This window comes from Crocuta crocuta, unplaced genomic scaffold (genome assembly GCF_008692635.1).
Source record: "Crocuta crocuta isolate KB4526 unplaced genomic scaffold, BGI_CrCroc_1.0 scaffold207, whole genome shotgun sequence".
NCBI lineage: Eukaryota > Metazoa > Chordata > Mammalia > Carnivora > Hyaenidae > Crocuta > Crocuta crocuta.
The window spans coordinates 3,015,099-3,087,187 of NW_027531996.1; the positions used below are offsets into that span (position 1 = coordinate 3,015,099).

Consider the following 72,089-nt stretch of genomic DNA (forward strand, 5'->3'; position numbering starts at 1 on the left):
CAAAAACAAAACATTTACAATGTTTCTGAAGTTCGTAGGATTCAAAAGCGGTCCTGGAGTTACATAAACTGACTCTGGAGATTGAAAAACTGGAGCAACAGAAAGACAAGGAGAAAATCATTTAAATTCACTACACCTTCTTTCCCTGAGAAGATGGAGAAAAGAATTGCTTTGGTCTGCAGCTCTAGAAAGAAAACCTTAGTTTATCAGCTCCACTTAAACATCATCATTTATTTCAATATAGAACTTTCATAAAACTTGCTAATACACAGGAACCCTGGAATGTGAAACTATTGATGGCTTATATCACTTAGCTTAGATTTTTACTTTACTGCTCTGGCAGGCTATAGTGTTAAAATAAATAATTACCTATTAAAAATCAGTTTGTCCTGATTTTTTTTTCTGTCCTAATTTTCATTTGGATATCTATGTCATATGATATGTGTGCCTTGCACAGGTCTACTTCCTAAAGTGAGTTATTGTTGGTTTTTTTTTTTCCCCATTATATCTAGGTGGTTGTGAAAGGCAGTGAGTTTACACAGCAGTGTTCATGCGATTATTTTTCTCTCTTTCTGGACACCAGAAACATACCCTTAGTTCACAAGAGACTGTTATCTTTGGTTATTGTAAACATCCCTCTCCCTTTTCTTATCTCTTGATTGCCACTCCTCATTACCCTGTCTCCACATTCTAGGAACCCACTTTAATTCAAGATAGATGCCCTTAAATATGCATGCAGGTTTGGGATGTGAATATGTTCATCACATTCTTTGCTCCTAAGTGCTGCATAATATTCCATAACATGTATCCCCTACATTTTTTCGTTCATTTCCTTTGTGGTGAATACTTAGGTGCCTCCAACCCTCTTTTACCCCCTATGACTCTGTGATGAATATCTTTGTACATTTCTCTTTACAATACTACTTGAAGCTTTCTCTTGGATATGGGCTCAGGAAAGGGGTTGCAGAATCAGTTTACTTCACTGTGCAGCAGAGTTCTGTACTGTCCACACTCACACAAAACTCACACAAAATACACTATCATTTATCTTACTAATTTTCATAATGGCGGTTTTCTTATTATCCTTTTGATAGATGTGGAATCTGCACTGATGCTCATTCCTGATGTTGAATAATTGGTATATTCTTTTTTCTTTCTGACCATCCTGGCTACAGGTACATCAATTTTCTTGATCTTCTCAAAGAACCAGCTTTTGGTTTCATAGATTTGTTGTTCTTTTCTCTTTGCCATTTCATTGATTTCTGCTTTGATCTTTATTTCTTTTACTTACTTTGGGTTTAATTGGGTCTTTTTTTAAAAAAAAAGATTTTATCTGTAAGCAATCTCTTCATCCATAATGGGGCTCAAACTCACAAACCCAAGATTAAGATCTGCATTCTCTACTGACTGAGCCAGCCAGGAACCCCTTAACTGGTTCTTCTGATTCTAGTTTCTTAAGGTATAAACTGAAATCATTGACATAGATCTTTTTTCTTTTCTAAAATAAGCAGTTAGTACTATAAAATTCTCTCTGAGAACTCCAATACTGTTATTCCATAAATTTCAGTATAAAGTGTTACAATTTCATTCAGTACAAAATACTTTCCAATTTCCTTTTCAACATCTTTGGCCCATGGGTTATTTAGACATGTGTTATTTAATTTCCAAATATTTGAAGGATTTTCCAAGTATACTTTTGTTATAGATATCTAACTTAATTCCAGTGTGAGCAGACAACATGTGATTTGAATCCTTTCAAAATTTATAGATATATGTTTTATAGCTCAGGATGTGGTTTCTTGCTAAATGTTCCATGTGCACTTGAAAAATATTTACGTATCTTGCTGTGATCAAGTGGTGTTTCCTATAAATGTCAGTTAGGTCAAGTTGGTTGCTAGCATTGTTCCAGTCTATCATCCCTGCTGATTTTCTGTCTACTTGTTCTATTAGTTGTTGAGAGAGGGGTATCAAAATTCCCAATTCTAATTGTGGATTTGTCAGCTTTTCCTTTATGTATTCTAAGGTTCTATTACTAGGGTCATCAATGTTTAGAATTTGTATGTTTTCTTGATGAATTGACTCCATCATTATGTAATAATTGGTTTTATCTTTGATAATGTTGTGTTCTCAAATATGATTTTTAAAAATCTTATTTTTAAAAATCTTATTTTTAAAAATGTTTATTTGTTTTTGAAAGAGAGAGAGAACACAAGCAGAGAGAGGCAGAGAGAAAGGAGGACAGAGGACCTGCAGCAGGCTCTGCACTGACAGGAGAGATCTTGATCCAGGGCTTGAACTCATGAAGTATGAGATTGTGACTTGAGCTGAAATAGGACACTCAGCCAACTGAGCCACCCAGGCACCCCTGATATTAATATAATCACTTTACCTTTATTTTTCCTAAAATAAATTCTAAAATAAATTCTGAGAACCAAAATGAGGCACTTTGTGTACTTTTTTAGTAATTACATTAAGAAAAATAAAAATAAATAAGTGAAATTAATTTTAATAATGTGTTTTCTTTAACTCCAAATTTGAAAAATATTCTCATTTTAACATGTAATCAATATAAAAGTTATTAATGTGATATTTGACATCCTTTTCTTCATATCTTCATAATTCAGTATACATATTTTTATTTACAGGACATCTAAATATTAACAAATATTAAAATAAAATGCATGTTTATGTTTTCACATTTCTAGGGGGTACTCTTGACCTTTTAAAGTATACCTTGGAATCTGGAAGCCCTAAAGGAGAAATGTGCAGTGAATGCAATGTCAAGTACAGGAGAGGAGGATAATTACCTACAAGTAGGATATAAAATATTACAAGAAAAAAAAAAATAAAATATTACAAGAATGCTAGTACTGTAAGTGAAGACGTAATAGAAATTAAAATTACTCACTGCTCTAATTCCTCCAGTTCTTGAAAATGCACAGAGTAATGGTGAGTTACCAAAACTTTAAATACTGAGTTCCTGATTCAGAATCAATTTTGATCATTGTGAGTGACAGACTTTTATCCCAAGTCCTACAGAACAGCCGTGTAGTGCTATTAACACCACTGCAGATTTGTGGGACTAGAGATGAAGCAGGGGTGGCTTAGGTCTCTGCAGGGTCCTGGTGGGAGCGGAATGAGTGTATTGAGTGGATCCACCACCTCTGAGCAAGAGGCTTTTCAGAGGAAGCCAGAGGTCTGGGATGGAGGCCACCCTCTTATGGCAGATGGCAAAAAAAAATGGCCATAGGTATTTTCTGTCCCTGTATTCACATCCTTAACAATCCCTCCAATGAGAGGGAGAGTTTTTCTTCATCCCTTGAGGATTTGGACTGCCTTGTGATTCACTTTGGCCAATGGGACAAAAATAGCAAATATGATGCAAGCAGAGCCTTGCAAATCCCTATCCATTAGGACTTGGCCTGTTGCTGCTCTTGGAACTCCATGGTCACCACCATGTGAATAAGCTCAAGCTAACCTGCAGGGTGAGGAAAGATGGGTGTGCCTTCTTTGCTCAGCTGACAGCCAGCCAATTGCCAGACACATGCGTGAAGCCACTGGGACTAACCGGTCCTCAATACCTCACCAAGTGGCCACAGACACATGAGCTAGTCTAACCAAGACCAGTAGAGTCTGGGCTACACCAGAAAGACTACCCAGAAGAATCCTTGTTTATAAATTTAGGTAACTAAAGTTTAGGATTGTTTTGCAGCAAAGGCCAGTCAAGATTCCCTTGTAATTTGCTAACTGTTTGTTAAGCAAAGAGCACAGAAAGGACTGCAGTTACCCACTTGACAGTTGTCAAGTATCCACCCCAGGTATCTCGCAGGGCTCATTACATATGGGACACACTCAGTTTACAATGAACTTATCTAGGGTTTGATACATGAAGTCATTCACTTTTTGCTGTTTTGTTGAGGTGGTGGCTGGTGTGGTCTTTGTGGTAACTACTCAAGCAAAACTGACCGATACTGAGGAGGGACTCACCCAACGCATTCTCTCTAGTCATGTGGAGGTAAACCTGGACTCTGGACTTGAGTGCAGATGGAAAGGACCTGTGACAGAAGGCTTATTCTCCTATTGCCGCCGCAGGCCCTCTGATACCAAGGAGCTTCTCTCTGTACTGGCTATGACAGGAATGTCCCAAGGTCCCAAGTGGATCTCCCCATTGTTCTGACAAAGCCGGCCAAGCGAGGGAGTAGGAAACAAGAGGGGTTTCAGAGATATTACACACAGAGCCTTGGGAGAACTGTTCTTTGGGGTGAGGATGATGGGAGAGGTAAGAATATGCCTTAAGATAATTATTCTAGGGGCGCCTGGGTGGCTTAGTCGGTTAAGCGTCCGACTTTCACTTAGGTCATGATCTCGCGGTTTGCGGGTTCGAGCCCCGCGTCGGGCTCTGTGCTGACTGCCAGCTCAGAGCCTGGAGCCTGTTTCAGAGTCTGTCACTCCCTCTCTCTCTGACTCTCCCTTGCTCACGCTGTCTCTCCCTCTCTCTCCTAGAAATAAATAAAACATTAAAAAAAATTTAAGAAAAAGATAACTATTCTATCCTGTCTTTTTTTTCAAATTTTCAGAGAAAGAATTGTGTAATAGACTTGTTGAGGTAACAATTTTTTGAAAGGAAACAGCAATGGCTAGAGAAAATTTTTATCAGAAAAAGTCAGAGGGCATAGATGGACCACACTTACAAGAGTCACATACATGATACATGGGCCTCCAGAAGGGGCCTGGAGTGCCCAGCCCAGCCCTGGGGAAGGATACGAAGCAAGAGGCCCACAGGATGCTTTCAGAAGCTCCCAGCACTCACTGCACTCCTTTCCCAAGTGGATTAGCTGGGAGGAGCTGAGGTTTGCTCCCATAGCAAACAATCCCCAAATCTCAGGGGCTTTACAACCGAGGTTTATTTCTTTGCTAACACTACATGCCCATCTAGGGTTGGCAGGGATTGTGGGGGTAGGGTGGGATCTGCACTGGGACCCACGGAAAAGGAGCCTCTACTGCAGGGGACAGGAATATGACATGGCTGCACTTACAAGAGTCACGTATCTGGAACATGGGCCTCTCTTTAAAAGGCTCTTTAAGAAGATTGTACATCTTACTGGAAGAAGCAAGTGACTTTAAAGGGAACAGGAAAGAGCAATCCTACTATGTGCCTGGAAGGAGAGGAATCAGAATCACTGATGAACCACACTAATGAGTACCACACTTGCGACTGCAGAAATTTCCCGCAAAACCTATACCATGTTCACTGCTTTTGGGTTTCTTGTAAATGCCAATTAAGGGCAATTACTCAGCTAATCACAGAGGAAGCAGAACCTATTTTAATAAGCATGGACATAGGAGTCTAGCCAGGGAAAGTCAGGAGAGTTAAGGACCAGAGGCTTCAACAGAGAAGGAATGGTCTTGCCTGGAACAAGTCTAAGTTTACCTGTAATAGTAATAAAAATAATTGATGACAACCCAAGTATTTATCAATAGAGGATTGGTTTCAAATATGATGTGCTTATATATAGTGGAATTTATTTTATTTTNTACTTCTCCGTCATCTTGCCCCCTCCCCAGACAGTGGAATTTATTAATACACTCATTTACCAATATTCATAGAGCACCTACTATGTACTGGGCACCATTCTAGGCACTGACGGTAGAGTCATAAATATTTAAGAAACATTAAAATTTAATGCAGATATTAACAAGAATGGGACATTTATATGTATTGATGTGGAAAGATGTCCAAAATATATAAAATGAAAACAGCCTGTTGCAATACAGCATGTATCATAGGATTCCATTTGTTTAAGAAATTCTTATGCATCTCTATATATTACATACATGTATACACGATTTCATAGTGATTATCTCTGGGATACGTATTTGGGAGATGTGTAGGAAGAGAAAATATTTATTTGACATTTGATACTCCTATAAGGTGAGTGTGTTTTTATATATAATAACCATAACTTTATGTATATATAATAGAAAACACTAGTATAATTTCAAAGACTCACAAAAATTGTATTTGGCCGGGAAAGAAAGTAAAGACAGAAGGCAGTAGCTGGAGTGGCACGTTGGGTTGAGGAGAAGATGGGCTGCAGCAGACGGGGTGGCACAGAGGAGATTGGTTGGGAGAATAACATGGGTTTCCTCATAAAGCCACAGTGGGTAAAATTTAGAATTAGGCTGTGAAAAATGACCTCAGACAGGAGGCTGGGCATCTCCACTTTAGAGGGGGACATGGGAAAGAATAGGTGTGGATGCTGTTTGTTTTTATATGAGGTATATATTACAGCTTCTGTTTTCCCACTTATACAGGAGGTAAAGACACTTCCTCAAAGATAGGGAAGAAGTAGGGAAGTCTGCATTTTAAGAAAGGAAGAGAAGGGTTGCAAATATGATAAAGAGTGTTAGGAGCAACCTTATTGAAAAGAGAGTTTCAATAATTCCAGAGTCAGAGTTGGAGACCCAGATGAAGTAAGTAGCCATCAATTTATAGTGGTGCCAATCTGCTTAACTTTATGGGCTTTTTTTTTTTTTTAAATCCCAAGAGTTCTGTTGGTTTAAAATGACTGAGTCCTGAGTATTTTAGGTTTAAATTTTGTTAGGAATATGACAAAAAGGCAAAGGGGTAAGGCAGTTTTAAGATATTGATATAAATGATCAAAATGGTGAATTGACTCCCAGCCCAAAGAGGGGACATTAGTAATGATGCTGGGGGGGGTGGGAATGTTCAATGGCAGGAAACTATTAAGAATGAGCACACTGGAAAGGCAAGAGGTTGCAGTCACGGAATGGCCTATCTGAAGTTTTTTATTCTTCAGGCGGAACAGTTCTGGGCCATGACAAAGTCCCAAATAGTCATTAGAAAGGGTGCTGAGTGAGGAGAAGGTCACTGGAGATTTGGAGCTCAAGGAACTGGGAAACCAGGCCCTAGCTGGGGTAATTTCCCAAACTTGTATCTCTCAGTTAGGAAGCCAGGCCAAGGGAGCAGGGGAGGGGATAGAGTGACGACAGAGAAGGTACAATCTAGGTATTCCTGACTTTCTTAGGCACATTGCTATTTATTGCCATCCAAATCCCTGTGCCATATAAAGACATTCCTGGCCCTCTGGAGATCCGGACTCTGACTCAGCTCCTGCCTCCTGGGACCTGAAATTCCATCATTGGTCTGGTTGATGAGTGAGTGCACCAGGTCCTCTGAAAAGGGTGGAAGGGAGTTCAGATATTTTTGCTGTAAATCCATGTTTCCTTTATCATTCCAGTTACTAGGTTTAGTTTGTGGCCACATTCTATTCCCTGCCACCACCCTTCCCAATATGGTCCCAAGGATGGAGGTAGCAACTCTTGAGAGCTAATTAGGCGAGGTTCTGCCAGAGATGTTTTCCCTCTCACAGATCCTCCCTCTACAGCCTCCCAATCCTCCCAGGGCTGTTCTTCTCCCAAACATCCGGATTTGTATAGGAGGGAAACCTAGAGTCATTCTAAAGCTTATTAAGCTTATTATGCAATTTCTATCTTTTATGAGCAATGTGGGTTCTTGGGATGATTGGAAGAGATGGTATTTTTAGAGTCCTGCCTGGTGGGGAAGGTGGAAGAAATTAGTGGTTTTACACATGGAACCTGACACTCTGCTCCCAAAGGTCACCGATGGTTCCCAACACGATTTGGGCACATGTCCAAAAGGGAGTCCTGGTTAATTCTGTTATTTTTTTGTTTCTACAAAAGTAAAAAGGATCATGGTAAACAATATTTGATGACTGTTTACCCAGAGCCTGTCCAGGGATAATCCAAGCAATTAAAGTGCACTTCCAAGATGCTGAGCAAGGCCCAGTGGGTCTCTGGTGATGTGCCCACAGTAACTGAAGAATGATGACATCCTTCAATTCATCACTACTTGTGAAAATGCTCCCAGACCCATAATGCATGCACCTACCCCTGACTCTGTGTCCCAGGAAAATGATCACATTCGATTTCATAATAGAGCAACTCCCCCTGCAGCACCCACAACACCATTTTAGTGGTACAGATAACCAGAGAGGGACCTTGTGGGCCTCAGTACTTGACCACAATTTGCTATTCAGTTTTGTCACATGGAAGATCAAAGAGCTGAATGCCTCTTGCAGGGTAATTTCTGCCATCCCTCAAGGCTGTATCTAATCACATCTAATCAGAATGACAGTGGTAATAATGCATAAAAAGAATATCAATGAAATTTCTAGTCACTACTGAACATTCTCTTTTAAATATGGATAGATATTCTAGATGCAACTCAGATTGATAAGTCATTTTATGTGCTTTGCGTTAAAATTCTATCAGTCAGTTGAAGGATATACACTACACATGCATTACTACAAATATTCCTTATATGGATTGCTGTGATTAATGGCTGTTAAACCTATTGATTGTATGTACAGAAAAAATGTTTAAATATTTACATAAGATGGGAAATAGTTTGATAGTTAATATGAAACATTGGCAGTGCATTATAGAGATAACTTCAGGGAAAACATAACTTTGCCACCAACAAGCATCTAATAAAATTAAATAATTATAGGAAGCAAAACAATAGCTTGCATCAAAGTTATAATTTTTATGTAATTGCTTGACATAGTAGTACTCATCATGTTAAGCAAAATCATCTTTTTTTAATTTTTTAAAAAATTTTTCATGTTTTTATTTATTTCTGAGAGAGAGAGAGACAGCTTGAGCAGGGGAGGGTCAGAGAGAGAGGGACACACAGAATCTGAAGCAGGCTCCAGGCTCTGAGCTGTCAGCACAGAGCCCGACGTGGGGCTCGAACTCATGAACCGTGAGATCATGACCTGAGCCGAAGTTGGATGCTTAACCGACTGAGCCACCCGGCGCCCCCAAAGTCATCTTTTATAGCTGTATTGAGTTATTTTATTTCATTTGGGCCACTATGTTTTTACATAGTCCTATAGGAACTCACCCAAGCAGAATAGAAAGGAGAGATGAATATCAATGCTTCCACTTCAAATTTAACCAAAGAAGAAAAACTTCCGGGGGTGCTCAGGTAGCTCAGTCCATTAAGTATATGACTCTTGGTCTTAGCTCAGGTCTTGATCTTGGGGTCATGAGTTTAAGCCCAATGTCTGGTGCTGGCGCTGGGCATGAAGCCTACTTAAAAAAATAAATGGTAAACTTCCAAATCCTATGTGACATTCATGATAAAGTATTATCAATCATAATATAATACATTATTATAAAACATATAAAGAAAACAAATTGTTAAGAAAAAACCTGGTAGTTTCCAAACCCCTTCCTTTCCTGATTTCAGTTTGAAAATGAAGATCTCTGACATGTCACAAAGAAGCAGTGTAATAACCACAGGAGCAATCCAGCAGCTGGTAGTGCTGATAAATTCTCAACAGATTCTTGTTTGTGCATGAGAATAGCAAATTTTAAACGTTGGACTATTCAGTTTTCATAATACATTTGCAATAATAGTTAAACTCTTCTGGTTTACCCAACATGTTGAATTTTTTTCCCTCCAGCACCCTAGTACATTCAAAGGTACTGGTAATAAGCTTTGGCCTCCACTTTGATCAAATATTATACTCTAATACTTGGCCTTTTGGCACCAGGCCAAAATGTATATTTGAGGCAACCCTGGAGGCACCCTATCCAATGTGGTTCACAGGCTTTAAGGTTTCCCACAGTTCATTCTGCTTCCAGGGACCACCTTATTGCTTGGCTTAGCTTCACCTACCAAGGCTCAAAATGTGCACAAGGATTCCTTTTATTATTTTTAAGTTTTTTAAAAAAGTTTATTTTTGACAGAGATAGAGCTAGCAGCGGAGGGGCAGAGAGAGGTGAAGAGGATCTGAAGTGGGTTCTGTGCTGACAGTAGCAAACCCTATGGAGGGGGGAGGGGCTCGAACTCACGGAACCCGTGAGATCATGACCTGAGCCGAAGTCGGATGCTGAACTGAAAGAGCCACCCGGGTCCCCCTGAAGATCCCTTTCAAAAGCTTTCCTCAGGGCTCTACACATCTGTGTTCACTGAACAGGGTCGGACACAATCCGAACTGGATAGAAGCAAACTGGGTAATTGATTTGCCAGCACAGTGGGGTTTTGTCTACATTATTTTCATCCTCTCACTCAGAACATACCCATTTTATTTTATTTTATTTTATTTTTTTACAAATAGTTTATTGTCAAATTAGTTTCCACATAACACCCAGTGCTCATCCCCACAAGTGTCCTCCTCCATGCCCATCCCCCCTCCCCCCCACATCCATCAGTCCTCAGTTTTTGTCAGCATTCAAGAGTCTCTCATGGTTTGCCTCTCTCCCTTTCCCCCACCATTTCCCCCCTTCTTCTCCCCCTTGTTCCTCCGTCAAGTTCCTCCTAATCCTCCTATAAGTGCAAACATATGATATTTGTCCTTCTCTGCCTGACTTATTTCACTCAGCATAACCCCCTCAAGGTCCATCCATGTTGCTACACATGGCCAGATTTCATTCTTTCTCATTGCCAAGTAGTATTCCATAGACCATACCCATTTTATATAAAGCACTATTTTCATCATTCACACTTCACCAGATCAGTGACCACCACCCAAACCTCAGTTTCCTGTAAATTACTGATAGATCTTTGTGGAAGATCTTCAGAACATTTTTCAAAAAGCAAAGAAAAGTACAAAACATGTTTATTTAGTCACTCAGAACCTGAAGGGGAGAGGCCAAGTCAGTAAACTCTCTTCTTGGCCATATGCAAATGCAACCAAAGTGAGTCCAAAATGGTTGCCACTACTACAAGCTATTCTTGTACCACCCTGAGCCACAGGCTGGGACCAGAGTGACACAAGTGAGGCACTCACCGCGGGCATAAAACATCAGGATGAACAGTTCTGTAGAAAAAATGCAACTTAGTCTCCCTCCTGTTCGAGTATTTGGCTTCACTGTGATATTGTGATTTATCATAAATATGTATTTTGGTCTTTGTCTATATTCCTGGCTCACAGTTCTCCAAACTTTGGAATTGCTTGAGTGATGAAAACAATGGGAGCATCTGGGGTTATAATATTTGCTCTCTTGCCTTGCCCTCAGCTTCTGATCCGGCTTCAGGCCTGTAAGGGTGAAAGGTGCTGTTTTCTTACTCACAGCAAGCTCCTTTCAGTTACAGCTGAGTTTATGTAATTGAAGTGGCTTTTGGAAAGTCCCTAAGGGTAGGGCTGGTTGCCAGGGAAACCAACCCTGTGATTATGGGGTTGGAACTTTCAGCCCCACCACATGACCTCAATGGAGAAGGGAGGAGCTAGGGATTGAGTTCAATCACCAATGGCCAATAATTTCATCAATTGTGCCTATGTAATGAAGCTGCCATAAAAACAAAAACCAAACAAACAAAAACCAAAAGACTGGATTCTGAGAGCATCCAGGTTGGTGAAGATGTGAATATACAGGGTGAGTGGTGTCCAGAGAAGGCATGGAAACTCCATACCCCTTCCTACATGCCATGCCCTATATCTCTCCCATTTGGCTGTTTCTGAATTATATCCTTTTGTAATAAATTGGTCATGTAGTGAGTTAAATGTTTTCCTGAGTTCTACACACTAATCTAGCAAATTAATGGAACCCGAGAAGGGTGTCACAGGAGCCTCCAATTTGTACCAGTTGGTCAGAAGCAGAGGTGACAACCTGGATCTGTGATTGGCATCTAAGTGGGGGTGGGGAGCAGTCTGGTAGGACTGACCCTTAGTGTGGAATCTGATGCTAACACCAGGTAGATAGTGTAAGAACTGAATTGAATTGTAGGATATCCAGGTGGTATCGCAGAACTTCTTGGTGTGTGGAAACCCCACACATCTGGTGTAGATGTGAAGTAGTGTTGTAGTGAAGTATTGAGAATAGAGGAGACACAGGAGGAGTGTGATTTTCTTTAGTAGAAAAAAATGCAAATTAGTCTGATTCCTGTGCATGTCTATGCTGACATTCTTTAGAAAAACTGAACTCACCAGCACTTGTTGGTTGAGTCATGTCTCTGTGGACATTTTTATGAGGTGCAAATGTATGCAGTGAAAATTAGTGACCCCAGCCATCAGAAGGAACCAGGTGGCTGATGAACCCTTGTATTTGACAGTTAGAATTCTGAAACCATAGAAACCATGATGATGTGATGCTTTTGCCTGGAACAGGAAATTTAGTTTTTTATCTAAATTTAAACACCCTAAGTATACTTCCAAAGAAGTTTCCTGGTTTGGAAAGATATCACAACAATAGAAACAAATTAAACCTAAAGAGAGAACATAAGCAATGTTAAAGGAAACACTTTTTGGAACATAAACACCAGACATGAAGTTTCCTAAACAATATTGGATATTTTCATGAGTTTTTAAACAATATTCAATTCCTGTTTCTATAAAAGGGACTGCTAGCCTTTGTGAGCAAGACTGATGGTAATTTTTATTTTCTCTTGCCTCCGTTACATGTGTTGAGTAAGAAGTTGTTGTGGCAGAGGTCACAGGTTTTTGTCTACTTTCTTCTCTAGGATTTTGATGGCTTCCTGTCTTATGTTTAGATCTTTCATCCATTTTGAGCTTATTTTTGTTTATGGTGTAAGAAAGTGGTCCAGGTTCATTTTTCTGTGTGTCACTGTCCAGTTTTCCCAGCACCACTTGCTGAAGAGACTGTCTTTATTCCATTGGATATTCTTTCCTGCTTTGTCAAAGATTAGTTGGCCATACGTTTGTGGATCCATTTCTGGGTTCTCTATTCTGTTCCATTGATCTGAGTGTCTGTTTTTTTTTTGCTGTTACCATACTGTCTTGATGATTAAGCTTTGTAATACAGCTTGAAGTCTGGGATTGTGCTGATTTGGTTTTCTTTTTCAACATTACTTTGGTTATTTGGGGTCTTTTCTGGTTCCATACAAATTTTAGGATTGTTTGTCCTAGCTCTGTGAAGAATGCTCATGCTCTTTTGATAGGGGTTGCACTGAATATGTAGACTACTTTGGATAATGTTGACATTTTAACAATATTTGCTCTTCCAATCCATGAACATGGAATATTTTTCCTTTTTTTGTGTGTCTTCCTCAATTTATTTCATAAGCTCTCTACAGTTTTCATTGTGTAGATTTTTTACCTCTTTGGTTAAGTTTATTTTTAGGTATTTTATGGTTTTTGGTGCAATTGCAATGGCATTGATTCCTTTATTTCTCTTTCTGTTGCTTCATTATTGGTGTATAAAAATGCAACCAATTTCTGTGCATTAATTTTACATCTTGTGACTTTGCTGAATTCATGGATCAGTTCTAGAAGTTTTTTTGGTGGAATCTTTTGGGTTTTCCATCTAGAGTATCATGTTGTCTATGAAGAATGGAAGTTTGACTTCCTCCTTGCTGATTTGGATGCATTTCATTTCTTTCTGTTGTCTGATTGCTGAGGCTAGGACTTCCAATACCATGTTGAATAAGTGGTGAGAGTACATATCCCTGTCGTGTTCCTGACCTTAGAGGCAAAGCTCTCAGTTTTTCCCCATTGAGGAGGATATTAGCAGTGGGGCTTTCATATATGGCTTTTATGATCTTGAGGTATGATCCTTCTATCCCTACTTTCTTGGGAGGTTTTATCAAGAAGGGATGCTGTATTTTGTCAAATGCTTTCTCTGCATCTATTGAGAGGATCATATGGTTCTTGTCCTTTCTTTTATTAATGTGATGTATCACATCTTTTTGTTGAATCTAATGGGGATTCTCTGTGCTTCTTGGATTTTTATGTCTGTGTCTATCTCCAGGTTCAGAAAGTTTTCCACTATGATTTGCTCACATAAATCTTCTACCCTTTTTTTCTGTCTCATTCTTTTTCTGGAACCCCTATGATTTGAATGTTATTCCTTTTTAATGAGACACTGAGTTCTCTAATTCTTATATAGTGCTCTTTGGCCTCAGTTTCCCTCTTTTTTTCTGCTTCATTATTCTCCATAATTTTGTCCTCTATATTGCTGATTCACTGCTCTGCTTCATTCATCCTTGCTGCTGTGTCATCTACTCAAGATTGCATCTCAGTTATAGCATTTTTAATTTTGTCTTGCTAGATTTCACTTCCTTTATCCCTGCAGAAAGGGGTTCTAAGCTTTTTTCAACCCCAGCTATTATTCTTCTTCCCATGATTCTAAAATATGGTTCAGACATCTTGCTTGTATCTGTGTTAAGTTCCTGGCTGTCATTTCCTCCTGTTCTTTCTTTTGGAGTGAATTCTTTCATTTTGTCATTTTGGAAGAAGAAAAATAATTAATATAATAAAAAATTAAAATTAAAAAATTGAAAACAACACACAAAAATCAAATAAAAGATACCAGATTCTAGGTGTGTTTTGATCTGGTTGTTGAAAGAAGCTTGATAGAACAGAGAAAAAAGGGAAAGGAAAGAAAATTTTTAAAAAAGGGGGAAAAGTAGGATAACATTTGAAATTTAAAAATGAATACAATGAAGTAGAATAAAATAAAGTTATCAAAGTAAAATAGAATAAAAAATTTACAAAAAATAAAAAAATATAGTAGAAAAAAATTGAAGAAAAATCTTTTTTATAAAACAGAAAAGAAAAATAAAATATTTTCTTTCTGTATTCAAAAATAAGAAAAAAAAAACTGAATAGATGGACCAGAGAACAGAATGAAATATGATTGAAATTACATGCAGTTTCCCCTAGAAGTCAAACTATGAAGTACTTTATAATGCATAAACTAAGCAGGTGGAGAGACTTGTGGTATTCCGCTGGTTGGTGCAGTTGGACCGGGCTTAGTATAATGGCTCCATTCTTCACTAGATGGCACTGCTTACCTTACTGGGGTGGATCTTCATGGCTCCTGTAGGCGAATCTGCACACGCTTCAGAGAGGGTGAAAAATGATGTCACTCAGCTACCCAGTCTCTAGCATCAGAACTCTGTGTGCTCTCACTAACCAATAATTGAGCACCTCTCCTTTGTCTCTGGCTTCCATCCACACCCCATTTCTATGCTGTCTACAACCATGACAAAGTTGTCAGCCTGCCAGGTGGCATCTCCTTCCTGAATTTTATCTCAGATGGGGCTATGTTTCCAAACCCCTCACTTCTGAGGGCTCTTAGGCTTTGACCCACTCAGACCCTCTGGGAAAGGGTCTCGCTGGGCAAGGGCTGGGTGCTACCCCACCACCAGGAACGTTTGTGTGACTATGCTGCTGCAGATACCTAGAGACTGTGGCCAGGTGCCAGCCTGTCCCAGAAGAAGTTCATGCAATGGTGTAGCAGCAGCGTTTCAGGGATTATGGTAAATCACAACACACATCTGGTGCCAGGCTTCACTGCCCCTTAACATCCTTATTCCAACACAGGCAACATGGCTGTTCTCAGCGTGTTGGGGGGAGGCTGCACAGACTCTACTGAATGTCCTCTCATCAGGGGAACCACCTCATCCTGTGTGGCCCGAGGACCTCTCAGACCTCACTGCTCCTGGGGATTCTTCCTTCCCACCAGAGCTCTGCCAGGTATCAAGCTGCTGTGCAGTTTCAGATTCTGTGCTCCCCTGTTTATAGAGTCCTAATGGTATTTAAATCTTCTTCTTTCTCTTTTCTCCCTTTCTTGTTCCATCTCTTATAGGTGTTTCCACCTTTCCTCGTATTCTCCAGCTGCTTTCAGGGTAGGCACTTTTGCTGTATCCTACTCATTGACTCCATCCTCTCTCAGCAAGCCAAAACAGCTCCCTATCCTCCATGGCTTCTCTCTCCCCCAGTTCACCTCTCTGTGCTGTGTACTTGCTGAGTTTTGTGGCTCAAACTATGCAGATTGTTGTGTTAATCCTCAGATCAATTTTCTAGGTGTGGAAGATGGTTTGGTGTTGATCTAGCTACATTTCAGGTATGAAGGAAGCAGAAAACTTCCATGCTGCTCTGCCATGTTGGCTCCTCTGACTGATGATAATTTTTAAATGAAAGGTAATCCCAGATAAATTGCTACATTTTGTTCCATGTAATGTTAAGAAAGCAGACTCTGGAATCTACTGTCAATTCAAATTCTGAGTCCTCCATCTACCTGCTGTTTGCCCAAACTTCTTTGTGTCTTAACTTCCTTATTCATAAAATGAAGATTTAAAAAATATTTATTTCAGAGTTTTGGCTACTCAAGGAGCACCTGAATGGCTCAAGTTGGTTAAGGGTCCAACTCTTGATTTTGGCTCAGGTCATGATATCAATGTTCATGAGTTCAAGCCCCACATTGAGATTTTCTCTCTCCCTCTCCCTCTGACCTTCCCCTACTCATCATCTCCCTCCCTCCTTCCTTCTCTCTCTGTCAAAAATATAAGTAAATAAAACTTAAAAGTAAAAGAAACAAATATTTATAGAACACCTATCACATGCTTCTATAATGAGCTAGAATTTTTTAAAGGCTGATGCCTTATGGAATTTATATTCCACATGAAAATCAGGAAAGAAGCAGTAGGCAGAAAAGCAGATAAATAGTACATTTGAATGTGAACGTTGCTGTGGGAAAGAAGAGAAAGTATAGCAGGTTGGGGAAATAGCAGAAATAACAAAAATGGGTGGGGGTGTGACCTGAAATAAGATGATAAGACTAGAATTAGTTTGAGGAACAAATGAAATAATGAATATAACATGCTTATCACAGTATGTGATATATTGTAAACAATATTAGCTGTGATGATGAGAGTGCTAATGAAGATATCATGAATCCTGTATTATAAATGTTAACATAATTCAACATCTCATTTTTATTACTAAAGGTCGTCTCTCATTTTACCAAATAAGTATTGAACCACAGTTTAAATAACAGCAAAGTAAGGTGGTGCCAGTTATTAAAGCACCCACATGTCACACTCTGGTCCAGGATGCTCAGAGAACTGGTCAGATAGCATATGGTTGAAGGGGAGTAAACCAGCTGTCTATCCTCAGATGTACTCTATTCTTGCCACAGTTATAGCAGATATTTTTGTGGCAAGACAGACATAGTAGAAAATACTTAATGCCTCTTAAAAAGTGAAAAGCAGGCTCGCCAGATGTGTCTTTGAATATGTAGGGGTTTGTACTTGCCCTGGAAGGTGGTGAGCAGAAGGAGGCACCCCACCACAAGAGGCAACAAGCACAGATGGATAAAGACAAGAAAGGGTGTGTTATGTATATATAGGGCACAGCAGTTTGGCATGGCTGGCATGAGAGATATGACATTTTGGGGGTGGAGCATGTCAGAAAGCAAAATTGGAACGATGCCATAATAAAAGACTTCCAAGTATGTGAGGGGTTTGGAACTTCCCTGATGGGTCACAGAGACTCATGAAACAATTTAAAAGGGAGAAATAATATAATCAGATATGCAATTTAGAAAGACTATTCCAGCTCCTGCTGAGGAGATAAATTCCTTGAGATAAAAAAAAAAAAAAAGGAAGAGCAAATGCCATCATAAAAGCCATGTAGACAGTGAGTTTATGTTCTGAAAGTAATTTAACCAAGGATTGGGAAGACTTTAATAAAAATGAATTGATGGGCTTAAAGGCACAACTGGAGAGAAAGTTCTATCATAAAATAAATAGGAGTAGAAGGCAAGAATTTCACAAAAAAAGGCAACTGGGCATGAGTGCTGTGAAGATAGTTCCGTTTCTGTTAAGGTAAGAGGGCATAAAGGTAAACCTGCCCAACAGGACGGCCTTGGGTGTGGTGTGTGGGCTTAGTAGGAAAGTCTGATGGTGGATGGCAAGGTGGGAGTCACTTGGATTATTTTGAATGGAAAGCAGGGGTGACGGCTTTGACTTGTTTGTTTTCCCTTTCTGTTGTTTAGTTTGTTTTGTTTCAGGCTGTAGGAGTAAATAGCAGTGATAAAGTAAAACTGGAGACTTAAGTAGCAGGCTGGGAACAAAATTTGGCAGTAGGGCCAGGAAGAGCAAGCTAAAGCAAATCCTATTGGTTGAGAGTGTTTGAGGTGGGTGGTGGAAAAGATTCCAAGTTGTTAGATTTATGCATTGTTTATTATGTAGTCCATTTATTCATGGCTGGTTGCAAATAATCACTCCTGAATTTGATTAGATAGTTAAGAGTTGAGCAAGAAATGTTTATTAGAGCTGTTTCCTTCTCCAGTGAGTAGAAACCATTTTCCTTTTGTCTGAATTCATGTTTATGAACTTGGTAAGACTAAAAGGTCAGAAGTCCACATCCTGCTTTTCTCGGGATTCAGAGGCCAGAAATGAAAATGAATCCTTTTTTTTTTTTTTTTTAATTTTCAGCTCATTCATTATTTCAGCTCATTCATTATTCATAAAGAGGAGGAAGTATGGGGTGCTTGGCTGGCTCAATCAGCGGAAAGTGTGATCTTGATCTCAGAGTTGTGAGCTTGAGCCCCACTTTGGGTATAGAGATAACTTAAAAATAAAATCTTGGGTCACCTACGTGGCTCAGTCCGTTGAACGTCTGACTCTTGGTTTCTACTCTGGTTGTGATTTCGCAGTTTGTGAGTTTGCGCCTCACATCACGCTCTGTACTGACAATGCTGAGCCTGCTTGGGATTCTCTCTTTCTCCCTTTCTCTCTGCCCCAACCCTGCTTGTAGTGTCTCTGTCTCTGTCTCAAAATAAATAAACTTTAAAAATAAATAAATATATAAGAAGCTCTTGCCTTAATTCAGCAGGTACCTTTTTCCTACTCATTAGCATTCTGATTTTTGTCATCCAGTTAGAATGGCTAAACTTAAAATAACAAGAACACACTCTTTTTTTTTTTAATAGTTTATTGTCAAATTAGTTTCCACATAACACTCAGTGCTCATCCCCACAAGTGTCCTCCTCCATGCCCATCCCCCCCTCCCCCCACATCCATCAGTCCTCAGTAACAAGAACACACTCTTAGTAACGACCAAATATCCAACGCTGTATTTTCGGAATGTGTGTGTGTTTGTGTGTGTGTGTGTGTGTGTGTGTGCGTGCGCGCGTGCCCGGTGTGTGTGCGTCTGTGTGGTTGGGGGTGGATTCTTCTATTCTTCTATGTTCCTCTGACTGATCTAATAATCAAACTGACATGAGATAGATGTGGAGGTGAGGGAACCCTGATCACAGAGAGAGGAGAGCATGAGAGAGAGATAGAGAAAGGGAGAGAGAGGCAGCACACAGGGGATCACACAAGGAAAACACTTCCCCAAAGCAATTGACTTCAAAAAGGAGAGGGGCTGATTATTGTGAATTTTTACAACCGGCGGAGTTCAAAGACTGGAGTCTTAGAGGTCTGGATGGTATTGAGTCGGGCAGGGGCTGTGGTGTTCCTGTAGAGGAGAGCAGACACCTGGGAGCAGACAGCGTGATCTGAGGATCCCTTAGGACATATTGGGAGAGATGGCTCCCCCTTCTTGGAGCGTTTCTGGGGGAGCTGACATTGCCTGTCAGGGGACAAGAGTCAGTGGGTGCCTTTGCACTGCCCCATTCCTTAGCTTAGTGGCAGAGACACCTGCTGAGGACAGCTAACTTGGATACCGACTTTTTGCTGTGGTTTATTCTAAACCCCAAGCTCCTCTATGTTCATAAGACTACTCTTCTGGGACAAACTGACACCAGCCACAGCATGGTGAGAGTCTCCCCCAGACGATCAGCATGGGTTCTTATCATGTTTGGTTTGGGGTTTTGAAACTCAGCCAGTCTGCCTGATATAGAACATAAGTGCACTGTGTGTTCCTGGCCATGCAGATGGTTCAGACACAGACAGAGTGAAGGCAGAAATATGAGGGATTCCTAGAACACAGGAGGAAATAGTGTTCTCTCCTCTGGGAAGGCTTCTTGAGGAGAAGCAGCTATGAACTTCCCTCTCCAGAGAAAAGGGAGAAGGCTGGTGCCATTTTTGTCCCCTATTTGTCAGCATGGACTGACTTCACTGACAACAGCACCCACAGTGAAGGCTTGAGCCACTTAGACCAAGCCCCACCCTCCCACACTCTGTGGGTGCTTCTTTACTAGGGCAAGTGTGCCTGAGAACCAGAGCAGCAGGCCCTCACCCAGAAGACCAGCACAAACCACCCACACACACCAAATCTGAAGACCAGAGAGAGCTGCACAGCTTTAGCTCTGGTGGAAATAGCCTCATTTAACAAGCAGACCAGAACACATCTAGTTAACAGTCACCACACTCTGGCTAAGGTCCAAACACTCCCCCACTGCAGACAAGGAGACACTCTGTACAGGACCGACCTGAGGAAAAGAACAGCCAAAACACAGCAGCAGAGTGCACACAGCATACAGCAGAAACACTTCCTGAAGCACCAGGCTCTGGACAGTATATGACCTCTTCTTAATAAAGGCATTACTCTCAGGAGCAGGAAACATAACAGGTTTTCCTAACACAGTGAAGACAAATGTCCAGACAAAATGTCAAGACAGAGGAATTAACCTCAAAACAAAGAACAAGAAAAAATCACAGCCAGAAATCTAATTGAAACAGATATAAGTAATATGCCTGATCCAAAACTTAAAACAGCAATCATAAGGATACTAGCCAGCTTTGAGAAAAGGATAGAAGATACCAAGGAATCTCTTACTGCAGAGATAAAAGACCTAAAAATTAGGCAGGGAAGTAAAACGAATGCAGTAACTGAGATGTGAAGCTAACTGGATGTAATGGCCACAAAGATGGAAGAAGTAGAGGAATGAAAAAGTGATATAGAAGATAAAAGTATGAAAACTAATGAAACGGAAAAAAGGGAACAAAAATATTGAATCGCACATGCAAACATAGAGAACTCAGCAATTCCATAAGGCATAATAACATTCTTTTCATAGAAGTCCCAGAAGAAGAAAGGGAAAAAGGGGCACAAGGCTTATTTGAGTAAATTATAGCTGAAAGCTTCCCTAATCTGGAGAAGGAAACAGATATCCAAATCCAAGAGGCATGGAGAACTCCCATCAAAATCAACAAAAGCAAACTAACACTGAAACATACGATAGTAAAATTTGCAAAATACAGAGATAAGGGAAAAATCCTAAACAACAGCAAGTGAAAATAAATCCCTAACTTACAATGTAAGACAAATAAAAGTAGCATCAGATATCTCCACAGAAACTTGGCAGGCCAGAAGGTAGTGGCAGGGTATATTCAATTTACTAAATGGGAAAAGTATGCAGCCAATATACTCCATTCAGTAAGGCTGGCATTCGGAATAGAAGGAGAGATAAAGAGTTTCCCAGACAAACAAAAACTAAAGGAGTTTGTGACCACTAAACCAGACCTACAAGAAATATTAAAGGGGATTTATTGAATGGGGAAGAAAGACCAAAATTGACATAGACTAGAAAGAAATAGAGACAATCCCCAGAATTGATGACTTAACAAGTAATACAATGACACTAAATTCATATGTATAAATAATTACCCTGAATGTAAATGGACTAACTGATCCAAATAGAAGACATAGGGTGTCAGAATGGATGAGACAAAACCCATCTTTATGCTGCCAACAAGAGATTCGGTTTAGACCTAAAAACACCTAGAGATTGAAAATAAGGGGACAGAGAACCATTTATCATGCTAATAGATATCAAAAGAAAGCCAGAGTAGCCATAGTTATATAAGGCAAACTAGATTTTAAAGCAAAAACTGTAACAAGAGATGAAGAAGGGCATTATATTATAATAAAATGGTCTGTCCGACAAGAGGATCTAAAATTTGTAAATATTTATGCCCCCAAGATGGAACAGCCAAATATATAAATCAATTAATAACAAACATTAAGAAACTCATTGATAATAGTACAATAATAGTAAGGAACTTTAACACCCCACTTACAGTAATGGACAGATCATCTAGGCAGAAAATCAACAAGGCAACAATGGCTTTAAATGACACACTGGACCAGATGGACTTAACAGATGTATGCAGAATATTGCACCCGAAAGCAGCAGAATACACATTCTTTTCGTGTGCACATGGAACATGCTCCAGAATAGATCACATACTAGATCACAAATCAGGCCTTAACAAATACAAAAAGATTGAGACAATACAATGCATATATTCTGACCATGACACTATGAAACTTGAAGTCAACCACAAGAAAAAATTTGTAAAGACCACAAATACATGGAGGTTAAAGAAGATCATACTAAAGAATGAATGGGTTAACCAGGAAAGTAGAGAAGAAATTAAAAAAATACATGGACACAAATGAAAATAGAAACATGACAGGCCAAAACCATTGGGATACAGCAAAAAGTGGTTATAAGAGTGAAGTATATAGCAATATAGGTCTACGTTAAGAATTAAGAAAAGTCTCAAATACACAATCTAACCTTACAGTCAAGGAGCTAAAAAAGAACAAGAAATGAAGCCTAAAGCCACCATAAGAAGGGAAATAATAAAGATCAGAGCAGAAATACATGATATAAAAAGAACAACATAGTACTGGAAGTCCTATCCTCAGCAATCAGACAACAACAACAACAACAATAAATAAAAGGCATCCAAATTGACAAAGAAGAAGTCAAACATTCATGCTTCTCAGATGACTTGATATTCTACGTGGAAAACCTGAAAGATTCCACCAAAAATTACTAGAACTGATACATGAATTCAGTAAAGTCACAGGACACAAAATCAATGTACAGAAATCTGTTGCTTTTCTACATATCAATAACAAAACAGCAGAAAGAGAAATCATGGAGTCAATCCCATTTACAATTGCACCAAACCCCATAAGATAACTTAGGAATAAACCTAACTAAAGAGATAAAAATCTAGGGGCACTTGGGTGGCCCAGTCGGTTAAGCGTCCGACTTTGGCTCAGGTCACCATTTTGTGCTTCGTGAGTTTGGGCCCCACATCAGGCTCTGCACTGACAGCTCAGAGTCTGGAGCCTGTTTCAGATTCTTCTCCCTCTCTCTCTGCCCCTCCCCTGCTTGAGTTCTCTCTTGCTAACACTTTTTCTCTCTCAAAAATAAATAAGCTTTAAAATTTTTAAAAAAGAGAGATTAAAAATCTGTACTCTGAAAACTATAAACCACCTATGAAAGAAATTGAAGGGGACATGAAGAAACTGATTGAAAAACTTTCCATGCTCATGGGTTGGAAAAACAAATATTGTTAAAATGTCAACACTACCCAAAGCAATCTACACATTATCTGCAATCTGTATCAAAGCATTTTTCACAGAGCTAGAAGAAACAATCTTAAAATTTGTATGGAACCACAAAAGACCCTGAATGGCCAAAGCAATCCTGAAAAAGAAAAGTAAAGCTAGAGGCATCACGATTCAGAATTTCTAGCTATAATACAAAGCTATAGTCAACCTAGTATGGTATTGGCACAAACAGACATATAGATCAACGGAACAGAATAGAAAACCCAAAAATGGTACCACTATATGGTCAATTAATCTTTGACAAAGCAGGAAAGAATATCCAATGGAAAAAAGACAGTCTTTTCAACAAACGTTGCTGGGAAAACTGGACAGAGACATGCAGAAGAATGAAACCAGACCACTTTCTTACACCATACACAAAAATAAATTCATAATGAATGAAAGACCTACGAGAGAGACAGGAAACCATCAAAATCATAGAGGAGAAGACAGGCAACAACCTCTTTGGCTTTGCCATAGCAATTTCTTACTAGACAAGTCTCCTGAGGCAAAGGAAACAAAAGCAAACATGAATTATTGGGACTTCATCAAGATAAAAGGCTTCTGCACAGCAGGAAGGAAACAATCAACAAAACTAAAAGGGAACCTTCATAATAGGAGAAGATATTTGCAAATGATGTATCTGAGAAGGAGTTAATACTCAAAAGATACAAAAAACCTATCAAACTCAACACCCCAAAATTTAATAATCCGGTTAAGAAATGGGCAGAAGACATGAATAGACATTTTTCCAAAGAAGATGTCCAGATGGCTAACAAACACATGAAAAGATGTTCAACATCACTCATCATCAGGAAAATACAAATCAAAACTATTATGAGATATCACCTCACATCAGTCAGAATGGCTAAAATTAGCAACACAAGAAACAAGTGTTGGTGAGGATGCAGAGAAAGGGGAACCCTCTTAAACTCTTGGAGGGAATGCAGCCACTTTGGAAAACAGTATGGAAGTTCCTCAAAAAGTTAAACTTGGAGATACCCTATGACCTAGCAATTGCACTACTAGGTATTTATCCAAAGGATCAAAAATACTCAAAGGGATACATGTACCTCGATGTCTATTGCAGCTTTGTCTACAATAGCCAAATTATAAAAAGAGCCCAAGTGTCCATTGACTGAGGAATGGATAAAGAAGATATGGGACATATTTACAATGGGATATTACTCAGCCATAAAAAAAGAATCAAATCTTGCCATTTGCAATTACGTGGATGGAGCTAGAGTGTATTATGCTAAGCAAAATAAGTCAGAAAAAGACAAATACCATATGATTTCACTCATATGTGGAATTCAAGAAACAAAACAGATAAACAGGGGCAAGAAAAAAAAAGAGAGGGAGAGGCAAACCATAAAATAGACTCTTAACTATTGAGAACAAACTGAAGATTACTGGCTGGGAGTTGGGCAGGGGGTGGGCTAAATGGGTGATGGGCATTAAGGAGGGCACCTGCTGTGATGAGCACTGGGTGTTATATCTAAGTGATGAATCACTAAGTCCTAGTCCTGAAACTAATATTACACTATGTGTTAAACTAACTTGAATTTAAATAAAAACTTGAAACACACACACACACACACACACACACACACACACAGAAATTGACATGAGGGGCCCCATAGGAATATGAGACCCATAGACAGTCAGGGAGCTGAGGCTTACATGCTACCCTGAGCTGAGGAGAAGCAGGTAGGGATCTGGGACTTCAGAGAAGAGGAAGGCAATTCACTAGCAGATGGGAAGAGCAAATGTTTGGTAAACAAATGTTTGCCATGCCATCTGGAGAAATCCTTCTAACAAAAAACAAAGTTAACTTTGGTAATAGCTCTCTTCCTGGGGCAGGCTCCCTACCTAAATTATTTTGGGCGGTTAAGAATAAGGTAAAAAGAAGAATTTCTTTAGTCTTCTGTTTGTTAAAAATAATCAGCCTAAAATAATCTCATGCCAAAGAGACACATTTTTGGATGGCAATTTTGCCCAGTCTCTCCTGTCTGACTTCACATGTATTCTCCTTGCAAAGGCTTATCCAACCTTATCAAATAAATGCAGGGTCCTGTGTAGGTTTGAGCAAACTGATCTCATGAGAACAGAATAAAGGAAAGATTTTAGGGATGGAAATAACATATACAAATAAGTGAGTAGTAGTCATTTTATGTAAAAAGCATCATGGTAGAAAAGTCATCAAGCCTCTTTGCTTCAATAAACAATTTAGGACAGAAGCCCCCTGATGGGCTGCTGGGAAAGGACAAACTTGGTAGTTTCCAATGTTACATTGGGGGTGGGGGGTAGTTTATCCTGATTTTTATGGGGGCAGGTACAGCTCTTGAGCTGCCACTGTTTTCTCACCCATTCTCATTGTATGGACTTGGAAATGTTGTGTTAATTAATTGTTTATGGTACTTTATATTATTGGATCTCTATAGGATGAAGGCATCTCTGGTAGACACAGGCAGGAGACTCTCACCTCAAGAGTGCGGTCATTCATGGCATCAATCACTTGACTAAAATATGTGTTTCTCTCCATGAGAACATAGAAGGAGGCTCTGTTGGTACCAGTGGGGAAGGGGAGAGAGAAGCCCAGAAACCTCTCTCTTGGTCTGGACCACTATGTAGCCAAGATGTCTAGAAGGTTCTTGAGGGTGTTCAAATTATTTCCTCCATAGGGAGCTAAACCAGACTTTAGAAGTCAGAACACAGGCATAATGAATGGGGTTCAGAACACATTACCCCCATATATGGTACTTTAGCTTACTGAATATCTTACGCTGAAAGAATTTGAGAAAACGTCAGAAACAGGAAGTTCGTTCTGATTGTCCTGTCCTCTCCACCCTCTTGTAAAAAACACAAGTGTAGGAGATAAATCTCTCATGTGAAAGGTATCCTCCCTGTATGAGGGGAAAGGGAAACATCCTTATCACCAGAAACAGGGAATTCAGAGCTGAGAAGGGTAATAAATAAACTCTCTTACCTCTTTACCATTTGCTACCCCTAGCCCAAATCTCTTTGTCTTGCCTATTTGTCACATATTTATTGTTCCTTTGTCTAAAAGGTATAAAATCTCCCTGCTCTACTCACTTCTGTCTTCACTGTCTTGTGAAGTCTCCCACGTACATGTAACCAATTTAATAAAATTTGCATGCTTTTCTCCTGTGAATCTGTCTTTGTCAGTTTCATTTTCAGACTCAGCCAGGGACACTAAGAGGGTCTGGAAAATTTTTCCTCCCCAATGGGAGAAGGCTGTAAATGTGTGTCAGCCATTCAGGGGTAAGTAAACCATCTCAGATAGAATATAAAATAGGACAAGGTCTATAAGCCCTCTGTGCACACCAGCACATATAAAATCAGGAAACTGTAGTTTATATGCCACAGTTTTCATGTGTTTTTATATTTAATGTTCCTGTTTTGTTTTGTTTTAATTGGTATTTTAGAAAAGTTTTGTGAAAGTTCCAATCTGTCTTAGCTGTGCTAAGAAGGAAGCAGAGAAATGAGTTTGTGTCTGCACTTTGGTCAAAATTAAAGGGCACAGAGTTGAAATACAGGTCAGTGTAAGGTGCCTGAAACAACCCAGATGTGAGAGCAGATAGACTGGAAAAGAGCCACTGGCTGGTTGGTGAGCCCTTTTGGAGATTCTCTTACAAAATAAAAGTTTAGAAGCGCTTCCTTTCCTTTAAGTAATGCATTTGGCTGTTCCTTTCCAGGCAAACCCAGACCTCTAAAGTGAAAATATCATCACAGTCTCAGGAAAGATTCATTGCTGACCTCTAGCTGTTTTCATTCCAGGATACTGGATCACCAAACAGCTGGGCAAGATGATCTCTCCCTTTAAAAGTAAAATAACATGAAGTGATTTGTGTGACAATATCTGACAACTTCTTTCTGCAAGAGACATTTTATTCAGTTACAGCTGGCCTCATTAATACATGCTGTCAGTAGTTTCTTACCCTAAAATTAAAAAAAATATTTTTAAAAATCTGGAGTGGGCTAAAGTTTAAATTTCTGTAACTAGCAATGTATGCATATTAATTATCACTGTTTGACTGCATTTTTGAAAAACATTTTTCCTCACAGGGGAAAACTTAGCAAGCTCCATATATTTATAAGGCAGGAATTTTCTTTTTAATGTTTGTTTGAAAGCAGGAACAATGGTGGAAAACTGGACAGTTTGTGACAAGTCTAAGGCAATAGACTTGGAGGCAGAATATGGAAGAGTAGGTACGAGACACCCTTAGGGACACACTTTACCTACATCCAGGCTGCTTAGAATTGGTGATCGTTGTTTCATTGACCAGATTTCTTTTCAGTTTATAAATGGCAATGACCTTTAGGATTACAATCCAAATGACATAGGAAGAGTATCATCTAGCAAGGCTTGTATTCCCAACATTAACTATAATTTATGTAACTTCTTCATATTATCTGTTTTACTTGGTTATCAATCGGAGATATGACATCAGAGTTGGGAAATGTGTTCTGTCCCCTTCCTTCCTCTTTGAGGGTTATTGGCAGGGTGAAGACAGAGAGCTGCAATAGCACATCGAGGGCCCCGTGTTGAGAATATCACTGGGCAACCCTTCCTGGATGGTGTCTTCTGATTTTGCTGCAGTCAGTAAGACCATGAGAATTAAGAGCAGAACCACAGAGCCAGTTTACCAGTTGGACTCTAGGGTGTAAAATGTTGAGGGAATCCATTTAGTCTGATGGGACTGACAGAAGAGAACAGGAGAAAGAATTGTTCATTAATTAAGCAAGGATTTAACAAGCATTTAATATAGGCTTATTGGAGCAAGTGTTACTAAGAAATAAAGGGAAAGCTAAAAACAAGGCCTCCTCCCTCTAACCAAAATCCATGCGGGGAAACAAAGCGTCAGTAGCAAAATAACTAAGTGGAAAGTCAGAGATGTTTTGGTTAAACTCAGAGCCGTGTATGGGAATTCAGGGATAAGAGAGGGCGTTTGAGCTGAAAGGCTGGTAGAGGAGGTGAGATTCTGGCCTTGAACTTTACCCTTAATAGTTGCCACTTTCCATTGAGCATGCCTACGAATTTTGAATAATGTAATTCTCCAAGACTCCTGATAGTCCAATTAGGGGTGGAACAGAAGTGACACGCTACTCCCTCCTCTGGGTCAACAGGACTGGTTAACAGGAAGAGGATTATGCATAGCTTGCAGGATTAGTCTACATTCTGGAGTTCTGTTGACACTCCAACCTCAGAAGGAAAACAGCTTTTTTCAAAACAAAGCAAAAACCAGTCTTTATGACTCTGGGAATGTATTTACGGACAGCTGGAGCTTTCCCATCTCTGCTTCATCCAGATGGCTGGAGCTCAGCCAAAGGCTTTTTAAAACATGCAACAGGCTCTCATCCCAGAGCCGGGAATTCAGATCAGCCATTTCTCTCCTTTCTCCATAGGAACGTGGCCCCACGTGCAGCCGTGGCACGCACGAGCCCACCAAAAGCCATGTTCTTCAGGTGCTGGAAAGAAATAAGCAGAAAAGGAACATTTCAGCTACAGGAGACTTCAAAATGCCGTAATCATGAGGAACAGGAATTCTAAAGATGTTGAGAGCAGAAGGAATTTGAAAAAAATGGAATGATGGCTAGTCCGATAGGGGATGCCTGTGGATTATCTCTTACTCCGAGAGCAGTAATCTTGAGGGAGAAGTGCTGTCTTAGTTCTTATTTGTGCATGAGTCTCCTGTCTTCCCTTTTTATTTTTCTCTTTGCTCTAATAAAGAAACCACATCGAAGTTTGAGGTATTCCGCAGGAGGTGATATGCATCCTGCATGGTACATTGTAGAAGCCCTTTCCAGGAAGCAGCAGGCACCCCTTCTGATCCCTCTTCGCCTTCACCAACAACTCTTTTTCTTCTACTGTAATATTATTGGCAAGCCCTAGAGGCATGAGTGTGCCCTGAACGCACTAGGTTTAGCATCAACTGAGCCACTGTGAGACACCTGGTTTAAAGGGGGCTGGAATTTGCCCTTCCCAGAGCTCTCCTTTTTAAATGGTGCGGTAAGAGATTTCTCAGACACACAGGGAGAAGCTTCCATGTGAGAAGCAATGTTAACCGACTAAATAAAAGAGAAGGATGTGGCAGTTGCTCAGTACTTTCTTTGTGGCTAGAAGTCAATAGTGACCAGATTCTCAGCTTTCCTTTTCTGGCAATAAGACTGCTGATTCCAAAGAACAGCTTCATAAAGCATTTATAACAGACACCATATGGGTGTGGGGCTCTTTCTTTAAATTCCCTCCTACAGAGAGCTTATTTTTCCTTGCTCATCCTGTTTTGGGTACTGCTGTATCTGCTTTAAAGAACTATAAATAAAAAACCAAATCCCATGAATTGGCCATAAAAGTCAGAATTTTACTTTTTATGGGAAAGATGGTTTTTCTCAGAGACTTATGTCTGGTTTACAAATGACAAAGGACTTGCTCAGCATAATTGTCTTTGGGTGGGCTGGTCACACTCAGGGATGCCAAAGATGGGAAGAAAATATTATTTCTTTTCTGAAATATTTTCTATCTTTTTTGTTAAAAATTTTGATTCCATTATAATTATCATAGAGTGTTATATTAGTTTCAGGGGTACAATATAATGATTCAATTCTGTCCACTACCCAGTGCTCATCATAATAAATGTACTCTTGGTCCACTTCACCTATTTCCCCCATCCCCCAGCCACTTCCCATCTGCTAACCATCAGCTTGTTCTATACAGTTGACAGTTTTTGTGGGGTTTATCACTTTTTTGCTTTGTTTCTTAAATTCCACAAAATGAGTGAAATCACATGGTATTTGTCTTTCTCTGACTGACTTATTTCATTTAGCATTATACCTTCTAGATCTATCCATGTTGTTGTAAATGGCAAGATTTCATTCTTGTTTTATGGGTGATCTCACAGTTCATGGGTTCGAGCCCCACATTGGGCTCTGTGCTGACATCTCAGAGCTTGGAGCCTGCTTCAGTTTCTGTGTCCTCCTTTCTCTTTGCTCTTTCCCCACGTTCTCTCTCTCTCTCTCTCTCTCTCAAAAATAAGCATTAAAAAAGATTATAAAAAAGGTGCTAAATATTTCAAGAAGGAAACATATGATTATATGGTCAATTAATCTTTGGAAAAGGAGAAAAGAACATGCAGTGGAAAAAAGTCTCTTCAATAAATGACACTGGGAAAACTGAACAGCTACATGCACAAGAATGAAACTGGGCCACTTTCTTACACCATACACAAAAATAAACTCAAAATGGAGTAAAGACCTAAATGTAACCATAAAAATCCTTGAAGAGAACAAAGGCAGTAATTTCTCTGACATTGGCTGTAGCAACATTTTTCTAGAGATGTCTCCTGAGACAAGAGAAACAAAAGCAAAAATAAACTATTGGGACTTTATCGAAGGAAAATCTTTTTCACAGCAAAGGAAACAATTAATACAACTAAAAAACAACCTTCTCCCTCTCCTATGGAATGGGAGAAGATGCATACAAATGATACATCCAATAAAGGGTTAGTATCCAAACTATATAAAGAACTTATGCAGCTCAACACACACACACACACACACACACACAAAATAATCCAATTTAAAAATGGGCAGAAGACATGAACAGACATTTCTCCAAAGACAACCAGATGGCCAACAGACACATGAAAAGATGCTCAACATCACTCATCATCAGGGAAATGCAAATCAAAACCATAATGAGATACCACCTCACACCTGTCAGAATGACTGAAATCAATACTACAAGAAACAACAAGTGCTGGTGAGGATGTGGAGGAAAAGGAACCCTTGTGCACTATTGGTGGGAATGCAAACTGGCACAGCTGCTGTGGAAAACAATATAAAGTTTCCTCAAAAAATTAAAAATAGAACTGCCATATGATCTGGTAATTCCACTACTGGGTATTATGAAAGGATACAAAAATACTAATTTGAAAAGATCTATGCATCCCTGTTTGTTGCAGCATTATTTATTATGGAAGCAACAGAAGTATCCATCAATAGATGAATGGATAAAGATGTGATACACACACACACACACACACACACACACACACACACGCACACAATATTGCTCACCAACCATGAGATCATGACCTGAGTTGAAGTCGGATGCTTAACTGAGTGAGCCACTCAGGCACCCCGAAATATTTCATATTTTAACCTCTATCAGCTGTGCTTAAATTAACAAGAAAATGAATGCTTTAGTGTCTTTAGGGCCTATGGTTTCTTTTCTGCTTTAAATGAATAATGCTTCCAGATTTTGCAACAAAATTTATTTGCAAAGCAGAGGCCTTGTTGTGGTATACAGAGAGGTTGCAACATCATTTGGTGCTGATAGCAGGGGAGTTGGCCATGTATAGTGTTTGTATAAATCGCATTTCTCTCCTTGATAAGGACTAAATGTATTTGCACGTTTAGAGATGATCTCATCATCACATTATATCATTCTGTAATCCTAGATCAACTGGTCATTTAACAGTGTCCTTTCTGTCCAGAAGACACCCCTCCCAAGAAAAAATAAGTTCACTGACAACTTTCCCATCTTTCCAGAAATATTTGAGGTTGGGGAGAATTTAATATATTGCAGAAGTTTGTATGCCTTGATTTATCCAAAGGCTTTTTAGACGCTGTTAATACTGGCATTGTATCTTCCAGTGGTCTGTAATAGTGGTCATTAGCTAAATGCCATAATGCTGATGACTCAGGGGATCCTCAGATTGGTGTCAGCATTTGCACTTGACAGTGATGCTTCCATCTCCCTGGATACTCACACAGATGTGGTATGTTTAAGAGTCTACAGCTGGAGTTAGCATCCACACATAAACTTTATGTTAACTGAAGGTAAAAAACTACTTCTCTTCCCCCTCAGGCTGCTGCTGAGCAACCTTGGAGCGTCCCAAGGGCAGAGGTGGCCAGCTGGGTTAGGCACGCCATTTGGCGCATACACCGTGGGGACCATGTAGAGCAGCACAGCCTATAATTCCCAAAGTGAGAATCCAAGAGGGAAAGGGGAAATAAATAGATCTCACCTGAAGTAGGTTCTAACCAGTCACAATTCCCTTTGGAAGAAACCAGCTCAAAATGTCCCTAGGAATTACTGAAGTTAGAACAGTCCAGCAAGTACGCCGTAAGGATAGGCAAACACAAAGGGAAGGTAAAATTTGGGTGAAATGCCTTTAACCTGGCCAAGGTCATTGCTCAAATATGCAATTGTCTGGACAAACGTTTTACAAGTGTGGTCTATGTGTAAATGGGGGATTTAAAGTTTAGCTTTTAAAAAAATTGTTCCCAGCGGTGGCCATCTCCTGAGCCAGAATGAGGGTTACCAAGCAACAAGAGAAACAAAGGCCAGTTCCAAGAAGTTCATTAATCCTCACAGCTGCAGGGCTTTGCTCTGCTGTTCTCCACCCCAATGAAAGAGACATTCTCAGTCAGAATTGATCCCTCTTCTCTCTGTCTCTGCCCTTCCACACCCTCATCTGCCACAGCACTCTGTTTATACTGTTAGTTTTAGCATGGACTTCATTTTGCTGTTGTATCATCCCTTTTAGTATGTCTATATGTTTTCCATTTAGATCACTGGCTCCTTTAATCATGTCTTATTTGTCTTACTGACTGAGTGCCTAAAACAATACCTTCCTATACATTAATAGGTTTTATTGAATGTTAACTATACCTTCATTATCTTTGCCTATCAAAGTTCCAGCCTCCCTTTAAGGTCTATCTCAGCTGCTTCCTCTTACAAGAAGCCTTTTCTTATCTCCGATGTCTTGATAGTTCCCTCTGAATTCCTACAGAATTTCTTTACCTCTTCTATGAAACTTATTTTTCCTTATACTACAGTTCTTCTACAGTGCTCTTTAAGGATAGAAACCGTGTGCTCCTTGGCTCTATAACCTTGAATACAAAGACTTGCCGAGACTTGCTCCTTCACTTACTCATTTCTTGCATGAATATAACTGAGTAGCAAGTCTACGGATTCTGTTCCAGGGCTGGGGGTGTAAAGCGAATAAAATAGACTTGGGTTTTATTCTCACAGAGCTTAAGGTCTCAAGGGGAATTTTGACCAGTAAATAGAAAATTCAAGTTCACTGCTTTGATGGGATATAGAGATTATGAGAGTACTTGACTTGATTTGGGGGATCAGAGAAGATTTCTCTGAGTAAGTGACACTCATGCTGAATCTTAAGGAATGAAGAAACTGCATATGCAGAGGCCAAGAAGTGAGAGACCACATATATACAACGGAATACTACTCAGTGATGAAAAAGAATGAAATCCTGCCTTTTGTAACAACATAGATGGAACTGGAGGGTATTATGCTAAGCAAAATCAGCCAATCAGAGAAAGATGGATAGCACATGATTTCACTCATATGTGGAATTTGAGAAACTTGACAGATGATCATAGGTGAAGATGTACATACACTGTATGTTTACTAACTTGAGAATTAAAAACAAAAGTTCAAACTGGCTCAAATGAAGAAGGCTGCTTTTCCCTGTAGAAGACAGAAATCTACAAGAGCAAGGCAGAAAAAGGAGAGAAACCTAAGTTCATATACAGGACTGAACTAACAAGAAACACATATTCTGCCTCCCAGATAAGTTCTGTTTCCCTCAAACACTTCTATTTCTTCACTTCTTTCAATGCCAAGCCTCCTTCTCATCATCACACTCATAGAAATCTGTTGATGCAGGAAATAAACATATGCAAACATTTAATGTAGCCTATGGTGATTTGAGTCATTCTACCTTCCTGTTGAACAGTGTTTCCTCTGATTGTTCATCCTTAAGTAAGAGGATAACTTGTCACAAGTAAGTTGGCAAGAAAGTAGGTATGTGAGCAATAATTTTACAGTGTGTGAACACACAGACCTGAATGTGACCTGGGCAAAGCTGGTTTCAGGAAACCAACATCTAGAGGGCTTTTGTTCTGAAGTGCTACGAAGTTTCCACAGAGAAGGAGGGAATAGAACTATAAATAGATTAACCGTATAATTTATCATCCCACCTGGGACACCTTAAGAGTCAAATAGAGAATGCATAACAACTATGTGCCAAGAAGGCAGGAGCAGGCTGGGACCACCCATGTTAACTAGGACATAATCATTCTCTCTGTAACTAAAAAATTCATAGATTTGAAATCTTAATGTTCAGAATTTCTCTCTTTTTGTCCTTATTCTAGATAGACCACATTTTACATAAGATACTCTGAAAATAGTTGATGTTCAAAGAATGTTCTTTTTTTTTTTAACAAAGTAGGTTTTATTTGTTTATTTATTTTTAATGTTTATTTATTTTTGAGAGAGAGAGAGAGACAGACAGAGCGCAAGTGGGGGAGGGGCGGAGAGAGACAGAGACACAGAATCTGAATCAGGCTCCAGGCTCTGAGCTGTCAGCGCAGAGCCTTACATAGGGCTTGAACTCGAACCGTGAGATCATGACCTGAGCCAAAGTCCGATGCTTAACCAACTGAGCCACCCAGGCACCCCATCAAAGAATGTTCCTAACTATATCCTAGAAAACAGGATAACCAAATTCCCTCCCCTCATCCATAGCAAAGTGGGTCTTTCATTTTTAATTACAGAGTCTCTAAAAATGCCCAACTACGTAGTCAATACTGAAGAGTCTGAAATAATAGGTGGTACATATATTGATCCCTTCTCCTCATTCCTGCTAATATACGGTCTTTGACTCCAGTTTCTACGACACAGAACCCCTAAAACCCTTGTAATTCCCTGAGTGATAGGAGCATCCGACACAGGACTCCTAAATCCCTTAGAATTTTCTAGGTGATAGGAGTGTCTTTGGTTCTAATGAGACAACTTTTGGTTGGCTCTTGAATGGAGGCTAGTCACCAGAAAGTCCAAGCCTTGATTAGAAGCTTAGAACTTTAGCCCCATCCCACCCTCATTCTCTAGAGAAGGGAGGAGGCTGGAAATTAAGTTAATAATCAATCATACCTACATGATGAAGCCTCCATAGAAGTCTCTAAAGTATGGGGTTCAAGAAGCTTCCAGGTTCGTGAATATATCTACATGCAGGAAGAGTGGCATATCCCAGCCCCACAGGACAGATATGCCTATGCTCCCAACCCTTACAGACCTTGCCTTATATATCTCTTCCTCTGACTATTTGTTTGTATCTTTAAAATATCTTTGGGGCACCTGGATGGCTCAGTCAGTTAAGCATCCGACTATTGGTTTCCTCTCAGGTTATGAGTTTGAGCCCTGTGTCAGGCTCCACGCTGACAGTGCAGAGCCTGCTTGGGATTCTCTGTCTCCCTCTCTCTCTGCTCCTCCCTCACTTGCACTGCCTTTCTCTCAAAATAAACACATTAATTTAAAAAAATATTTTGTAATAAATCATTAATAGTAAATAAACTTTTTTTTGGTTCTTTGAATTCCCCCTAGCAAAATAGAGAGTCATGGGAACACATGAGTGCCTGCCAATTGTAGTGCTTCATAGATCAGTAATGCAGATGACATGATTGAATATAAATTTGAGAATGTGGTAGGTGATGTTTTTCTCTTAAAGTAACAAACCGGTATGAGTCTTTTGAAAAGCAATATGGATATTTCTATCAAAAGTGTTTGATGTACTAATTTTGTATTTGGGACTCCTTCTCTTCTTTTTTTCTTATTTATCTTCTAACACGAAGTTTGTATCTTTTTAAAACTTGAAGTATAATTAACACACAGTGTTATATTAGTTTCAGGTGCACAGTATAATGATTGAACAATTCTATTCATTATTCAGTGCTCATCCTGATAAGTGTACTCTTAATTTCCTTTGTCTGTTTCATACATTTCCTCCCTCCCCATTCCCCTCTGGCAACCACCAGTTTGTTCCCTGTATTTAAGAGACTGCGTTTTTTTTTTTGCTGTTGTTTGTTTCTTTTTTATTTGTTTATTTGCTTTGTTTCTTAAAGAGATTCATTCTCAATAACATAATTTTTAAACCTCTTTATTGAGATATGAATGCCATACAAAAGCTGTACATATCAGGGCACCTGGGTGGCTCAGCCAGTTAAACATTCAACTCTTGATTTTGGCTAAGGTCATGATCTCCTGGTATGAGAGATCAAGCCCGATATTGGGCTCTGTGCTGACAGTGTGGAGTCAGCTTGGGATTTTCTCTCTCCCTTTTTCTCTGCCTCTCCCTGTCTTATATTCTCTTTCTCTCTCTCAAAATAAATACATAAACGTTAAAAAAAAATAACAAGGGGTACCTGGGTAGCTCATCAGTTAAATGTATGGCTTCAACTCAGGTCATGATCTCATAGTTAGTGGGTTCGAGCCCCTTATTAGGCTCTGCAATTTCAGCGCAGAGCCTGCTTAGAATTCTTTCTCCCCCTCTTCCTCTCTCTGCCCCTCCCCTAGTCATGCTTTCTCTCTTTCAAAATAAATAAATAAGCTTAAAAAAATAAAAACCGAAAAAAGAACAAAGGCTGAATATAGCTAATGTATGCAATTTGATAAATTTGCAGATAAGTATATACCCATGAAGCCATTACCACAATCTATGCCATAAACACCTCCATCACCTCCAAAAGCTTCCTCCCACCCTTTTTTACTTAGTTTTTGTGTGTGTAATCAGATCCCCTATCATAAGATCCACCGCTTTACCAAATATTTCAATATATAATACAGTATTATTTACTACAGGTGCTATGGTGTACAGTAGATCTATAGGACTTATTAATCTTGCATAACTAAAACTTCATTTCCTTTGATTACTGTCTCCTTGCTTTTCTCTCCTCCAAGGCCTTGGCAATCACCATTCTATATCCTGCTTCTATGAGTTTGATGATTTTTAGATTCTTCATATAAGTGGCATCATGTATTTTTTTTTTTTGTCCTTCTGTGTCTAGCTTATTTCACTAGGCATAATGTCTTCAAGGTTCATCCTTGTTGCAAATGGCAGGATTTCTTTCTTTTTGTAAAGATTGAGTAATATCCTATTGCATGTATATACTTTTTCTTTAAAAACATTCATCTGTCAATGGACATTTAGATTGTTTCAATGCCTTGGCTATTGTGAATGCAATGAACATGGAGATCAGATATCTCCTTAGGATTACGATTTCATTTCCTTTGTATATAAACGCAGAAGCAGAAATGCTGTATCATATGGTAGCTACATTTTTAATCTTTGAGGAACCTTCATACTGTTTTTAATGGTGGCCATAAGTTTACATGCCTTGCAGTGTACAAAGGCTCCCTTTTCTCACCGTCCTCGCTCTCACTTGTCATTCTTTGTTTTGTTGGTAATAGTCATCCTAACAGGGATGAAGTGATGTCTGGTGGTTTTGATTTGCATTTCTCTGATCAGTTTGATTAATGATGTCAGCACCTTTTCATATACATGTTGGCCACTTATATTTTTATAGAAATTTCTATTCAATTCCTTTGCTCATTTTTAAATTGAGTTATTTGGTTTTTTGTTATTGTGTTGCAGTAATTATATATCTTGAATATGAATCCTTAACATATATATGGTTTACAAATATTTTCTCCCATTTCATAGGTTGCCTTTCATTTTGTGTTGTTTTCCTGGCTGTGCAGAAGTGGTTTTTTTGTTTGTTTGTTTGTTTGTTTTTTGATGTAGTCCCATTTGTCTATTTTTGCTTTGGTATCATGTCCAAAAACCCATCGCCAAGGCCAATGTCAAGAAGCTTTTCCCTGAGTTTCCTTCTAGTAGTTTTATGGTTTCGGGTATTACATTTAAGTCTTTAATTCATTTGAATTGATATTTGTGTATGGTATAAGATAAAGGTCCACCAATGAAATAATTTATATATTGGAAAATATAGAGAGAGGATGTTCATCTCTGCCTTATTTGAGACAGTGAAAAAATGGAGACATCATAAACATACAACAATAGGAAAATGATGAATAAATTACTGACCACTTAGAAATGTACTTTTTTAAAAAATATTTTTATTTTATTTCTAGGAGAGAGAGAGAGAGACAGCGTGAGCAGGGGAGGGTCAGAGAGAGAGGGAGATACAGACTCTGAAATAGGCTCCAGGCTCTGAGCTGGCAGTCAGCACAGAGCCCGACGCGGGACTCGAACCCACGAACCGCGAGATCATGACCTAAGCGAAAGTCGGACGCTTAACCGACTAAGCCACCCAAGCGCCCCTAGAAATGTACTGTTGTCTGGGGCACCTGGGAGACTTAGTTAAGTGTTTGACTTCAGCTCAGGTCATGATCTCACAGCTTGTGAGTTTGAGCCCCACGTCAGGCTCTGTGCTGACAGCTCAGAGCCTGGAGCCTGTTTCAAATTCTGTCTCCCTCTCTCTCTCTCAAAAATAAAAAATTAAAAAAGAAATGTACTATTGTGTAACTATTTTAGAAGTTTTCATTTAGATAAGAATGTTGACAATATAATATTAAGTAAATATAGTATAAGATAAAAGTTGGGATGGAATACACCAAGATATTGAGTAATGAGTTCTGAGTTTCTCTTAGTATTTTTCCCCTCTTTAATTCTTTATATTTTACTTAATATCAATGATATTAAATATTTTTTACTATGTAATACGTGATTTTATACTAAACATGTCCTCTTTTTTTAGAGATAATTTTGACTAATGGAGGCTCAAGACAATAGTCAAACTTCTAAAAAGCCAAGTACTCAAAGATTATTTGTTTTATTTGTTTCTTTCTTTTCCGTGGAGAAAGGAAGGTAAATGGCTTGCCGTGCTTTAATCCACCTTCTTGATTTTGAGCAACAGGCTTAAATGCTTATTTTGTGTGTGTGGCCAGATAAGTGAGAAATGGTCAGTAGTGAGTTCCAAATGAAGAGTGACAAAACTAGTAACACAAAAATGTATCTTAATTCTAATTTATGTTGATCTTTAAAAAAAATGAGTGTTGTAAAAAGAGTAAATAAAAGAATAACCCTCTTAGGAAAACTAAAGTCAATATGAACAATGGAATGAGATGATGGATATAGTTTTTATCATAATGTAAAGCCTCATCTATCAGCCTAAGTCTTTCATCTTTATACCTTCCTGTGATGAAACATGGGTTGCTTTCTTTCCAGCATTTGTTTTAAAAGTTGGGGTAGGACATTAAGCAGAAGGAAAAAACCAGCAAGTGGGAGAAAGGAAAGTGTGGGGACGTTCAGATGTAATTGTGCAGCTGATGTGATGCTGTAGCTCTAGCAGTCTCTTTGGGACTCTGAATGCCCATCAATTCAAAGTTCCCTACACAAAGCTTTGCATAAAGTAGACGATCAACATGTGTTGAATGAATTAAAAACAGAAGGAGTTCATGTTCCAGTTACTTAGACTATTGTGTTCTTTCGAGTTTTCTTCTGGTGAAATTTGCTTTTCCTGACAAGGTGTAATTTAAAGAGCAGGGAATAAAAAAGAGTTAAAAATTGTAGAAAAATCTGTGAAGGGTTATAAACACAGTCTTTTCCTGGAGGATTTGCCATTTAAAACTACAACTGTTTTTAATGCCAGGTATCCTTGGTGGCCAGTGCCTCATGAAAGCATAGTAGCTGCAGAGAATGGGGTTCAAGTGCTCCCAGGGGGCATGGCTTGTAGCTTTCCACTCATTATGGAATCAAGCTTTTAGAACCAGTGCCCTGACTGAGCCCATTGCACCTTTCTGCCAGAGAGAGAGAAGAGGGAAGAGGACCTGAAGAATATCAAATGGAAGACACTTGGACAGTGATTAAATTTAAGGGATCTAAAGAATGTTAATTCAGCCTTTATTTGGGTATGAAAAATGGAGCCAGAGGACATATCGTAGACCATTAGCTAGGCTGAAGGAAGGGGATAGAAGATAAGGTTGAAGAAAATTTCCTGTTCCGTATCCTTGGGGATATGAGATATATGAATGGTTTTCCAGTTCTCTGTTGGTTTCAGTAACATCAAAAGAATCTTTTTTTCTTTGTTTCCACCTGATTTTTCCTGTACTTTATCTCCTTGGTTCCTGAGGGAAATTCAAGGGTTGTCATAATTATGCTTAACTTTTCAAAATCACGTTTTACCTAATCAAGCCTGTATGCATGAAAAGAATAAGGACTTTGGAGCCAAAGAATCTGGTCCCTTCTCCACTACTTCCTAACTGTGTGTTCCTGAGCAGCCCCTTAACGTCTCTGGTTCTCAGTTTCCTTAGATGGAAAAGGAAAAACAATGCTACCCATTTCTAAAGATTGTTGTATATAGTAGCCCAGTGCCTGGTGCATAATAATCATGTAGTGGACTTAAATTGTGAATATATGCTCATCAAATATATTTCAGGCTCTTGCTTTCAGAACTGACGTAAGATCAAAGGTAGATAAATCCAGTATAAGGAGTAAAACTAGGCAATTAGAAAAAGGAAAGAAGGGAGGCAGGGAGGGAGGGAGGGAAAGAAGGAGGGAGGAAGGAGGGGATATAAATTGGTATATTTATATTTATATTGTTATATAAATTGTTATATTTATATTTATATTGTTATATAAATTGTTATATTTATATAACAATAAATAACACAGAAATCCAGGGAAGAAAGATCACAGGGATAAACCACTTTCAAACTTCCTATTTCATTTGACACTCGTCTCAAGTCTGTTATGGAGGTAACAAAAGGATGAATGCATTTGACAGGGTGAAAAAACCAACACACAGACAAGTCCCACTCCTTTTCAGCTGCTGTGAAATAACGTGATGTATTAAGAACATTCTGACATTTCTTTCAAGACTGTAATTCCATTATTCTTTGACTTTCCTAAAGTAAGCCTACCTGTCACTATGAGATTTGATACTAGGGCTCACATTTCTTGATTCTTAGCCCAAGACTTTGTGCCTAGGCTCGAAGAGCTTGGGAATTGGGAGAATCTTGCTTCAGAGGAAAATGAAAATGTCCTCTTTTCTTTTCTGCAGGCATCATTTTCACATAGACTTAAAAATCTCCATACAATGGACCTGCCAATTGTGCTTCCTTCAATGGCCTGTCTTCCAATGTGCTCATGCTTTAAAAAGTGATTTCCGACCTCAGATGTCAATTACACCTCTATTGCAATTACACCCAGTTCCTAAATGCGTATTGATGTTTGCTCAGTTCTCTGTCAGACTTCCCCACACTCAAACTTTACTCCATGCCAAAAGAAACAACTCCTTTTACCTCTTGGTCTTGTTTCCTGTCTCTTAAGTTGTTTATTCTATTTAAATAAGTCAGTCTTGCTTTCCAAAATAAATATTTAAAGTTGAAGTTCTACTCTTCTGTCAAAAGACAAAATAGGCACCCTAACAAAAGAGGCTGTCACACGCTTAAAATAGTAACGGTGGAAACCAAGCATTTATACTTGCGGATGCATCAGTGTATATATGAAATATGAGTGTACACTATGCCTGTGGTGTTCTTTATGGTTGACTTCTTTAGACTCCAATTTGATCTGAAGTCCAAAGTGGCCTCAGCTCCCCAAAGACCTTAGGGCCTTATTTTGTTCCAAGAGACAATGCCATAGCAATGTCATGTTTGCCTGGTTACAAAGACTTCCACAGAGGCCAACATATTCCTGGCAAGGTTTAGCAGGCACTGAGTTTGAAATAACTATCGCGTCTCTGTAATTTGGCTCTGACTCCTTTTATTCAATGAATCTGTAAATGAGGATGTATGTAGTAAATCCCTAGTAGGCAGATCAGGGGAAATCTACTTGACTAACTTTTTTAAATGGAGAAATTACATTTGTGTTAAAGGTAAAAAAATTACTTTGGGGTGTGCTAAGCCATATTTTTAAAAATCCCTTACTTTATTATGTTTATTAGAAGAGGAGTGCCTCAGTGTGTGGAACTTGTTTTCATTGCCCTCATCCAGCACCTAAAATGGAAATTGGTCCAGAACAAATGCTACATGATGTGTGATCCACATAAATGTTAAGAGCAATAGGACATGTCATTAACAGACACTATGCTCTGAAAAACTAGAGGCCTTGAAGATATATTTGGGATCTAGTGTCTTCTAATTAAAAACTTTGCAACTTGACCAAGTTGCCAATATCCTTCTATATAAAGTGGTGGTAATAATAATATCTTCAAAGTGTTACGGAGAAGACTTATGTGAAGATTACATGCAATTAATGCATAGACATACCTAGCATAATACCTGTACATAATAAATGCTCAATAAATTTTGTTTAGTCTGAAGTCATTGAATTTCAAAGAACACAATAAAGGTTGGGCATTGGGAAGTGTTGAAGAGCGACTAAAAGAGACAAGAGAGAATGTAGTTTTGTAATGAGGGTGAAGGGAGGATGGAGCATCTCAGAGGTAAGCCAGGCCAGAAAGAAGAAGAAAAAGAAAGGTTCAGCTTGTCAAGAAGGGAAGGTGGACCCAGAGGATGGGTTGCACATACGGTAAGGACGTCTATGAATCATTGGGCTTGGTGAAGCCATTTTCTGTAGGACAAATTAATAAAGTTATAAAAGAATATATATTCACATTAATTAATAATTTAAATGAATGTTGAAGTATATCTGAATTCATGGTAACTTTTTCTATCAACATATATAATTTTAATCATAAGATTCTAAAAAGTAAAACTACTATTTGTACAAGAATCTAGATTTTGACATTCAAAAAAAGTTGTAGTAGTGGGTTGAAAACTAACTTGTTCAGACAGAGAACAACTGAAAGACTATAAAATCTAGTAAAAGTTCTGATATGCTGGCCCAAGAAACTCCTTGATTCGAGTGATGACATTCTGCATGTTTTCCAATAGATCCAATAGCACATTTTCATGATAGCATGCACAGATTGTGTGTTAGCTTTACATATTTATATATATTAAAACTCCCCCCTGCTGATGATGTGAAAATGGTGTCAGATCAATTATTATAAATTATAGCAATCACACACAGGGCCACATGTGGAATTGAGGCCAAAAAAGTACTCTTTAAGTTGGAGAACAGTTCTTGAAACTGTAGACAAACTGATTGGAAGAGTGATATCATCAGAAGATAGAAGTATTGAATAGTCTAAAGTCCTGACGGGAAATCCTTCTTCAAAGAGAATGCTTCTCTGTGTCTCTGTCTCTCACAGAGCTGGACTCAGTTAGCTTTGAAGTGAAAAGTTGTTTGCTTATTTTTACACAGATCTTGTTAGGCTCCAGGGTGGGGGGCGGTTCTGGGCTTTCAGTTAGAACAAGCAGTAGGGAGTCAAAAGCTTTGGGTTCTATTTTCATTTGTTGCCAGCTCCTTCTCTCCCTTTCCTGTTGGTAAGAAATGGGTAAAAATTGCTGCCTCTCAAAATTATAAGCTTATTTAATGAAGATGTGCTTTTATATGATAAATAGGGAGAGAATAGCTCATATAAATTATGAGGGTTGTTAACATTTATGTTGGTTCCTATTGCTAAAATAAGTGTTAACTTGCTATTAAATATAGGCTCACAGAGGAGTGTCAGGAACATAGCACTCTGAAGGAATGATAGATATATGACATTATCCACATTTATTCTGCTAGTCATAGGTGGACCAAGAACTTCAAGTCCAAGTTAAATGAACATTATAGAAGATCAATATGAACTCCACAGGCCTAGATGAGAGAAAAAGGAGACGAAGTCAGAGATTACCTATGTGTATCAGAAGAAAATACAAGAACACCAAATACACAATTTAAGCAAAGTCAACATCAAGATGGTCTCTGTTTATGTCTTCTCCCTCTGGTCTCTCCTCTGTTGCCTCAAATGTTTATTGAAATCATAACTCTCGGTCAAGCTCTGTGGTAGGCCTTGTATTTCAATACTGAGCAAAACAGATATGAGTCTTTCCTCCTGGACATGACAATTGCTCTTTCTAGTCATTTTTGCACCTATGCTTCCTGGAGGCTGGAAGGCTGGATCCCGTGGCCAGATGAAACCCCAAAGGGAGGGAATGGAGCTTCCTCAAATTCAAACTGCAAAGGGTTAAAGAAGCAGGACCTCTCATAGACAGGACTGCTCTGTAGCTCTAGAAGATAAGGGGTCAGTGCTATTCAATGGTGTCTACCCATGAGGGCACCTCTTGTGAATAATTTGACCTTTGTCTTGTTTTCTCTTGGACTATGGTTACTATCATGTTTAGCTAAGAGTTTTTGTTATTGTTATTAATTTTGTTTTTGCTTACATTTTTAAATATCCCCTTACACAATAGGATCTCTGTATTACCTGTATCAACTCCAAAACAAAAATTGATGTATCAAGATAACTTTGTCTGCATTTATATATCTGTATCTATATACATATATAAATATATATTTGCTTTTCTTTTTATTTTAGAGAGAAAGAGAGAAAGAGTGTGTGTGAGTGAGGGAGGGGGCAGCAGAGGAGAGAGAGAACTCAAGCAGGCTCTATGCTGAGTATGGAGACACCCAGCCTCCAAAAGGTTGATGTGGAGCTCAGTCCCACAAGCCTGAGATCATGACCTGAGCCAAAATCAAAAGTCAGATCCTCAACCAGGGCATTCCTATGTATATTTGTTAAGTAGGATCCACACCCAATGTGGGGCTTGAACTCACAACCTTGGGAACAAGAGTCACATGCTCTACCTGAGCCAGCAAGCTTTACATGATAGTGTTGCAAAGAATAAGTAGATAGAAAAAAAAAAAAGAAGTGTGGCCTGCCCCACACTCATCCTTCTGCTGAAATCTAACATGACTTTGAGGAGGCTGTGTCCATGTGATCCAGGAAATGACTGTCAGCTAAAAGAGGCTTTCTCTTGGTGGAGTTGTAAGAGGGAGAAGCAGTAATACAGTAATGCAGCTTCCGGGTGCTCAAGAGACAAAATCTTTCTCCTCCTAAAACACTGATGACATGAACTAGTAAGGATGTATTTGCTGGGGGTGGCTGATACCTGTCTTATATCTGTTAACTAGAAGGGAAAATCCTCTACAAAAAGTTAGAGAGTGACTTGTTGGGGAGAAGAGTAAATATGTGAGAAAAGTGGTAAAAAATGTGAAATAGGTGGGGTAGAGGAAGGCAGGGAGTTGATAAAGAAACAGGCAGTGCTGGTTCTTCATTTCAAATGGTTTAATGTCCATTAGGTGACTTATTTTCCCCCGTAGATCATCTGAAGATATAGACATGGGCAATAAGGGCTTTGATACTTGGCCAGGGAGGTACAGTGGAAGAACAACGGGGTACTAAAGGTAAGATTATTGGAAAGAAAAATGGAGAAGTAACAGACCAGAGAATATTCATCAGGAAAAGAAGGAATAAGACAGACAGAAGCTGAGAGGGGGTAGAGAGCAGAAGAATCAGTGAGTTGGAGGTCTCAGTGATTACTGTGAGTAATTGATTGAGGGCTATGTTCAGAGGTGATGAAAAAATATTGTCAGAGCTGGAACAATTCCAGGTGACAACAACTTCCAGGGTGTGTCCATAGGAATGGGTGGCTGAAGTAGAAGAAGTCATTGGAAATGAATATGTCAAGGAAATGAATGTCAAACATGGATATGATGTCATCATGAAAAATGGGTGGATGTTGGATGGAGAATAAGACTGTGAGGGTGCCAAAGTCTTCAACAAATCAAGAGCAGTGGTGAAGAGAGACATGTAGCTGACAATGAAGTAAAAGAAACAAGGGATAGTATTGCTAAATGGAATTATCTCCATATGGGGCAGGAAAATGCTTTTATGTGTGGGTGGAAGAGAAACGATCTGAAACTACAGGGTGGAACAGACATGTTATTTACTAATAGAACCACAGAATTGGTGGCTGGGTTGGATTGATATTTTCGATTTTTTCTTTAAGAAGAAAAATTTAATTAGAAAATAAATTAGTGTCTTTTAAATGGCGTATAATTCATTCTCTCCCTTATATATTTTAAGTCATGTTTTCTGCATATTGAGTTCACCCTAGTTTTAGGCTCTCCCTTGTTCTGCTCTGCACCTGGTAGAATGGCTTACTTGTTTGTACAGCCCTGTAATATATTATGATGAAGAATATGATGTGCTATCCCTGGATCCTGTGACTCATAATTCTTAGGAAAGATTGAGAGACTTTAATCAATCATTTATGGCTCAATAATCTGATCTATTATGATCATAAGCCTGCAAGATGGTGGCTATGATATATGCAACCCCTGAAACAGAAAGTGCTAAGAAAAGGAGAGATGACTGAAGAAAATCTCTGCCCTTGACAGCTTCACCCATTTATATTTATTGAACTATATCTTATACAACATGTGCTGCTAGATAAAGTTAGTTGCTATGGACATAAAGGTGATTAATTCCTGATCTTTCTCCTTGAGAGGTCATAGTCTAGTGGCAGAAATAACTACAGATCTTTGTTAAGGATTGTAATAGAATATTGTACAAAGCATTATGAGTGTATCCATGGGAAAACCATGGAGAATTTCATGAAGCTGACAGCAGTTAACCTGCATCCTGAAGTAAGAGAATCTTAGGTAAGGGTCTAGTTGTTGAAGTGGAAAAGAGCATAGAGGTAGGAAAGAACCAGTAGTTCAGCTGGGCTTTAGCATAGGGTATGTGGAGGGAAGAAGCAGGTTGTATCAATGGGAAGGTATGGAGGGAGCAGATCCTGAAGGGCCTTGAATGCCATGCCAAGAAATTCAGATTCTAATCTACAGAATGTCAAGGTTATGTGGGATTTTTACATAATTTTTTTTAAATGTTTTATTTATTTCTGAGAGAGAGAGAGACAGCGCGAGCAGGGGAGGGTCAGAGAGAGAGGGAGATACAGAATCCGAAGCAGGCTCCAGGCTCTGAGCTAGCTGTCAGCACAGAGCCTGACGCGGGGCTTGAACCCATGAACCATGAGATCATGACCTGAGCCAAAGTCGGACGCTTAACCGACTGAGCCACCCAGGTGCCCCTACATAATTTTTTTAGATGGCAACATAGATTGAGAACGGAGTAGAGGTGCAAGCTGTGAAAACTCAAGACTAGAAAATCAGTTAAGAGATTATTACAAAAGAAAAAAACCCCACTCATGTGGTAAAGGAAAGGAGGCAGAAGGAGAAGGGAAGATATTTAGAAGATGGAACTCATAGAATTTGGTGACAGAAATGTACATGAAAAATGGGAGAAGAGTACAGCAATCCTAGGATTTCTGCAGAGGCCTGACCCACTTTTTACTTGGTGTTCTATGGGACCGTTAATCAAGACTAGAAACACTGGAGGAGCTATAGTTTTTAATTGCAGGATGAAGAAGAGGTGAGAGTTGCTGGATAGGGAGGGAGATGCAGATACTTTCACAGGATAGATTTGAGTTGACTCTGAGAATTCCCAGCAGTGGTGTCTGTTAAGTAGTGGTTCTGTGAGTCTGGAACCCAGGAGAGACTTCGGGCTGAAAGGATGACATAGAAGTCAGTGTCTCAGTTCTCATCAAGGTCATGAAAGAAGATCCTCAAGAGAATGTGCATAGATGATCAGGAACAAGAGAATGGAGATGAATTTTAGAGCATCCATGAGGCAGACACAAATGAAATTAAGTTTTCCCTTTAATTTCCCTCTTGCTATTTTGAAAATTGTCTCTTTTGAGAAGAGAGAAAGAAAAAGAGAAAGTATTGTTCCCTCATCAACGCAAGTAGGACGGAAGTGGGTGCTGCTGCAGAGTCAGATAAGATACACTCATCACTGAATGCCAGACAACGGGAGTGATGGAGAGCATGCGCCATCCAAAGGAAACAGCCCCTATGCCACTCCAGGCTGCCTCAGTGTTGCTTGATCTTCTGGCAGGTCAAGAAGAACTTGGGAAATTTTCAGATTTAAAAACTCTGTGTGAATTCATTTATTCACCAAGTATGTACTGAGCACCTACTACGAGCCTACCACTAGTCTAGGCCCTGCAGGCTTCGCAGTGAATAAAGAAGACAAAAATCCCTCACCTGGATGAAGTTTACATTCATTCAAGCATGGAGACATATAAAGTAAACAAAGTAAAGAGGAAAATAGTCATATGTTTCTTGGAGAGGTAAGCATGAAAGAAATAGAAAGTAACAATGTGATTGGATAATGTTGGAGCAGGCTGCAGTATTAAATAGGGTACCAAAGAAATGTGTTACTGAGAAAGGGAGGTCTGAGTAAAGGCCTTAGGGAAGTGAAGGAGCAAGGCGCTCGGATAACTACTTTCATATTCACATAAAAGAGAACAACGAATGTCTCCTAGATAGGACTTTCCCAGTGAGTTCAAAGAGGCCAGTGCAACAGAAGCAGTGAGATCTTGAGGAAGGGTCTGGAAAGATGAGATGAGAGTATGGAGAACAGGATCCTACTGGGTCTTGTTGACCACGGTGAAGGTCTGGGCCATTGTCCTGGATGAGATAGGAAGCCACTGGTTCATTTGAGCTAAGGAAGGACTCTGTGCTCTCTATGTTGAAAGCATATTTCTACAGAGTCAGAGCAGGAATAAGGAGACCCGAGACCAAGCTACTGCAGTAACTCAGGCTAGAAATGACGAGACTGGTAGTGGGGAGACAGAGCCACATTTGGGATGTATTTGGAGGTAGAGACAATAGAATCTGCTACTAGATTCTATACTGGGTGTGAGAGAAAGTGAAGCATCAGATAAGACTCCCAGGATTGGGGCCTCAACCTGGAAGGATGAGTTGTCATCACCCAAGATGGGGAAAACTGTGATCTTGGGGTAGAGCGAAAAATAGGAGATTTCTCCCCCTTTTTACCTGTCATATTTGGAATGTTTATTAGATCTCCAAGCTGTCAATTTGGCAAGTGGGTATATTATGCTTAGAATTTTGGGGAGGGTGCTCCAAATTAGACATATAATATGGAAAATCATAGCATTTAGAGTAGATCTTATCAGGGAAGCAAGTGTTGAGAGAGGAGGGAACACATCAAATGACTAGGAATGAAAGCACAGTATTTAGAATTTGGGGAGATGAGGGGCAGCCAGCAAAACTAACTAAGAAGACACAGCCAGTGAAATAGGAGAAAAACCAGGAGAATGTGGTGTCCAAGAAAAGAAAGCGCTTTAAGGAGAAGGAAGAGGTCAACTAGGACACATGATGTTGCCAGTTCCAAGAAATGACCATTTAGCAACATGAAGATCATTAATGACCTTGACACGAGCAGTTTTAGTGGAGTGATGGGGGCAGGGGAGCAGAAGCCTGATTGGAATAAGTTCAAGAAGGAGGAGAATAATTAGACCCCGTGAGTATATACAGATGTTTTGGAACGTTCTAAGGGAAGTATAAAATGGAGCAGTGGCAGAAGGGAGAAGTAGATCAAAAGAAGACTTTTATTTTTTTTGAAGATCAGAAATATAACAGTACATGTGTATGCTCGCAGGAAAGATCCAACTGAGAGAAAAAGCTAATGACACAAGTAAGAGGGGAGACAATTGCTGGAAGAACGTTTAGAGCAGGAGAGGTAGGCTGGATGGGGATAGGAACCTGGATAAGAGTGCACACTGAGCACTGCATCCAGCACACGGGCCGCCAGTTTGCAACATCTGCATGTTTGATCTGCTCATCCTGAAAATACAATGGGCGTTATGGATCCTAAACAGCAGAGAAGTCTTCCTTTGGAAACACTACCAATATTCAGATTCTCTTCAGTGTAAACATTGCCAAACTAAAGCTGGTGCCCATAATTGGTGAGACATCAAGGGACTCATGCTCCAGAAACAGTCTGTTGGATTTTGGTTTGGAATAAACCAAAAAATAAAGACTAAATTGACTTCCAACTGCAACATCCACATGAGAACTTACAGTTCTTTTAAACATGTCGGTCTTGGTCCATGAGGAATAGATAGCTACGTCATTTCAGCTACTAGATTAAAACGACTGACATTTCTCAAAGAACTTGATTTGTTTGTTGAGTACATGCTGTTATCATTCCAGAAAAATTCTTAATTTAGAACCCCCTTTTGGAAGCTTAGATTCATCCCATATTTGAAATGGTGTAAACTTCAACAAGTAAAAGCTTTAGTGCTCTGTGCACAGTTCGAGCACTCGTGATCCCCGGCAACCTTTCTGGTTTGGCTGCTTTAGAAAAGGAAGGTTCCCCAAGGAGCCCTATTACTTTATCCAGGAGAAATATTCACATCAAAGGACCAATAATCCCAATTCCTGGTGCAAAGTGAGCACATGATAAATAGTTGTTGAACTAATGAATAAAAATTAGTTCTGTCTACTCTCTGAAGCATTGCTACCTCCATTAGACCCTGGACTTTGAATTGCCAATTTTTCATGTGATTTTATTACCAACATGGCTGAAGATTTTCTTTCTTTTTTAAAATTTTATTCCAGTTAACATACAGTGTTATATTAGTTTCAGGTGTTACATAGATTCAGGTGAATCTAAATATAAATTCAACACTTTCATACATCACCCTGTGCCCATCATGATTCTTTTTTATAACTCACAAGATAATGACCTTTTCAGAGGCAAGTGTTGATGCACTTTGTTGCATTTTAGGTAGTATTCAGGATATCCAAGCCATTTAAAAGGAAAGAGCTGGTTTATAGTTTGCCTTACTTGTTGAATGTGTTTTCCACCCCCCCTCCTCTAACCCCCAGGGGAAACAATGAGTTTTCAACTTATGCCTCTGTTCTGTATTTCAAATTGACATCCAGTTTTTTTTCCAAAGTTCCTAGCCAGGTGCTTCATGAATATTGGCTGATTAATCGGTGTCTGTTCTTTAGGTGATAATAGCATCACATGAAATGGTTAAGCTGTACATATATAGACAGTGATTTCTAGTTTAAAATAATGTGAAATAAATATTCATGTGTATTCCTATTCTTTTCCCCAAATGCCACTGAATGACAGTAATTTTTTCAAAGGCATAAATAACATAAGAGAATGGCAGTGGGTAGAGAGGTGTTTGAATGGTTACTGATTTAGCAAAGAGGAGAAACCTAAGTGCCCCCACAGGGAAAAGCACATCTCTTTACGCTAAAGAATCTCAGAAAAGCTGAGAAATTAGAGGCACCAAGAACCTCTGAAGATAGCGGGGAGGGTTTGTACCAAAAATGGGGGAATAGGTAGAAAAGCTATGCACAGTAGTTGCACTGCAAGGACCCTTCTCATACACAGAGCATCCAGATGATGATCCCATAGAAGGCACAAGGTATTAAATGCAAAACTCATATCAGAGCAATTCTCAGTGCTAGGATACTAAGGGGAAAGATTTTCAAACTAGAAAGTATGGAACAGAATAATGGAATGCAGTTAAACTGTAAGAAGTTCAAGTAGAATATCTACTTCTTAAAAAATGAATTCAAAATATTAGATTTGAGTAAATTACACCCCAGAATAATAAAATATTTTGTAATTATGATCTTCAATCAGCTGATAGGATTTCTTTTAAAATGAAAATAAAAAGGGGTACCTGGTTGTTCAGTTGGTTGAGGTCTTATTCTTGACTTCAGTCATGATCTCACAGTTGTGAGATGGAGCCCCTTGTCGGGCACTGCCCTCATAATACGGTTTCTTCCTGGGATTCTCTCTCTCCCTCTCTCTCTGCCTCTCTTTCACTAATTTTCTCTCTCTCTCGAAATAAACAAACCTAAAAAAATAAAATGAAATGAAAATAAAGATTTCTAGAGTTAATAGTAATATATGCTCAATATGGGAAATAAATACAAGTAGAAAGAGGAAAAAAATCACTAAGCTTACCCCCCAGGTATATCCATAGTTAACATTATCTATTTCAAGGTCTTTTATATAAAACTTTATTTCTGTGTTAGATTGATTATCATATCATGTGCAGAATTTATCATTTTCATACAGTTTGAATAATTAACATTTTGATAAAATATTTCATAATCCATTACAAATATATTTGTAAATATAACTCTTGTTTGAGAGACAGTGTGTGTGCTCTAGGATGAGCGGGGGAGGGGCAGAGGGAGAGAAAGAGAACCTTAATCAGGTTCTATTCATGGAGTATGATGCTGGGCTCGATCTCACAACTGTGAGATCATGACCTGAGCCGATATGAAAAGTCGTACGCTCAACCGACTGAGCCACCCAGGCACCCCTGAAAACATAACTCTTAACATTCAGTAATGTGAGCTTATGTCCTAAAAGGTATTTAAGCAAATATAATGGTATTTAAGCACATTCTAAAGTTCCTTCTTACATAGTATAATATCTTTTTGCTTAAATCTTTTTCCTATATTGTGAATTAACTCCTTATGCTACTTTCCTAGATAAAAATCTTTAAGAAAAGCAATGGAAAATGAAATGTAAGCAGTTTAAACATAACTTCTATTTAAGGAGGATGAAACAGTTAAACAGCAAAACCTTAGCGAGGCATCAAAATGACTGTTTTCTAACCACACTGCTGCCCCTGAAGGACAACTGATAATGACTCTAGGGAAATAATCATAGCATAGAAAATATCTAAGGAAGCACAACTAGGGTTCATAATTAACAGCAGAGGCACATTATAGTTATATCTATATTTGTGTGTTTTTGTGTTGCATTTAAATTTATTTACATGTATCGACACTTAAATTAACTAGGAGTATGGTTGCTGTTCATTCTGAAGTACAGTCATATTTATTCTTAGTTCATCATGTTGTTTTAAAATTTTGAATTTATAGAAAGAGTAGACATTATTAAGAAGAGATACCTGCGCCGTTAGCAGCTGCTGACGCTCATAGTGAAAATACTGGTTCAGTGTTATTACTGAAAAATACGGGTTTAGAGTCTTTGTGTTCTCTGTAGAGTTCATGCTGGCACTGGTGTCTCTGGTACCTTGTGTTCNCTTTCCTTACTCGTAGTGATATTTGGGACTCTCCACCATGTATACTTTAGTTTGTTTCTTGAGGTAGCCCTGAAAAGGAAAACAGACAGACAAACACACAGGGAACAAAAGCACACAAATGCACAGACAAATCAAACAAACAAGCAAACTGAAAGGGGAAAAACAACAACAATAACAACAAAAGGCAAAGCACAGTCTAAAAGCATAAAACCAGAAACCCAGCTGGAAATAAAGAGCAGGGTGGGAGCGGTGCTGATGGAAGAGCATATACAAAGAAAGAAATGACTGCGTGGGGAGAAAGCAAAATTGAACATTGACCAGGCAGAGACACTAAAAGTCTTAATTTAGAGAGAGAAAGAGGAGAGTATGGTAGGAGGCGAGGAGAAAGAAACAAAGATAATGTTACCCAAAGAAACTGTATAGTCTGATTATTCCAGAGAGAGAGAGAAAGGAAGGTAATGATGAAAGTGTAGTATATGCATCAAGAGAATGGATGAAATGTGACTGTTTAAGCAAACCAATGACCAGAGTGCCCAGTCCAGCAGAGGGAAGGGATATGAATGAGACAAAGGAAAATATATCTGAATAGAAAGAATTGATCTAGAATGAATCATGGCAGTGCATCCATATTGGTCTTGCCCTGGGCTCTGGTAAAAAGAAAAAAGCATCTCTCCAGGACGGATGGGCGTGGTTTGGTGTAGGCAGTTCTCACTTCCACTGTGGTCCCGTGGATCTCTTCCTGAGGCCCCACCTTGGTGGCTGTGGGAGAAAACTGGCAGTGCCCCAGTCCCTTCTCGAACCAAGCATTGGAAATTACTTTATTGGGTCTGATCTCCCTGTGCTGCCGGGGTAGCCAAGGTGGGCTGTGTTCTATGTCCCAAGCCCTGCCTCATTTCCAGATCTTAGTCCAAGCGCTTTAATGATACCACCCAAAATGTAATCCTGCAGGCCGGGCCACTTCGCAGCTGGGGATTCATCAGGGCATCCAGCAGAAAAAGCAGCAGAGCAGTTTCTCCTGGCGCTGCCTGGGATTGGGGCGCCCAGCCCCAAGTCAGTGCCATAGCTAGAAATAGGATCTCTCTCTGAATGCCCTGCAGTTAGAGATGAGATGATAGGATCCCTCTCTGTCCCGGGAGGAGGTTTTTCTTTTCTCCAGGGACAGTTCTCTGAGCAGTTTCAGCTACTCTTTCTCATCCTTTTGTCTGTCCGTCTGTCCGTGGCTCTCCGCAGAGGGGGCTCCCTCCCCTCTGTGCCTCTGAGTCCCCGCCTATTTTTATCTTCCCCAGTTCGCAATCACACAACTATGAGGCTGTCTTCTTAATGGACTTTGTCTTTTTCCTCCCAGACTCTTGTGGTTCAGTGTCCTATGGCTTCAGCCATTCTTTGTTTAAGAGATGCGAGTGGGTGAAAAGTACAGAGCTCCCTACTTCTCTGCCATCTTGCCTCTCACACAAGTCTCTTAACAACTTTAAACTTTACAAATAATTTTCCATGTTCATTATCTCATTTAGTCCTCAAATCAACTCCATGAGATAGGTATTATTTTCCCATTAGAAATGACAACATCCTAAATTCTTAGTGATTTCTCAAGAAAAGTTGAATGTGAATGCTGAGGTTGGGTTTTTTTTTAATATGGGAATGTTGGATGCTAAAATCAACAGGTATTTTCAGTTCAAGGGGGCAGACTAGAAAAACACGTTTACTTTCTGTTCTTCCTGAAACCATATTTAATACAAGTATAGAAATGCCAAAATTAATACCAACCAAAGCCAAGAGAATGTGGAAGTCATCAGCCACAGAAAGATTTTGATACATTTCAAGAGGGCAAAAAGTGAAATGCAGGACTGATGAATACAACGATCAAGAAAAGACTGTCCAAAGAAGGGGCTGCACAAGACCAGTCTGCTTCTACTGAGCCCCGTTTATAGTCAAGAGAAGAGAGAATAGGGGTTGAAAACAAGGAGACAAAGATATTTTAGGGAAAAAAAAGTTCATTTAATGAGTTTCATGGGTCACTCAGTCTTCCCTCATAGTAACTCTGTAGGAATTACAACAGATTTTTGGTGAGCAAGACAAAGGAACAGGGAGGGAGTGTTGAACGACAGAGTGTCAGCTCTGGTTCATTGTCACTACTACCAACTCCATCCAAGACTCCACACCCATGGCTTCATGTACTCTAACTGGAGATTGTTGCTTCACAAATTGTCAAATGAGAAGGAATCTTCCTGGCAACTATAATTTGCAGTTATTATTAAAATACTTTTTATAAAAATATTTTGTCTTAACAAATTATGTCTCAACATGTTTGCTTCTGCCAAGGCAAACTATCTCGGAATAACCACTTGCCATCTAATATATTTTGCCTATAAGGACAAGTAAGAGAATGGTCTATATTTCAAAAAAGCATCCTATCTGTCTACTCCCATTTGACAAGAGAAGTCAGGAGGGAGATTTTTCTGGGACATCCTTACCCAAACTTCCTTGTATTGTCCTGAAGCCCCAACATACATCATATGCTTCATTTTTCCTCCCTGGGAAATAAAACGATGGAAATAACATGATTGTCATTTATTGTTTCAAATATATCTGACATCATCATCTTTTTCAGAGTTCTAATAAGAAACCTTTGTCCCAAATTTGTACAGCCTTTTTCCTGTTCAAACAAACACCACCAAGAAACTGTTCCTTACTGAACTCAAATGATATCAAAAGACTTGTGGTTAAATGTCTTATCTGGAAATCATTTTTGCTCTTAGAGAGATTAGAAAGGACTTATACTATTTCTCCTTTTTTTTCTAAACAGAATTAGGGTCTGAGCAAAATCTTTTGTGTCCTACCAACCCCCAAGTCTGTTGGGGATGGACGTCCAAATTTGCTCTAACATACTATAAAAGCTCTCATAACCAGAGCACTAAAGCATTACAATTTTGTAATATACGAATTATGCACAGTGTTATTTTAAATATGAAAAAATAAATACAGTAAAGCCTTGGTTCACGAGCATAATTTGTTCTAGAAACATGCTTGTAATCCAAAGCACTTGTCTATCAAGCCCAATTTCCCCATAATAAATAATGGAAACTCAGATAATTTGTTCCACAACCCAAAAATATTTATATAAAAATCATTACAATACTGCACTATAATATAAAGTAATAAAGAAAATACAAAATATAAAGAAAAATAAACAAATTAACCTGTACTTACCTTTGAAAACCTTCGTGGCTGGTGTGACAGAGACAAGGGATAAAAGGGTTCTTGGGTAGGATGTTTCTTTATCGCTAACGGATGTTGACTGCACTACAGTACTAATAAGCTCTTGTCATATGCTCTATTTAATCTATTTAATGTAGCTGGCAATAAGGCAGCAGAGGAAAGGGTCTATATCTGCAGGCAGCCTGACCTATAGTGAAGCAAAGCATTCCTGAGCTTACTCTTGTATGAAAAGCAAAGGACTACCCATAGGTGCTTTGAAGTGACAAAAAAGACACCAGTGTCAGTTGTGGACACCTTCCAATGTTCTGAAAAATCACTGATTTCTGCCAAACATCATGGCCTGAAGTAGAGCATCAGAGCACAGGAGATGATCACCCACAATTCCACAGAGAAATAGAGAGAGAGACTAACAGAGACAGAGAGAGAGAGGGAGAGAGAGAACCATTAGCTCAATTGTCATGTGATGTTTGCCATCATGTTCTCCTTGTATTGCAAGACATCACTCGTTTATCAAGTTAAAATTTATCAGAAATGTCTACTCGTCTTGTGGAACACTTGCACAACAAGTTACTCACAATCCAAGATTTTATTGTGTGTGTATAGATGTATATATTACATATAAAATTTTTTGACATATATTTCTTACTGATCTATAGGATTTTTGGTTCTGAAACTTATGCATGTCATGTCCCAGATATGCAACATTAGTCCTGTGAGCGAGAAAACATGTGAATGAAGTAAGCCACAGAAACGAGATTCAAACTAGGTAAAGCCACATGTAGGCCAAGATTTTTCAAACCTTCTTCCTCGTGCTGAAGCTTCCAGCTCCTAGACAATAATACATGTTTCTCTTGCCAGACCCCCAAGCATATCTCTCCCCTCTTTGTCATAAGAATCTCTAGAATTCTATTTAAGTGCCAGCAATGTGGGGTGAAGAACGAACCTGGCTGGCATGCTCACAGCGACCACATTGTGTTGACCTTTCTTTAATGCAATACATTGCTCCACTCTTAACTTACAATAAACAACATATTTGCTTTCTAGACATTAGTGAGATGCCTTACTAGACATATTCCTAGCAGGCCAAACTGACTTCTAATCCATATGGAATAATCCACTGGTGAATTTCTTCCAGGTAGGCCACAACGTATCTAGAATGTAATCTTTATATATTCACATATAGTCATTATATATAATCAGATGTATTTGGATTATTCAGAGTAGACCAAAGAGAAAATCTGGGCTGCAGGGCTCAGTTACAAATGTGGGATGATACTATGCTTACCACTGGTGGTCCATGACCTACATTTTTGGAGACCAGATCCCATTGTGGTCCCTGATTAATTTATGAATTGAGCTTTTGTTCAAGGAAGGCCTGGTCCTGGGCAATGCCTGTGCTCACTGTAAATATGGCACTGTGCTAAGTACCCTAACAATTAGGAAAAAGAAAAAGAAAAAATGGTAACACATGTTGCATCTATGGCAAGGCGGCACCACAGTCCAGATTAAGAGCTTTGGGAGTCATTTCACTGGACTTATATCCCAGCTAAGCCACCACCACTTGTGTGACCAGAGGGGCGGTCTAAATTGTAAATGTTGTGTTGCCAAATTCCTCAAACTGAAGAAAGCAAGAACCTGCCTGCCAGGAAGGGAGGTCTTGGGCCGCAGTATCCAGGCAGGTCAGGGTTTGGTGACTGGGGAACTGCCGCCGTCTGGAAGGCAATGGTGAAAGCCGGGGCAACACACACCTAGGTGCTGAGGGGCCCGACAACCATCGCACTCCTCTACAGTCCCCACGCAGTGGCCTTGCTGGTTGTATACACGTGCCAACAGGCCCACCTGCAAAGGGGAGCAGGCAGCCTAGACACCGCCACAGGCAACTGGAAGTCCCAGGCACTGGAGCCTAACGGCGGAGCTCTGGGACCTCCCCCTTTTCCCTGTGCTGTGTTCTCTTACCAAGCGGCGCATGCGCGCCCTTCTTTGTGACATGTCCCAGGTTATGCATCACTAGGGCCAGGCTGGGCTGTTCAGGCTCAGTACGTGTTTGACCTCGAGAGGAGTCAGAAGCTCTCGAGGGGCTCTCCAGCGTTTAGACTCCAACCTCGCGATCGTTTGGCGCACAGCCAGCTCCGCAGGGGCAATCTCCTTAGCAAGTTTCCTTTCCCACTCCGCCGAGGTCATCACCTGCCTGGCCGTGATCGGTCCCTGGTCCACCCCGCCCGTGATCCCCATCCACCACCTGGCAGGGACCAACTCGCTGCTCCTTCACATGCCCTGGATCCTGAGCGCAGGCTATTCCACCTAGATCATAGGCCTTTACCAGCTAGCTTTCATGTTGAGCCGAGGAGGCAGTACCCCATCCCGCAGGCTGCATGGCCCTCTCTGGGCATCCTCCCTTTGGTGAACTGGAGTAACCCTCTGAAAAAACCTGTGCTGTCTTCTCCTAACTCAATGACGTTTGGGCACTCCAGAGCCATAAGAATCCTTCCTCCGGGGCACAAATGAACTCTCCAGCGTTTGCTATCTGAGACCGGTCCCATCCAGGTACTTCCCACTTTTGTGCCCAAATGGGATGGAGGAGAAGGCCCAAAAAGATCCCAGAGAAAAGATGGAGGATCCTGTAGAGACCAGAGGGCAGGATGGTGGGAACAGAACCCACCACAGCTGTGGGGGTCTATGGTTAACATCTAGTCCCCTGGAGACCAGTGAACTTCTCAGGTCCTGGCACTGCATGCAGGGGACCAGCCTCTGCAAGCCAGGGTTGGCCCGGAGAGTGATGGTTGGTGTCGGCGAAGAAGACACGGAGCCAGCCTCTTCAGGTGGACTGCTCAAATTTATTTTTCAGCTTAGGGTTTTTATATAGCAAATCCAAACAATCATGCTTAAACAATTTACATTTTTTGAATACAGTCATAGGACTTAACATTTCTAAGTGTTCTTGGCAACAAGTGATTTCACAGTACATGATTTCCACTTCAACCAATAAAATTTAACCGGGGAGTCATAACAAAGTTTTACATATTCTTTACTGCGTATGGCAGGGTATCTAAGGATAAGTGAAGCATATTGCCAGAATACATGAGATCACAGTGCCCTTTAATTGTTTACATTCAGTGGGCATGCAAAAACAGAATATACTTGTATCCCCGGTTGTAGGTAACAGACTCTCACAACCCCTTACTAAGAAAGAACAAGGTCAACATTTATCATCGATAAATGGAAATGTTTTACGTGGATCAACTAGAATTTGGTCTCTGCATTTACCAATCTCATTCTTTGGCGAGAACAATCCATAAGTTGCCTTACAGGCTTGTGGTCAGCAGGCAAATATTTCTCTAATACTTTTTCGAGAAAGTCCTCCAAAACTATTAAGTTTTGTTTTTGTCTCTGCTTATGGCATAATATGTGTTCTTACTGGCAATTAGACCCATATAAGGAAAATGAATTCTAGGTCTCTTATAGACTCCATGCATACCAGACAGTCTCCAATTTTGCTAATTGCTACAATAATCATTAGACAACATCTGATTGAGGGAGCGGACATGATATTTAGGTACATTCCATTTTGGAGGAAGGGGGGAACTGTGGGCAATTCTGGTTTCATATTAACCCTAGAGTAGACTAACAGCAGAAGTGAGAGTACAGACTAAGTAGAGAAGAATTATTCAGGGGGTTCTTCTGACTGCCTTGCAGTCTTTTCCCACAGGTTTTTCCCTGGGCCTTGCCATCAGGGAGGACCTGTGTAGTTTTGGTCTCTGACAATGCAGCTCTGCACCTTTGGACTTCCATTCTAGTCCTCCAGAAGACAGTTTGAGGAAGAACACATGTAGTCACCTCCTTGCATGGCCCTGCCAAAGATGTGTCTCATACAGATGCAGCCGTGCTCTCTGACCCAGCCCCATGCTGCCCCTTACTGCAGGAGACATCAACAAAGGAAGTGTCAGGTGAAAGCCATCAGTCTTCTGAGAGCACATCAGACCTATCCAGGAAGGAGATATGGGGTGGTGAGCCTTCAGGCATGACATCAACAAAGGAAGTGTCCGGTGAACAGCATCAGCCTGTTGGCAGGAAAGAGAAACAGGCTAAGGAGCCTCCAGGCATCTCATCAAGGAGCTCCTTGCCCCCTGTATCTGCCAGCAGCAGGCCCTGCAAATGGAAAAGGTCCATGCCACCTTCTCTGCCACTGCCACCACCACAGCCACAGTTGTGGGGCCGCGGTGAGTTCCCCCCACCTCCTAAGCTTCCTTGCATGGCTATTGACAAAAATCTGGACACCTTGAAGAATGCCAAATATCAGAGGAAGAAGATCTTGGAGGACAGAAGAGAGATCAAAGCAGACTGCTCGGACACTCTGCCTGCCCCTGCATTCTCCTTACTTGCATCAGAGACTGCTAACTGCCTGCCTTCGGGCATTAACACTGTGCAAGTCCCTACTGCTACAGCTGACTTGGCTGACCAATCTGCCAGGCCTTCAATCCCATCTGTTCCTCCATCTTTAAAACCAAGTGTTGCTGTTTCCACTAGCTTGCCCCTTGGGGGTTCTGGTGTCACCTCCACTCCAGTGGGCAAGCCCCCTGCAAACTGCAACTCAGCTTCTGACAGTGAAGCCATGGATACTACATCTCCATCTCAGACTTCCATCATCTGTTCCTCCTCTGTGTCCAGGGACACCCATGTGCCACTTCACATAGTGCTTCCTGGTTCTGAGAAGACACCACTCAGTAGCAGTACTGTTGTGGCCCAGCACTCTATCCATTTACCTAAAAAGTCATCCATTACACAGACCTCAGGTTCCAATCAGTCTGACCCAGCAATCACCGCTCAGCCCACAACTGGGCACCATAATGGGCAGCAGCCTACCAATTCTTACCTGTTAGGATTACCAGTAACCCCAACACAAGCTATGGGCCCGACTGCTCTTGTAGCCTGGCCATCCGGAGACAACACAGTGTAGTCAGGCTTGGCAGGTTCTGCATCTATTACTATCAGTATCCAGCCTGCCTCTAGTGACAAGCAAGGCATTGGACTTGATGTGCCCATCCCAGGTCCCACGCATTCTCAGGCATCTGGAGCATTCAGCCTTGGGGCAGGACTGAACAGGGCACCAAGCACGATTTCTGCTCCAACATTTAGTCAGACAACCTGGAATCCTTATGGTGACAGCATGGCTGCTGCTGTAGGAAGAGCAACTACTGTCCCAGTATTGGACACAATGCTACTTCCAGCTTCAATCCAGGCACTGCGGACCCACCCACATATCCAGTTAGTGGAGCACTGGGCCGGGACTGCAGCATGCCCACAGGTGGAGACTCTACAGTCTCCACGACCTAGGAGTGTCCTGGGCACTCATCCAGGCAAAGAAAACATCCCCCATGTGAAAGTGTTGCCATCCTGGAGAAGAGGTGCCAGTCAGGAGATCAGGCAGCCTCCCCCGTTAATCCGAGCAGCAAGGGGCCAACCATCAAAACCCCAGGTGGTGGAGTAGTGGGAGAGCGCCATGCTGCTCCCAAAGGTGGAGACTCAGCTGTTCCTGGTACCCGTAAACGTACCTGGGACCCATCTACACAAAGTAAACCTGACCCACATGAAAGAGCCACCACTCTGGACAAGAGAGGTGTGTCAGAAGGCATGTTAGTCTCCTCAAATCCTAGCCACAGGGAGCCAACCATCAACAACTCAGGTGGTGGAGTAGTGGAGAGGGCCATGCTGCTCCCAAAGATGGAGACTCAGCTGCTCCTGGTACCCATAAATGTACCTGTGATCCTTCTACACAAAGTAAACTTGACCCACGTGAAGGAGCCACTACTCTGGGAAAGAAAGGTGTGTCAGAAGAAATGGCAGGCTCCTCCTCGAGTCCGAGCAGCAGGGGGCCAACCATCAACAACTCAGGTGGTGGAGTAGTGGCAGAGGGCCATGCTGTTTCCAGAGGTGGAGACTGCTGGTACCCATAAGCGCTACCAGGACCCGTCTACACGAAAACAAATTGCTCCATGTGGAAGAGCCACTATCTTGGAGAAGACACACGTGTCAAGAGACACGTGTGTTCATCCCCCACAGAGTCCCTGTGGCTTGCTGGGCCACACTGCTTCAGTTGCAGTTGCAAGTGGCAGCACCAACTTTGTACTTGGACCCACTTGCAGATCCATGTTCCTTCCCAGTAATGGCGGTCCACCTGCCCAGCATACAGTCAGTAAGCATGGAGGGGACAATGTCATTCTCACGATGGTAGGACCTGGTGTTCTTGCTTCATAGAATAATTGCAGAGGACCCAAGGCAGATGCAGCAAGTGCTGTAGCAGATGTAGACACTATCATATCTATGATGGCAGGCCTCTGTGTCAGCAGCCCCCCCCTCCACCCCGCCAAGAACACTGGGAGCTCACTTACCCGTAAGAAAGGTGGTGCTCTGGGGAAGACTGGATACACTTACGGTCTCTCATCCGCAAACAGTGCATGTGGCCCTCCTAAGCACTGTGCTGGTCATGCAATGGGGGATAGCACCATGAAATTTTAAACAGAAATTGGGCTCGTCCTAGTCAGGTACTACTCTGGAGGAGCAAGCACTGTGTTTATCCTGGTCAACTGTGCCTGTATTCTGGGCATGACTAGAGCACCTTCATCACCTGCCTAGGGCTTCATCAGAGCCACCGAACAATTCCTTTCTCTTGTCATGAATCTCAACAAATAAGGACCAAATATTCTTCTGCATATTGTATATAAACGGAAATGGACTTTGCTGCACCAGAAAGGGGCCCAGCCCCTTTAAGTGAAAGTTAACCTGATCTCTTCATACAGCAAGTGTGTGCATTGTGTGCACATGTGTATTTGTGTGTTATTCTGTGCATGTGTGTGTTTTGGACGGTGAGGGGCACATGAGCCCCCGTTTAGAACTACTCCAGAATAACACCAGATTCAAGTTCCAATGGTGGAAAATAGAAGAAAGTTGCATAAATCGTCAACTATGCCATCCCTGGCATGACCGTGAACTCGGCTGACCCAAGCTCCTGGCCAGTTTTCTCTGGTCTTGGAACTGGCAGGACACTACTGCTGTCTGTAGTGGTCTCCCCAACCTATTTGCCTCGATGGGCTTTTATCATTCCCACATTGTGTACTTACACACATATGTGTATAAAACTTTGTTTTTATTAACCTGCCTTCACTCATGTGTCTTTTTGACTAAGCAGTAGAGAAAGAATTAACCTGTGTGAATGGTGATGGGTTGAGCCAGACTTAAGAAGGAAAAATTTTCCTTGTCACAGTGACTGGGATGTGGAAGTGGCTACATGTTTTCCCTGCATGCACTGACTTCTGCAATCTGCATTTTGAATGTAAGGGATGACAGTCCAGGAGGAAGGAAGGTACAAAGGAGGGAGAGATGAGGTGACTCACCCTTGCCACTTCCCTCTGTGTTTTGCTCTTCTCTTACCCTGCTCTGACCTTACTAGAGGCTAGATAACTCCTGATGTGTCAAAATAAACCACTCAATGATTTTTTTTAAAAGAAATGTTTAAATGTTTTCTTGTATGTCTTCATATTTAATTTAGACTTGGGCCCAGTCATTCCTACACATTCCCTTATCACCCAGGGAGGACAGATTTGACCTGGAGGAACGAAGGGAGAAAGAGCACATACCTGCTCTGTAATTGCTGGAAACTTCAGTTTCTTTGAATTTATTGTGCTGCTTCAATGCAGTAGAAGAGATCCTATTCAGCAATTGGCCCAGTTCTGATCTAAACCACTAAAGTATCAAATCACACAGGTTACAATTGTGCCCAGTTCTGGCTGACCCTCGACGACTTTTTGCTGGATCTCCACTAGACTTGAAAAAGGCAAAATTCTTGACTGTGTGGAGCCTACATTCTAAGTTCAGGGGAGCAGAAATACAAATATGCAGATGATCTAGTAGGTTAGCCAGTAACTAGTGTTATGGAGAATAAAGCAGCATATGGAGCACTGAGATTATAGGCAGAATCACAGCCTTCAATTTAAATGGTGGACAGGATAAGCCTCACTAGGAAGGTGGGATGTGAACAGGCCAGAGGGAGGTGAATGAAAGAAATGTCTGAGGGAAGAGCATTCCAGGTAACGGGAATAATCACTGCAAAAGCTCAGAGGAAAGGTACCTGATATCCTCAGGGAGCCATTATAAACTAATATGCCTGGAATAGAGTCAGCAAAGGGAGGTAAGAGAGGAGGACAGAGAAGATGTGGGTTGAATTCCCTAAGAGTAGAGCCATCTTTCAAGTGTCTAGGTGAACTCAGTGCTTTTTCTGTGACCTTGCAAGATTTTGGGAAGGCTAAAATAAAATAAGGTAAGGAAGTAATTTAAATCATTGTTGTTGTTTTGTTCTATAAATAAGGATAGATGCATAGTAGATAGATAGATAGATAGATAGATAGATACATACATACATACATACACACACACATACATACTTACATGGATGGAGAGAGGAGATATATATATATATCTACACTTAATGAGTTCCTTAGGCAATAATGCTTTAGTTGCTTTCACCAGGCAATTCGAATAGGAGATCTCATTTTAACAGAAGCATAAAAGCGCCTACTTTTATGAAGTAAACACGTGGAAACCTACGGTAACTGAGCCTACAAATTCATGGCATTGCTCCTGCTCTGTGACTGCAGAGAATCGCCTGCCTTTTGTAGTCAGAACTGCCTCTCAGAAGCAGGGTTGAAATCCAGTTTGCTTCTAATAGTTCTGCACCTTCTCTCAGCCATGCCTGGTAATATTACCAGAGACAACTTTTAAACATTCATACCTGCTTATTTTTTTAAAGCCTTCAAGCTAAAAGTAATATCCTGATAAGACATACATTTAACAAATATGTGGTAGATGTAAAGAAGATTTTGAATTTCATGTTTGTTTAAATATTTATTTTTGAGAGAGAGCACGAGTTGGAGGGGCTGAGAGACAGGGACACAGAGGATCTGAAGTGGGCTCAGATCCACCGACAGCAGAGAGCCTGATGTGGAGCTTGAACTCAAACCATGAGATCATGACCTGAGCCGAAGTGGGACACTCAACCGACTGAGCCACCCAAGTGCCACTTAAATTTCATGTTTTGATGCACTTACACAGTAGAAACAATTTCTATTTTTTAAAATTTGTTTTAATGTTTATTTGGGGGGGAGGTGCAGAGAGAGAGAGGGACACAGAATCTGAAGAAGGCTCCAGGCTCTGAGCCATCAGCACAGAACCCGACATGGGTCTCGAACCCATGAACCACGAGATCATGACCTTAGCTGAAGTTGGACACTTAATCTACTGAACCACCCAGGCGCCCCCTAGAATCAATTTCTAAATAAACAGAAATATTTTATTGGTACGAAAATAATACATAAGCATAAGAGCAACTTGAATCATATAGAAATTTAGCCCTTTTCTCCTGAGTTCCCCTCTGCAGAGCCAATTTTTTGCTACTTTGATGTCATCCCCTCAATTCTAAACATTACGCTTATCTTGGTGTATCATGACATACTCATTTTAAACACTATTTTGACCACTCTGCCATGATGGAGGAAGACAAAACTCCACTGCCCCTGTTTTCCCTCCCTCTTCCTTTCCAATGTGTCATATTCAGTTAATTTGGCTGCTTCTCTCTTGTAACTTCATGTAATTTTGCTGAGCCTATTGGTGAGGGAAGTGGTAGCAGAAGGCTAAAAGCACTGGTCCAGGGGATGGACTGCTTGAATTAGAATCCTTGTCCTTCAACCTTTATGATCTCTGTACCCCTGTGATATGTCCACATCCTACCTGTGTCCATTGATTTCTCGTCCGTAAACCAGCGGAAAGGATTCCTCTCTACCTTATGGGGTTGCTTGTGATAATGCAACTAATAATGCATTTGTAACCTTTAGTGTCTAACACACAGGAGAGCTCAAGAAACATTAGCTATTATTTATATCTTGTGTTATTAACTTTCACCTTAATCTCGTGATTCTCTCAGTGCATGAGGCTGTGCTCTGTAGCCCCTTTGCCTTTCCTTTCCTCTCGTACAAATCACCTTCTGTGAATATGTGCTTGCTTTTATTTGTGTCGTTAGCATTTACATTTTGCCATACAGTTGTAGCAAGGTGTTCTTTGTTTTATCCACAGACTGGCTCTAAGGGTTGAAAACCAATAAACTGTATTGAGAAAGTATCCCTTAGTCCTGGGGAAAATAGTGTGATCGGATTGTATTTCCTACTCTGCCAGTATAGCGCTCCTTCTTGTCTTTAACATCAGTTGTTCAAGTCATGCTACATTTTAGTTTGGCTTATGATTCTCATATATTTTAAATTATTTTTCCTAAACTTTGAACTATTTCCCTCTTTTAATCCTTGCACTATTTGCACATTAATAATATTTTATTTTCAGACTTGATATTATTTTATTTACTTGGCTGGGTCCCTTCCTTTTCTAGAATGCTTGCATCTCCCCTCCTCAGTTTGGAAGCTATAACACTGAAAGATATGATCCAAGAAGAAAGGGGGATAGAGGGACTCCTTAGACTGCCTTTAGGCTAGGCCAGAAATGCTCACTAAGCACTAATTATGAAAAATGCATAACTCTGGCCTCATCATCCTAATTTTGTAGCTTTGTAGGAGAAACAGCAATATGGATTTCAGCCAGTGCTCCAGGCTGTCCCCATTCCACGTTGTACCAAACACAGGACTAGGCCTTAAGTGAGAGCTCACCAAAGGCCCCAAACATTTTATAAGATTTAAAAATTTTGCATAGGATTTTGGGCTAAAACTCTCAGCAATAAGCAAGACATTTTCTCTACATCTATTTCTCAAGAACGAAAAGGTAGCTTGTGAAAATTTTCAGTAGTTCAGACTCCTGGATGCATGTCTTTCTTGCCCTAAATACATTCACTTTAGAGATCTAGAAACTACCTGACTGTGATAAGCCTACTCAGGCCCTTCCTGACCCAATCCCTGTTTCAATCCCGGGGGGATGATATAATCAGGCTTCCTGGCAGCAGGTCACACCTGAGCTGGAAATGTTCTTTTTAGCAGTCCCAAAGACAGAGGGTTGCCCTCAGATACCCCTTCTAGATGAGAGAACTGAGGTCGCATAATCAAACAGGTGTTAAGAATTAGAGCCACTACATGGATCTCCGGATATGGTCCAAGGCTGCCACTGTGAGGAGGGCAACCAAACAAAGCAAGACAAAACCAGTCCTGAAAACTCATCTCTCTCATGTAAACAGTGCCTTTGTCTTAAATCCATGCTAAGCTGGACATCAGAGACTTTCTTGGAAGTAGATTTTCATAGCATGGAGGACAAATGAAAGTTCATGGGCAAAGCAATGATGGTGGGAAGCCTTAAGGTAAAGGGTTTAAAACAGAAGCTCAGGTTTCTGATTTTTCACTGGACTAAACCCAGTTTCTGTCGTATGGAAATTTGGAAACACTGAAGGGAAACACCTAAACTAGCCACATGGACAATCATTGAAAACTATTTTCCTGGATAGAAATATCTTTGTGTTTCCCTTGAAAAGACTTATATTGATTTCACCAAATACATATCTCGAAGCTAAGACAGAAAGCTGAGAAAGTTATATGTTTGAACTTTGCATTTATCATTGCTGGCAGGCATATTTGTAGTGCTTGCATGGTGACTAGCACTATTCTAAGGACTTAGCAAATATCAACTCACTTCGCTTCATAAGAGCAGTAGGTATCACTCCTAAGAGTCACTTCTCGGGGAAAACCAGAGAGGTTAAAATAGCTTGTCCAATGTCACACGTAACTAGATGGCAACACCCAAGATTTGAAACCAGGCCATCTAGACTTTTGTCGCTTTTCTGTGTCACTTTATTAAAAGCTGTGTTTAGGGAAAGGATTAAGTTGTCAAGAATGAACTAAAAGCAGAAGGGATAAATGAGAAAATGAATGGCAGCAGAAACTGAAGAGGAGTTACGTTCAGAAATTTCTGGTAATGGCTTAGAAATAATAAGATACTGGTTGGGATGTTAATTTAAGAGAGCACCTGAATCTATTGAGAAATGACTTGGTTTTCTTTAAAGTTCAGAAAGACTGATTGAATGAAGAGTAATGAAAACAAAAAGTAGAAAGGATAATAATGTGACTTAAGTGAGGAGAAGGAATCTTTCCCCTCTAAGGATCAGGAGAAGCATGGGGTTGTGGGAGAGTAGAGGGATCTTCCTAGCAGGTGTCTAGGCATTTCTACCAGGATGAACACGGACAAAAATGCCAACCATTGGGGGTGTGTGGGTGGCTCAGTCGGTTAAGCTTCCGACTTCAGCTCAGTCATAGTCTCACAGTTTGTGGGTTTGAGCACCGTCATAGGCTCTGTGCTGACATCTCAGAGCCTGGAGCCTGCTTTGGATGCAGTTTCCTCTTTCTCTTCCCTCTCCTGCTCTCACTGTCTCTCAAAAATAATTAAAATGCTAAAAAATATATATTAAAAAATTGGTGACCATTGTACCGGTTTCAGTGATTTCCTCAAACCAAACTTCAGTTTCAAAACAGGACATGCCTTTTACAGCATCCCTACTGTGTGTTAGACACACTACTAAGTGTATTTCCAGTTATACATTTTTTTAAAATTTTTTTTAATGTTTTATTTGTTTCTAGGAGAGAGAGAGAGAGACAGTGTGAGCAGGGGAGGGTCAGAGAGAGAGGAGTCACAGACTGAAACAGGCTCCAGGCTCTGAGCTGGCAGTCAGCACAGAGCCCGACGCGGGGCTCGAACCCATGAACCACGAGATCATGACCTAAGCGAAAGTCGGATGCTTAACCAACTAAGCCACCCAGGCACCCCTCAGTTATACATTTTTTTAAATTTATTTTGAGAGTGAGGTGGGGCAAATAGGGAGACAGAGAATTCCAAGCAGACCCTTGGGATTGTGCTGTCGGCACGGAGCACAGTGCAGGGCTTGAACTCATGGACCACCAGTCACACATTTTATCTGGAGCAACAGTTCTGTGAGGTAGGAGTTGCCTGTGGCTGCTGTAACAAGTCACCACAAACTTGGTGGCTTAAAACACATTTATTCTCTTATAATTCTCAAAGTCAGAGGTCCAAAACCATTTTCTGCTAGGCTGAAATCAGGAGTTGGCAGGGCTGGGCTCCCTCTAGAAGCTCCATTTCCTTACCTTTTCTAGCTTCTGGTGCCTGCTACACTCCTTGCTTTTGGCCCCATTAATCTGTTTCATGAACACATTCTTTTTAATTATAGTAAAATCTCCTTCTGCCTCTCTCATAGAACACTTGGGATTACTTTTGGGCCCATCAGATAATCCAAAATAATATCTCCATCTTAAGATCCTTAACAATTCCATCTACAAGATCCCTTTTGCCCTTTAAGGTGACATTCTCAGGTTCCGGGGATTAGGACATGGACATTCTGGGATAAGGGCATTATTTTTCTAAGATGCAGGAAAAACGTTTAGGGAAGTAGTTTGTCCCACAGTCTTATGATGTTTCAGAATGGCAATTTAAATTCTGGCATGCTCAGGCACCTTGAGTGGCTTGGTCTGTTAAGCATCTAACTTCAGCTCAGGTCATGACTTTGCAGTTCATGGGTTCGAGCCCCATGTCAGGCTCTGAGCTGTCAGCACAGACAGCAGGAGCCTGCTTTGGATTCTCTGTCTCCCTCTCTCTCTGCCCCTCTCCTGCTCATGCTTTCTCTCTCTCTCTCTCTCTCTCAAAAATAAGATACCACTCTGAGAAGGAGGGCTTAACCCCCACCCTGACTCACTGAATCTCTCTTTCTTGCATTAATCTAGAGACCTGAATGTACTTTCNTTTTCCTTTAAACAAAAACCAGAAATTTCTTTACAAAAAAAAAAAAAAAAAAGGCTATTCTGGCATAAATTTTAGATAGCAAGAAGGAAATCTCAAGAGGTTCAGAAGTTTAGTTCAGAGAAGCAACCAGAAATTCAGATGATTACCTGACACTGAAAGGACTTGCTTGATATGAAAACAGAGCTGTAAATCTCACAAGATTACATGATCTTATAAGAATTTCAAGCCTTCCTGCTATTAATTGGCAATCCCTTTATGAATAGCTTCCCTTAAACACACTGATAATATGCTTCACAGCTTAATATTCAGAGGCCTATGTTTTGGCTAAATGAGCTTCAGAAAAAAAAAGGAAACGTGGTTTAGTTCTACTCTGGTTAAATAATCTGCTTCTGCTGTGCTCTTTCTTCTTATCATCTGTAAAATGGAGGCAACTTGAAAACCACAGTCACAGAAACGACATACAGTTTTATGCACATAGTTGTCTTCATTTGTCTAGAGTACCAGTAACATTTCAACTATTACTCAAAGAGTACACATGCTATTTTGAATCATCTAGGACAAAACTCTGTCAAAATAAAGAAAAGGAAAGGGCCCCAAAATAACTATGATTTTCCCAAGGGGACACAATTACTTTATGGTAGATGTGGGATCAGAAACCTGATATCATCGATCCCACTCCACGGTTCTTTATTTGAGTTTTGAATGATATAGAGAAATAAAACTCCTGTGTTATATGTAACCGGTGCAGGACTTGGCAAAATTGGAATTTGAGCACTGCATATTAAGAAGAATCTGGAAAATTCTTTTTTTTTCTTTTTTCAAAAAAAGTTTTTAACAGTTATTCATTTTTGAGAGAGACAGAAAATAAGTCGGGGAAAGCAGAGAGGGAGGGAGACACAGAATCCGAAGCAGGCTCCAGGCTCTGAGCTGTCAGAACAGAGTCTGATGCGGGGCTTGAACCCATGGACCATGAGATCACGACCTGAGCCAAAGTCAGATGCTTAACCCACTGAGCCACCCAAGTGCCCTGAATCTGGAAAATTCTTAAAACTAAGTCAGATATATACTAGATACATAGAAAACAGTGGTACCTGAAGATGATTCTACAGGAAGAGCAAAAGGAGTAGTTGAAGGTGTGTATGGGCTGCAGTTACAAAAAGGATAGGTGAGTTCTTGTTTCCCGGCACTTTGGAGGTTCCACCCCAAGATATAATACTAAAATAAAATAAACATTTGAATTAGGTCATATTTAATTCTGCATGTTCATGTAAGCCAACAAAATATCCCAGATAACATCTACGTTGTCATTTAGTTTTTATCTTGAGTTTTCATTTCCAAAAGTCTTTCCAAACACAAAACAGAGGATGGAGAAAGGTATATGGGAGGTGGCAGAGATTAAATAAGCCCATTTCACTTACCATGAAAATTAAGATTCAAACAAATTCTTCACATCTGAAAATGTCCAAACAATTTTCATTTTATGGCAAGGCTTCAGGAAAAATCATGCTGAAGGACTCATAATTGCCCAAAGGCTCCTTGTCTGTTTCAATACATATTACTATATGTTATGGGGCTTTTGAGGGGCAGAGAAACATATCCTGGCTAAACATCTCCATGCCCATAATGCAGATAAGATGGTATCAAACCAACCTGAGGATATTAGAGCCCACTGTTTCCATTACTCATATTAATAGAGGACAAAACTTCATATGCTTTTGCTTGTACAACTTAAGTCAATTCTTCATTAAAATGAATGGCCCATTTTATGGGCCATTTCTGTAGTGTAGGCATCATTGGATGCTGGAAGTATTTTTGTGGGTTTTATTCATGTCATGGGTTTCTAGGGAGGATCTGCTCAAAAATTCTGAGTCTAGCTTGACATTTACGACAAAATTATCATGTAACCTTCAGCAAAGTGAGCTCATCATCATAAAGGAAGGATATTAATACTTTCTATCCCTACTTTGAGGGGCTCTTGTAAAGTATCAAAGTAACAGAGGTGTATATGAATGCACATATTTTCATTGATAGTTGTACATGCTTGAAAATAACTCTACAGGATGTACTATAAAAATCTTGATAATGCACATCTTGAAACTAGTTCCCAGTTCTCCCAATAAAACTACATAAATTAACAAACACCTGCGGAGGCAAGATAGCAGAGAAGTGAGGGCTCCATACTTTTCGCCCACCTGCATCTCTCAAACAAAGAACAGCTAATGCCATAAGACACTGAACCGCAAGAGTCTGGGAGAAAAAGAGACAGAGTCTACTAAGAAGAGAGCCTC

The 72,089-nt window shown here is 40.2% G+C and overlaps 1 long non-coding RNA gene across 1 annotated transcript; it reads right to left on the reverse strand.

The window, feature by feature from the left end:
- Positions 1-28,396: 28,396 nt before the first annotated feature.
- On the reverse strand, positions 28,397-56,215 carry LOC144240742 (uncharacterized). Its single transcript, XR_013337836.1, has 4 exons — positions 56,011-56,215; positions 55,275-55,334; positions 51,421-51,597; positions 28,397-28,592 (listed from the first exon to the last, which is right to left on the reverse strand). It is a non-coding gene; the product is annotated as an uncharacterized LOC144240742 (long non-coding RNA).
- Positions 56,216-72,089: the final 15,874 nt, after the last annotated feature.